Source organism: Pyrus communis, chromosome 12 (assembly GCF_963583255.1).
Source record: "Pyrus communis chromosome 12, drPyrComm1.1, whole genome shotgun sequence".
NCBI lineage: Eukaryota > Viridiplantae > Streptophyta > Magnoliopsida > Rosales > Rosaceae > Pyrus > Pyrus communis.
The window spans coordinates 12306745-12378833 of NC_084814.1; the positions used below are offsets into that span (position 1 = coordinate 12306745).

At 38.7% G+C, this 72089-nt stretch overlaps 1 protein-coding gene and 1 pseudogene across 1 annotated transcript; both read left to right on the forward strand.

Annotated features, from left to right (window-relative positions):
* The first annotated feature begins 13598 nt into the window (after positions 1 to 13598).
* LOC137710007 (pentatricopeptide repeat-containing protein At4g22760-like) lies at positions 13599 to 22551 on the forward strand (annotated as a pseudogene).
* Positions 22552 to 32879: 10328 nt separating this feature from the next.
* Positions 32880 to 33224, forward strand: LOC137710008 (uncharacterized). Its single transcript, XM_068448975.1, has one exon. The coding sequence runs from the start codon at positions 32880 to 32882 to the stop codon at positions 33222 to 33224; it is 345 nt and encodes a 114-aa protein (XP_068305076.1).
* The last annotated feature ends 38865 nt before the right edge of the window (positions 33225 to 72089 follow it).

The window sequence follows — 72089 nt, forward strand, 5'->3', positions numbered from 1 at the left end:
ATTCAATTCGTTTAACTGTTTGATTGATAACTTATTTATGTATGTTCATTGAGATTGCAAGCTTAATTTTCATGCATGAATATGACGCTAGAATATAAGTGAGTTTCACCTAATCGTTATGAACTTATATTCACAAGTAGTGGAGGTTGCTTATAAACAATCGCGTTAAACGAATTCTTGGCATAAGTTTCATGCGTATTCCATAGTAACGAATGCCTCGTCAACACTTCTAATTTTCATTGAACTTAATGATCTTTGTTGAATGTCTCTATCATGCGTATTCCATAGTTAGGGACTTTGATTAAGAATAATTTGGTTGTAATGCGTATTCCATTCAATCCAATGAATTTAGGGAAATCTGAAAGTTAATTTAAGCGGACCTAATTAACTTGGAGCATTGAGTTTCACAACTTATCGAAAGACCAACTGAGAATCAATCTTGTATGCAAGTGTAACATGTGTGAAGAAGAACCCCTTGGCTATTCCATCATCCATATTTTCATCACATTTATATTTACGTTTTGCCTTTAATTACAATTTGTGCAATTTAGCTAATTTCGTCAAATCAAACCCCCCCTTTACTTTCTTGTTCTTTAGTGCTTAGAATCTGTTTAGTTTATGTTTTAAAAGTATTATAAGCGCACAAATTAAACCCTCTTTTTGTCAAATTGTAGTATAGGTGCAAGTAGGGATCGTTCTGGACCGGGGATTAGGAGGGATTGTTAATCTCTTGGAAACTGACGTAAAAACGTAAAAACAATATAAAACACTAAACTAGACTCAAAGAATGCAAAATTAAAGTTTAAAACACTAAGACAAACCAAAAATAAAAAAAATACTTTTAAAACATAAACTAAACAGATTCTAAGCACTAAAGAACAAGAAAGTAAAGGGGGGGGTTTGATTTGACGAAATTAGCTAAATTGCACAAATTGTAATTAAAGGCAAAACGTAAATATAAATGTGATGAAAATATGGATGATGGAATAGCCAAGGGGTTCTTCTTCACACATGTTACACTTGCATACAAGATTGATTCTCAGTTGGTCTTTCGATAAGTTGTGAAACTCAATGCTCCAAGTTAATTAGGTCCGCTTAAATTAACTTTCAGATTTCCCTAAATTCATTGGATTGAATGGAATACGCATTACAACCAAATTATTCTTAATCAAAGTCCCTAACTATGGAATACGCATGATAGAGACATTCAACAAAGATCATTAAGTTCAATGAAAATTAGAAGTGTTGACGAGGCATTCGTTACTATGGAATACGCATGAAACTTATGCCAAGAATTCGTTTAACGCGATTGTTTATAAGCAACCTCCACTACTTGTGAATATAAGTTCATAACGATTAGGTGAAACTCACTTATATTCTAGCGTCATATTCATGCATGAAAATTAAGCTTGCAATCTCAATGAACATACATAAATACGTTATCAATCAAACAGTTAAACGAATTGAATCCACAACTTATGAAATTCCAACCAAAAGTAATCAATTCATATTGCAAATATAAACATAGTTTCGAATCACCCCCTAGCTAAAGGGGGATTAGTTCCTCATTACTTTGAAATCAAAGAAACACCTAAACATTCCAACAACTCAAACTTGAATTGTATGAACGTTTAGGCATTCTTCTCTTCCATTCCTCATACGTACAAAACAAAGAGAATTGAATTTAAACTTTGAAATCAAAGAAACACCTAAACATTCCAACAACTCAAACTTGAATTGTATGAACGTTTAGGCCCTCTTATCTTCCTCGTTGTTGTAGCACAAGGTCTAAGGTGAGGTTTGGGGAATTATGGAAATGGATGAGGAATGGTGGAAGGGGGACTCACAGTTTTGGATTCTAAGGGGAAGTGTTTGTGTTAGTTGTGGTGTGAGAAATGGAGAGATGGAGTGGGGAGTGAATGAATGAATGCAAGGGTATTTATAGGAGTAGTGGAGGGAACATATGGCTATGTCATTTGTAGGTGAAGTAGGTGGATGTTGTAGGTGAAGTACATGTGTTTAAATGGTTGAAATGTGTAGATGATTATGAGTGATAAGTGATAAGTGTATGATATGTTAAGTGATAAGTGAATGATTATGATAAGTGATAAATGAATGTATGATATGATAAGTGGTGAATGATATGTGGTGAATGATAAGTGGTAGTGTTTAAGTATTTAAAATAGGGAACAAAGCCCTTCCTTGCATGGCAAGGAAGGGAGACACAAGGAAACACACGACAATGTCCTAAGGTTGCTAGGAATGTTGTTTTTGTGTTCTAAAATGCGTAGGAGTTTTCAATGATGCTCAAACATGAGGTCTTTTTAGGATTTAACTTTCCTACTTCAAGTCTTCAATTTCGTCCATCCTTTTGGCTCCAAGCATATGATATCCATTCCAATCTCTAATTTGCTCCAAAAGGCATCATTTTGCATACTTTGCCCTTAGAACCTGAAAACACACAAAAGAAGCATAAAGAACTAAAATAACTAAAGAAACATAACGTAAATGTACGAGAACAAGCCATTTAAGTCGCATAAATATGCTCCTATCAGATAGCACACAAATCAGTATCATTGGTAATATATCACATAATTGTTGAGAATTACATTTTTAATAGTTTATCCGGAAGTTCACAAATATGGATGAGTGTGTGCATTATTACATAAGTCCAGCAAGAGTGGAAATTTTAAGTTGATTTAAATGTATGTTTCATAGATTGAATGAATGTACAAAAGGGTATATATAAAATGACGGAGATGGTTACAAGTCCTTGACAAACTCTACTAACTGGGTAAACCCTAAAGCTGTCACTCCTTAAATTAAGGGAGTGTAGCAAACCACTAGCAGACAACTATCAACAAGTCAACTAGCTATCAATCTTTCTCAAATTAAGGGATTAGGCATATTGATGAATCCCATGGAAAGAGGAAAGCTAAAAACAGACAACATGGGTATCAGTCACTCTATATCTTAGCCCATATCATCCAATACTCACCCTCAAGCTGGATCGTGAAGATTGATCGAGCCAAGCTTACCAAGGAGACGTTGAAAATGAGCTGAAGGCAATGCTTTTGTGAACACATCAGCTAGTTGATCATGACTACGAGTATATATGGTTTGAATAACTTGGGATTAAACTTGTGCCCTAATGTAGTGACAGTCCACCTCAATGTGTTTAGTCTTTTCATGGAACACTGGGTTAGCAACGATATATATGGTTGCTTGATTGTCACACTTGAGTGATGTTAGAGTTGACCTAGAGAATCCCAAGTTTGAAAGTAACCCTTCGAGCCAAATTAACTCAATGCTATCGATGCCCTTGCACAATACTCAACATCTACACTAGAACGTGCAATAACTTGTTGTTTTTTGCTTTTCCATGTGACGAGATTTCCTCCAACAAACGTACAATAGCTAGTGGTAGACTTCCTATCAATTATATTCCTGGCCCAATCTGCATCGGTGTAACCACTGATCTGAGTGGAGTGGTTGTTGTTCATAAGAATACCTCTATGAATAAAGCCTTTTAGGTAGTGTAGAATTCTTTTCTACAATGAGAAGATGTTTCACAGATGGTTCATGCATGAATTGACTAACTAGGCTCACAACATAGGTGATATCAGGTCTGGTTATGGTAAGGCATATAAGCTTTCTAACTAACCTTTGGTAATGACTCACATTGGTGAGAGGTTCTCCATCCATATCAAGCTTTAACTTGCTATCAAGGGGAGTGATAGCATTCTTGCAATCGAGTAATTTAGCCTCAGTGAGAAGATCCACAGCATATTTGCGCTGATTTATAAACAAACCTTTTTGAGATGTTGCCATTTCAATGCCAAGGAAATATTTTAGTCTCCCCAGGTCCTTAATGGCAAAGGTGTGATTGAGAGATTTCTTAAGAGCTTTAATTTCAACATCATTTTCACTTGTGATGATGAGATCGTCCACATGGATGAGAACCACCAATATACTAGATGATCCTTTATGAGTGAACAAGGATGAGTCTGCATTACTTCAAACAAATCCAGCACCTTCCAACACTAAACTCAACTTGGCATACCATGCACGTGGAGATTGTTTCAAACCATATATTGCTTTGTGCAATCGACACACCATACCATTTTTTCCTTGAGAAGAACCTGGTGGAAGTTGCATATATACTTCTTCTTGTAAATCCCTATGAAGGAACGCATTTTTTACATCCATTTGACACAATGGCCAACCACAATTCATAGCCATTAAAAGAATAACCCTAACAAAGTTCATTTTGGCTACTGAAGCAAATGTCTCCTTGTAGTCTAGTCCAAACGTTTAAGTAAAACCATGTGCAACCAATCTGGCCTGGTGACGTTCAATTGATCCATCAGCCTTGAACTTTATCTTATAGACCTATCTATTCCCAACAACCTTCTTCCCTAGTGGTAACTTCACAATGCTTTATGTTTGATTGTTCTCCAAGGCATGGAGTTCATCATTCATCGCAATTCTCCACTCAGGAATTTGTTGAGCCTTTTGAAAGGTTCGTGGTTTAATGTGATAGGAGATTTCAGCCAAGAATGTGGCATGATTGGGGCGGACACGACTATAATTCAGCACCTCAGTGATAGGGTGTTTGGAAGCAAATGTGACTAGTCTCGGAGCCTTGTTGGAGGTTGTCGAGCACGCACAGGATTACGCCTTCTAGGAGGTAAAGTGGGAACCTCTTCGTGTTTAATCTTGAGAAGACTCAGTACCGTCCTCCATGTTTTTAGGTTGAGAAAACACATGAGTAGTGTCACTCATGATCTCTTCTTGTCCATGATTGTTAGTGGCTTCAGAATCCAAGTACACTAAGTGATCAATGCACGCAGGCAAGGGAAATAAATCACACATTAGCTCCCCTTCTTGGGAGTGAGCAGCCTCCTCTGAGAAATAGGGAACAATTTCCTCAAATTTTACATCCCTAGACACAAAAATCTTGTTAGTAATAGGATAAAAGCATTTGTAATATTTTTGGGTGGATGAATATCCCATGAAGACACACTTTGCAGCCCTAGCATTTAGTTTGTCACGGTGCAATGCTTGAACATGAACAACTATTCAACTATTCAAAAATCTTGTCCATGATTGTCCATGATCAACTATTCAAAGATAAAAAGCATAACATAACAGCATTGTTGAAAGAAGAAAAGAAGCAAGAATTATTAGTTTTTGAAAAAAAGAAGTCGGCTGATGATGATGAAGTTAAAAATCATCAGAAAAAGCATGATCTTACTTTCGCTTTTCCGAACTCATTATTTCATTCGATGATGAGTTGAAAGTATGCTACATAATTGATATATATGCAGAAAAGGAATGGTTAAGAAAGAAGATGAAGCGTGAGCATGACTAGATTAATCATAGTTGCCACCTTACTTTGCGGCTGTCCTTTCATGTTTCAATGTTTCATAATAAAATTTCATATGTACAAGAGTTTTTACAAGTCTCTCCCTCATACAGTCATGACTGTATCTAACTGTTGCAACAAGTCTTCCGTATAATTGTGTTGCGGCATTCCAAAAAGACTGTTTGATATGGGTAATTATCTACAGTAAAAGAGCAATGTTCTCTTTTTAAACTTATGTAACTTCATAAATAATTAATTTATGGCTACCAAGAGCTTCCAGTAGCAACATTGTGGATATTTGTCAATACTTATGGTGCGAATATTAATTGTCAATACTTGATATTTGATCGATGTTTTGCAACATCAACAATGTATAACTCCATCTTTAGGGTAAAATCAAAGGAAAACTAATGAAAAGAACTTGAAAATTTTGAGTTTTAACGATAAGGATAAAGTAAAGGGTAAAGTGAATACTACCATAATTGACTTTTTAGTGTAAAAATATAATTTTTTATTAAAGTAAACAATATGAAGAACTTTTCGTTAAAGTTTCCTAAAATCAATTGAATGGCAGAATGTACAAAAAGTTAATACGTATCAAGATTGCATAATGTGATGAACCAAAGCACCACATTGTGGTGGTGACGAATGATGATCGGCCCCCACCAGCCACCATTGGATCAGTTAACTGTCCTCAGATTGCAAAACGTGATGAGCCAAAGCACCACATTGTGGTGGTGACGAATGATGATCGGCCCCCACCAGCCACCATTGGATCAGTTAACTGTCCTCTCTCTCTCTCTCTCTCTCTCTCCCCCTCTCTCTCTCTGTCTGTGTTGAAGGTGGTGATCGATGGCGATGGTGATGTGTGCAAATGATTTGGTGCGTGGACTCTAACATGGTAAATAAAGTCGACCTCTTTGAACACAGATCCTCTTCGGATCTGTGCAAACATAGAATTGAGACCATTAAAATTTAATTTAAAGGTTAGAATTATTACAACTTTTAAAAGTATCTTATATTTTTAGTCGTTGAATCAAATTTTAATGATCCAAAATCATTGATCCCCGAGCTTTGATTGCACAGTTACTGAGAGGGTCTCTGTTCGACCTCTTTTTCTTTGCGTTTGTCGTCTGCTCAAAATATTTGGTCATCGATTTTTGCGCCAAAAAATGATTAGCACTGCCAAGCGATCGAGCAAGCTCAGTGAGAAGATTGCAGATGAGATATATCAGTCATAACACAACACTACTGTTAATCTTCATGATTTGATTCCTCGAAAGGAATATATTTGGATGTTATGTCAAGTGAGTTGCTCGGGCAGTCAATGTCATCATCGTTGGATCGTACAACCATCTAATAATCTTTATCCGAATAGAATTTTATCCCGATCCAAAAGATTCTTTCTAAATTCTTTTTGTGAAGATATTAAGGATCAGTTCATTCTATCCAATCATCAGTCATTTTGTGACAAGTAATCATTTTGAATTTTTTATTAAAATTGAATATAAAATAGTATTCAAAAAAAACTAACCGTAAAATATTCAATAAACTCTTAGGATCCTCACGCGATTCCATTGCTCATCCATATTCGTCAGGGGTTCTATAATCATTGTGATCAAAATGCGAATCATTGTGGCGATTTTTTGACATAAATATTGGTAAATGCCCCTTCTCTTTGTTAAATTTACATGGTAGGCGAATCATGAGTGAAATTTGGTCAAATTTGGACTTGCATGAGAACCTTTTCCAATAGTGTGCTTGATGCACTATAACGCAATTAGCACTCACCCTTAACTTCTGAAAAAAGTTGTCTCACAAGTTTATTATGTTGGAATAGGTGGAATTATTCTAATTTCTTGGGTTACTGACATATGGATACTGGAAGTTTGGGACTATTCTGATATATGACTTCTCATTCGTTTAGTAAAACAAATAGAGTTAAAAAGTATGAAATTCACATTAAAATCCATAATCATATACTTGGAAACTAAAAATTTGAATGGAATTATGGCGACTAGTTAATCTAATATTTTTTTCATTTTCCGATTTATAACTTCACACATTTCAAGGATGCAAGATGTCTAACAGTCTAAGAGTATATCCAAAGGAGATGTCAAAATCCTAAGTGGAATGTCATTGTACATATTTGACATCGAAAGTCTATCCAATTGAAGTGTTATTTGCTGACTGGATTTGAAGGTTTTATAATTAGGAGTCAAATTTGACATAAATTTCAAATTTATTTTTAATTCATTTTAATGGTGGGTCCCTTATTCCACTAACATTTGAACTAATAAAAATTTTGTTTCATCATTTTTTTAATAGTTACGACCATTTAAAACTCTATTTAAATATGAAAATAACATTTGACAATTCGGTTGAAGAAGTGCAAAATTTGATATAAAACTTTAAATTACCACATCAATCATTAATTGTAATTTGACTCTTATAATTTAACATTTTATTCAGAGATGGCCTAATACTAAACCCATTAAAGTTTGCTCAAATGGAAAGAGTGTATGTGTCACATCTCGGCCCGAGGCGGATCACTTCCAGGGCCCGCTCCACCACCGTAGCACGATATTGTCCGCTTTGGGCCCCGACCACGCCCTCACGGTTTTGTTTTTGGGAACTTACGAGCAACTTCCTAGCGGGTCACCCATCATGGGATTGCTCTTGCGCGCTACTTGCTTAACTTCGGAGTTCCAACGGAACCCGAAGCCAATGAGCTCCCAAAAGGCCTCGTGCTAGGTAGGGATGGGAATATACATTTAAGGATCACTCCCTTGGGCGATGTGGGATGTCACAATCCACCACCCTTACGGGCCCAACGTCCTCATCGGTATACACGCAGCCAGGGTTATGCTTTGATACCAATTGTCACATCCCGGCCCAGGGCAGATCACTTCCCGGGCCCGCTCCACCACCGAAGCATGATATTGTCCGCTTTGGGCCCCGACCACGCCCTCACAGTTTTGTTTTTGGGAACTCACGAGCAACTTCCCAGTGGGTCACCCATCATGGAATTGCTCTCGCGCGCTACTCGCTTAACTTCGGAGTTCCAACGGAACCCGAAGCCAGTGAGCTCCCAAAAGGTCTCGTGCTAGGTAAGGATGAGAATATACATTTAAGGCCTCGTGCTAGGTAGTGATGAGAATATACATTTAAGGATCATTCCCTTGGGCGATGTGGGATGTCACAATCCACCCCCCTTATGGGCCCGATGTCCTCGTCGGCACACACATAGCCAGGGTTAGGCTCTGATACCAATTTGTCACATCCCGGCCCGACTCCACCGTAGCACGATATTGTCCGCTTTGGGCCCCGACCACGCCCTCACGGTTTTGTTTTTGGGAACTCACGAGCAACTTCCCAGTGGGTCACCCATCATGGGATTGCTCTAGCCCCCTTCTCGTTTAACTTCAGAGTTCCTACGGAACCCGAAACCAGTGAGCTCCCAAAAGGCCTCGTGCTAGGTAGGGATGAGAATATACATTTAAGGATCACTCTCTTGGGCGATGTGGGATGTCACAGTATGCAAAAACAATAATGCTATTCTTACCACAATTTTATGCCACATTTCTTTACCATCTGATGTGACAACCCGTCCCGAAATATTTGTATCGATGGCGTGAAATTACTAAAGTACCCTTGAACGTTTGTGGTGTCGTGTGGTTTTACTTTGGATGTGGACCATTTATGTTAAGTCCCTAATATTTTGGAACCAATTAGTAACTTAGATTTAGGTATTATTTTTACTTGTTTTTGGTTGGTGACTCAGCTGGACATCACACACAACCATACCACACTCCCGTGTACCCCCTCTCTCCTCCCTCTCTCGGATTTTCTTGCCATTTCCGTACAACCTGTACGGACAACCCTAAAAAACCTTCCAAACATCACGGATCGAGGTCATGAATGGTGTTTTTGGACTCCTTGCAAGCTTAGGAGTTAATTGGTGGTGGTGGTGGTTGGACGTGAAAACCTTGGAAACCTTTGGAACCAAGAATTCCCGATTTGGATATTGTTCATGCAATTGTGATCGTGAAGTTTTCAGGGAGTTTTGAGCTGCTAGGAAGCCTGAACACATCTTCATGAAGCTTAAGGAGTAATTTTGAAGTGATTTGGACGTTAGGAAGCCCAGGTTTAGCGAGTTGCAGGTTTGGCAAGAATATCGAAGGTTTTTCAAGTGACTTTCCATTGTTTTAGGTCCCCAAAGTGGTATGATTATGTTCTTCTCATTGTAAGCTTCATTTTGGTACAAATTTCATGGAATTTGGTTGAGAAATGAAGAAGATATTGAAGTTCTAAGTTTTTCAGTTTCTGGCGATGCAGACGGTGGTCGGCGGTGGCTCCGACGAGGATCACCGGAGAAGACGAAGAATATAATCATACCAACGGCGTTACTAAAGGTGTCAGGTATATATAACGGTATATTCTATTTTTGGACGAAATATTCCCTAGCGCCGTTAGGGTTTCCATACGTGTGCCAAGCACGTGTCTACGTGTGCCAGGCACGTGGCGGCGCGTGGATGGTTGGAAATTTTTTCTAAAAATATGGGAATGTTTGTGGTGTTGAGTAGATCACGTTGGTATATTCAAACACCCAATTTGAGCAATATTTGAGAAGTTATTAGCTAGTTTTGTTTAAGTGCTTTAAATTAATGTTTATATAGTTGTTTCGTATATAGGTGAGATCTATCCTCAGGACGAACGCAATCAATTGAGGCTTGGAGGCTACGACCCTTCCACATACTAGTGAGTGGGCTTTTAGTTTTCCGTATATACCTATATACTTGAGATTTTTCCCAGAAAATCAATTTAAATGAATTTATGTTTGAAATGCCATGCCTATTGATTTATGCTTAGACTATGAATTTGTTTGATATGTGCATATTGTGATTTGACGCGGTGGACGCTCAGGTAAGTACCAGGTGAGTTGTAGATTGTTTATGTAAATTGATGATTATGCGAGATGTGTTGAGAGCTCATAAACCTGCACCCCGGTGTTAGTGCTCCCGCCCAGAGTTAGGGCACAATCCTTCACGTGATGTTCACCTCCCGCACTATATGCTCATCTTGGATCCAAGTTAGGTGCACAATCCTGTCATACAAACCACTATAGGTGGTTCCGACTCGTACGTGACCCGCGATTATTCGCACAGTCTTCACGTGATCGTAGCACTTGAGCATATTTATTTACCTCCAGTCCTGTCGTACAGACCACTTTAGATGGTTCCGAATCATGTGCAGGTATATTTGTTGAGATGTGGATTTGAGCCGTACAGGCCACGTTAGGTGACTCCGGCTAGATGGATGAGCTCTAGATTCAGCCGTACAGGTCACGTTAAATGACTCCGGCTGACATATCATTTGCATTGAGTTATATCACCTGACTTACATATTTTTTATGCTGAGATATTTGACATGGCATATATGTGGATTTTGCTAATTTGAGTATGGTTTCGATATATGTATATATTCTATTTTCTGGGAAATTATACAGGTTTTTCGGCGAGGGGTTAGAACTTTTGAGAAATGTAATGATTTTGAAAAGCTTTGTTTTTGCCCACTCACACTTTTTGTTTTGCGCCCTTCCAGGTTCTAGTTAAAAGTGCTTTTTGGTGGCTTGCGAGGAATCCACGGCAGCTTTGACAGATTATCACCATTGTATGGTCACCTTTTGGTGTTGTATAATTAGTATTTGTCCTGCTGGACTGCACTTAGGCTACTTATGCTCTGGTTGTGTATTTCACACTTAATCTCGCACTAGCACCTTTTCTTAGCTAGTATTGCTGGTAACTTGCTTTTTATTTATTCGTATTTCTCTATATCAATATTGCTTCCGCACTATGCACATGGCTACGTCACCCTCGCGTGACGGCCAACACGCCTTGATTTCGGTTGGAGTGTGTCATCTGAGATGGCAGATGAGTTGGACAGCCACATCATCTAAATTAATTAGCATTTAATCAAAATGTTAATCAATAATTAATAAAAAGATTGTTAATTAAATGATGATTGTGGTATAGAAGGAGTCTCATTCTTCCACCTAAGATTATTTAAGTATTTTAATTAATAAAAAAGATTGAAATTAAATGATGTAGCTTGTCCAACTTATTTGCCACCTAAGATGGTAAAGAAATGCGGTATAAAATTGTGGTAAGAATAAAATTACTCATGAGAAAATTGGTTAGAATTAAACTAGGTTAAGGGTTTGAAATAATCCTTTTCGACAAAACAAAAAAAATGGCCCAAGGATTTAATTTGTACTTGGCGCCACTGTAAATCTTTAGTAGGCCTTTCAGCCCAAGCCCATCGAATCCCCACTCCGCAACTACCTGGAAGTACAAACTTTCCTAGAAACTTGGGGGGCGTTTGTTTGCCCTCACTAAGTCGGACTGGACTGGACTAGACTAGCTATTAGTCCAATACTGTGTTTGTTCCATGCTGGGACTAACATTAATGAGACTAAAGGGGACTAGCATAGACAAAACCCTTCACTAAGAGGTCTTAGCGAGACCCCCCCAATAACCATGGGACTAGCTAAGACTATCCTCTCTTTCTTGTCCTCGTCATGCTCAATGACCACTCCTGACAGACTCCTCGTCATCTCCAGTCACCTAGATCAATCATTAACTTTCCGACTCTCTTTCAGATCCATTTCACAACCAACTTTCATATAAAATATACCAAATTGAAGCTGGGAGTGACAAGATTACGATTTTACCTGAATTGAGGCCAAAATGTGGTCGGAAAATGGCCTAGAAGTCTCGGTGTCACATCCCCACCCGGGGCGGATCACTTCCCGGGCCCGCTCCACCACCGTAGCACGATATTGTCCGCTTTGGGCCCCGACCACGCCCTCACGGTTTTGTTTTTGGGAACTCACGAGCAACTTCCCAGTGGGTCACCCATCATATGATTGCTCTAGCCCCCCTCTCGCTTAGCTTCGGAGTTCCTACGGAACTCGAAGCCAGTGAGCTCCCAAAAGGCCTCGTTCTAGGTAGGGATGAGAATATACATATAAGGATCACTTCCCTGGGCGATGTGGGATATCACAATCCACCCCCCTTAGGGGCCCGACGTCCTCGTCGGCACACCACAACCAGGGTTAGACTCTGATACCAAATTGTCACATCCTGGCCCGGGACGGATCACTTCCCGGGCCCGCTCCACCACCGTAGCACGATATTGTCCGCTTTGGGCCCCGACCACGCCCTTACGGTTTTGTTTTTGGGAACTCACGAGTAACTTCCCAGTGGGTCACCCATCATAGGATTGCTCTAGCCCCCCTCTCACTTAACTTCGGAGTTCCTACGGAACTCGAAGCCAGTGAGCTCCCAAAAGGCCTCGTGCTAGGTAGGGATGAGAATATACATATAAGGATCACTTCCCTGGGCGATGTGGGATGTCACACTCGCCCTGTTTGGGCTTCTTCAAATCCATGATAGATTCAAGCATGCAAAGATAAGATCTTGGTCCAGGGATGGTGATGAATTTTTTGGCGGTGCTAACTTCATCAAATTTAACGAGGGTTGGTCGGAAAACACATCGGGAAACCTGCAACTCGTCGGGAAAATTGGAGCCGTGAGGTTCTGTTTGAACAATGCATAGCTAGAGAGGGAGGGAGAATAGAGAAATAAAGACTAGCATCAGTAAGGAGTTTGACCAGGAATGAGAAAGAGACATGAATTGAAAGGTCTGAGAGGAAAAAAAGAGGGAAAGGGTGGGACGATGAGAGAAGAGGAAAAGAGTGGGACGGAAATGGTAGGAAAAGATGGAGAAAAAGATAAGATCATAATAAAATATTAATAATTTATATATTAAATAATATAATATTAGAATTTGTTATTATCTAGCTTCTTAGTCTAATACTGCACCAAACGCTTCACTAAGTTATTCCAGTTTAGTCTAGTCTAAGCCAGTCCAGCTTAGTCCTTGAAGCTAATCCAGTCCGAGATAGTCCGGCGCAACAAACGCCCCCTTGGAGACTTGGAAAACTGGATCCTAGTTCTCACTACATTATGCTAATCATGAAGGGAACAACAAGATCAACCCAAATGGTCAAAACCTTATAGTTCTACTGAAAAAATCTCTAACCCTAAAGCAACTAAAACAAGTCCACCGACCCTTCAACCACCTCGAAACCCTCCTGCTCCGCCAAGTCCTCCACTCAAATGTCACCTTCACTGGATGTACATTCCGCTGCGTGCACTGAATCCTTCACGATATGAAAACCAGATGCATTCTCATGGGGCTACGCCATTCGTTTCTTCTCTCTCCATGCGGTACAAATCGGCTTTCTCTGTTTATGTTCAGATAACAAGGCTCGGACTTTGCCATCTAGTTCTGCTGTGTCCTCTGCTCTGAAGGCGTGTGCTAGGATTTTGAATGATGTGGATGGGATTTCGATCCATGCCCAGGTTTTTAAAGTTGGGTTTTGCTGGTCTGTTTATGTACAAACTGCGCTTGTTAATTTGTATATGAAACTTGGTGACATGAAAACTGCACGGACAGTGTTCAATGGAATATGACGGAGAAGAATGCGGTTTCTTGGAATTCTATCTTGTCGGGGTATTTGAAAAGTGGAGATATGGAAGAAGCTCAGGTGGTGCTTGATGAGATTCCGAATAAGGATGTTGTGTCTTGGAATTCCATGGTTTCCGGTTATGCGAGGGTGGGAAATATGGACAAGGCGTATTTCTTGTTTCAACAGATTCCTGAGAGGAGTTTGGCCTCTTGGAATGCCAATGTTTAGTGGTTATGTGGAATATGAAAGAATGGAATCGGCTAGAAGCATTTTTTATGACATGGCATTAAGAAAGAATGTTCCTTGGATAGCGATGATTAATGCGTACTCAAAGTGCGGCAATGTTCATTCTGCTTGTTATGATTGTGATTGTCTTGATCACAAATTAAGAGTCCAGGTAGTTGTATTTAGGGTCATCACTTGTAATTAGGGGACTCTGTTAGAATGTCAGCTGGCAAGTATTGTATGGGGTATTATAAAGCATGATTTGGGATCATTTGGTTGTAACGGTCAATTTCGATAAAATACAATGTCACAAAAATATTCAGGAGCTCAGTTCTCCTTCTTCATCTTCAACCTCTGCTCCTCCATGCCTCATTTGCTATCTTCTTGCTACTTGCAGGTTGAGATAGGGTTCCAGAACTTTGATCTTATCATTGCTCGTCAGCTCTTTTATCAGGTGAATGAGACAGATGTGCTCTTGTTCAATGCCATGAGAGCTAGCTATGCGAAAAATAGCCAACCAAAGGAGGGCATCGAACTGCTCAACGAGATGCTTAAACCGGAGTTGAATATTCAACCAAAGGAGATGACTTTGGCTAGTGTTATATCTGCTAGTTCGCAGCTAGGAGATTTGAAATTTGGGTTATGGATTGAGTCGTACATGACTAAGCATGGAATTGAGTTAGATGATCATTCGGCTACTGCTTCAGTTGACTTGTACACAAAATGCAGAGATGTTGATAGGGCAAATAAGTTGCTTCATGGCTTGAAAAAGAGAGATGTGTAGTTGCATATTCTGCAATGATCTTGGGATGCAGCATAAATGGCAAGGCAGTTGAAGCAACCAAGTTGTTTGAAGAGAGGGTAAATGCCGAAATTTGTCCCAATGTGGTAACATACACTGAGCTGCTAACTGCCTATAATCATGCTGGTTTGGTCGAACAAGGCTACTGATGCTTTAACTCCATCAAGGACCATGGACTTGAGCCTTCGGGTGATCATTATGGAACCATTGTCAGCCTTTTAGGCAGGGCAGGACAGTTGGAGAAAGCGGTTCAGCTAATAAGTGGCATGCCAATGCAACCTCAAGCCGGGGTTTGGGAAAGCTTTGCTTCTTGCGTGCTCATTACATAACAATGTTGATTTTGGTGAGATTGCTGCTCGGAATTGCTTTTAATTTGGAGCCTAAAAAAAGCAGTTACTGATGTGAAAATTAATTTGACACACAAATTAAACTCTATTTGTGACAATTGTAGTATATATGCAAGTAGGGATCGTTCTAAACCGGGGATTAACTAGGGATGCTAATCAACTCAAATAAGACTCAAAAACACTAAACTAGACTCTATAGACTCAAAACTAACTTAAAACACTCAGAACAACAACAAACAATTAAAAAGACTCAATTCTAGACCTAACAAGTTATTTGGGCGAATTTTAACTAACTTAAACTCAAAACACTAAATTGGACATATTCAAACACTTTTTTAACTAATCTAACACACTTAATAAAAGGAGGAGCCGATTTGGACGAAATTAATTAAATTAGGCAGATTGCAAAACCAAATAGATTAGAGACTAAATTAGGTGAATTGAATGGGTAAAAGGCTAGTTAGAGGGTCCTTCTCCACACATGCACATATGAAACACAAATTGATTTCCAGTTATTATCCCTTTAAACCATGAATGACAATGCCCCAAATTAATTGTGAGAAGCACAAATTAACTTTCAGACTTTCCTAGTTTCATTGAATTGGATGGGATACGTATCGACAACCAAATTATTCTTATCAAGTTCCCTACATGAACAGCATAATAGAGATACAATCAAAGATCATTAAGCTTTTTGAAAACCATAAGCATTGACTAGGCATTCGTAACTATGAACTGCATGATATTCTTGCTTAGAATTTACTTAACACAATCATGACTAGTGATTTTTACTACTTGTGAATATAAGTTCATAACGATTAGGTGAAATTCCCTTATACTTTAACATCAAATTCATGCATGAAAACTAAGTATGCATCCTTAATCAACACACAAGAACAAGTTCTCAATAAATCAGTTAAGTAAATTGCATTCACAATTCAAGAAACAAAAACTGGAGGAAATCAATTCATATAAAACATATGTCCATGGCTTTGAATTCACCTCTAACTAAGAAAAACTTAAGTACACATGTTCATAACAATTGAAAAGAAAATTAAAATAAACATGGAAACAAAATGAGGGAAGAAAGAACTCTGAAAGTCTCCAATGGATGCAGATTACTTGCGGCACAAGGTTCTCTTTCTCCTATGGAAGCCACGACAATTCCTTCTTCTCCCAAGGTTGCGGCACAAGTTATGTTTCTGAATGTATGGGGTGTGGTGTGAATGAATGAATGAATCAATGGAAGGATGAATGGCTGCATAGGGTGTGTAAGGGGTGTGGCAAAATTGAGATACATATATATATAGATATAGCATGGCAAAACCCTAGGAAATCAGAATTAGGGTTAGACTTAGCAGAAACAAAGGATTAGGGCTCCTAGGGTGCGGCACAAGGCTTGGGGAATAATTCATAGCCCAATTAATTTCTGATATGGAGTTATACAATCCAAATCCAAGAGGAAAAGGGCCAATTCAAATCAGAATCCAAGAGGAAAAAGGGTAGGGAAATTCGCCAAAAATTAGGCCTTCTAAAAACTATGTGTTTTGTGGCTGATTTTGGGTCTTCTAGAAGAAATAAAAGGGGGAAGGGTGCGGCACTCTTTTAGGATTAGATAAGACTTCTAGAAATCATGTATTTAGGTCCACTTGCAGCTAGAATTAAGGTGGAACAAGATTAGGTTAGGATAAGATAGGATAATGTTTGGATAAGATAAGGTTGGTAGGATAAGTTTCCATATTTCTTGCTCTTTCCTTATCTTCTTTGTCTTGAACTTGTTTTCGATTTGTAGCATGTTTCTAGCCTCTTTTGGCTCCAAATTCGTCCATTCACCTTGCTCCATATACAAGTTATCCATAATAAGCCCAAGACTGCTCTAAAAGGCTCAAAATTGTCTTTTCTTGCCAACTTTGTTATTAGGACCCACAAACACACAAAAATAGCTTAAAACACTATAATAATTAGTAATTAGCTAACTAAATGTAAGGAAACAATATAACTAAGCAGCATAAATATGTTCCTATCAGTTACTACGCTCTTCTTGCCAAAATTTATGCTTCTACCGAGAGATGGGACGACGTGAGGAGATTGAGAAAGGTCACGGAGAAAGGATTCTCTAAGATTCCGGGCTATAGCTGGATGGAGTCCTTTCGAGTAAATATGCAATTACGAGGTCACGAGTGTAACATCTAACATGCACATCCGTGATTTGGCCAAATTATGAAAGACCACAGATCTGTTTAGAAGTACCAAATAAAGATAAAATGTTCTACTACTACGAATCAATGGGTCAAATAACGGATTGGGCCTTGAATTTACAAGGTGATTGAGAATGCAGTTGGATTAGAATTTACCAGTAATGCTCGCGCGATCCTGCAAGATTTGAATGCACCAGCCTTAACTACGTGAACAAGACACATTTAACTTGAAAAACATTCAACATAATTATGAACGAACAAAAAGGATAGATCTAGGAAATTATACAAATCCATCTAGTCAGGAGACTATATAATAGTTGTGGGAAGGTTGAGTATGCAACAAAAATGTAAGATATACTTGACTTACAATTCCATTATAATTTCACACAAAAAAAAAAAAGATCAAATTTTTATTGAAATGTCAAGCAAAACAATCTCATCTGTTACAGATTGGACCAACTAAATAAAGAATCTATCAATATGATTTTCAACCTAACTATAAAAAAGAATGAAAGATGAGTACGAACTTGAACTCTAGAGCTTCGTTCACTAGGTTGAAAAGCAAAGCATCCACTCATCCGTAACAAATAGAGAAATAAGCAGAAATCACCTTGAGACCCCAAGTCCAGCATTCAACTTGGTAAAAAGCAAAACAAAAAACAATAAAGGAAATTAGGTAGACTGGTCAGTGCAAACTAAAGCTCCAAAAGAGAGCTAGCAATCATACCTCAGCTAACCCAGCAGCAATGATTTCGATTGACACAAAAGTCCGGGTTTGATTAACATTAACAAAAAATCCACCTGCTAAAATCAATCCAATACCTGTTTCACAATTACAAAATATGTTAAAAACAAAAAATAGATGCAAAAGCAAAGAAGAAGCATTCAAGAGATTAAGGCATTTAAATAATTAGGCGAAGCAGATGGAGATCAGTTAAAAGTTGGGGAGGGAAGTAATAATCTCCGTAGTGGGTGCTCGGTAATAAAAATGACAACCGAAAATAAAAATTAAGCCAATAAGTTGTTTTTTTTTTTTTTTTTAAATCTTAGATGTTTTGTAGAATGAAAATGCATCAAACCAATATATACCTTTCTTATGAACTCATCGACTGAGAAAGTGAGCATGCAAGCAGAGGCCACCGGAAACAAAAAAGTCAGTTATGATTTGAGCATTTCTGAAAAAAGGAGTCAGAAAACCTTAAAATCCCCAAAAACCCTAATTTATAAACTCCCAATCAAACCCAAAAAGGATAGAGGAAACCCAAATAAAGGGAAATTCAAGAAATTCAACATACGGTAAGACGTTTTCTGACGGCCAATGTAATTAAAAGCCTGCATACAGTTTAGTTAATTAACAAATAATGCAGGGCAATTTTCATTTCCAACCAACTGTTCGGATAGCATGTGAGGAGTTTCAAGCTATGGTGGATACGTGTGGTTTGGTTCCGATTGATGTTAAGGGCTCCCCTTTCACTTGGACTAATGGACGTGGCATATCATCTCATATTGAAATGTTATTAGATCGGTGCTTTTGTTCTACTGCATGGCTGGATGCCTGGCCTATCACCAATTGCTCCACGTTGGTTTGTCATTCTTCAGATCATAATCCTCTTCTAGTTTCTTTTCAAAAGTTTGCAGCTCAAGGTCCTACTCCTTTTCGCTTTCATCGCATGTGGTTAGATCATCCTGATTTTATTAATTTGGTTAAAAATTCATGGCAGTCTATTCAAGTTTATGGTTGTCCTATGTTTATTCTTCAACAAAAGCTCAAGTTGCTAAAGCCTATTCTAAGACATCGGAATGCTGATGTTTTTGGAAATGTCAATGTTGCCGTGGACAATGCTAGAGAGGCTTTAGAAAAAATTCAGTTAGAAATCTCCACAGAGGGTTTTACTGATGAACGTCATGGGGCTGAATTACAAGCTCATTCTACTTTGTCTCATGCACTGGTAGTTCAAGAAAAATTTTGGCAGGATAAAACACGGTCTAAATGGTTGCGAGATGGAGACCGTAATACGAGTTATTTTCATACTTTGGCAAAAATTCGCAGGACTCGTAATTTTATATCTTCTCTGCGTATCGGTTCAGAATTGGTTGAGGATGTTGAGATTTTGCGCAATCATGTGGTGGAGCATTTTTTCAATGCTTTTCATGATGATGGCCTTGCTATTGATACAGGTTTGGTTACTCGTCTTATTCCTCCTTTGGTTACTACACCTGAAAATGATACTTTACTGGCTATTCCCACATTGGAGGAGATTAAACAAACTGTATTTTCTATGAATCCAGATAGTGCTCCAGGTCCAGATGGTTTTGGTGGTTCTTTTTTCCATGCTTGCTGGGATTTCGTTGGATTTGAGGTTTCTTTGGCTGTCCAAGATTTCTTCAAGACAGGTTATATTTTACCCAATTTGAATTCTAGTTTTGTAGCTCTAATTCCTAAAGTCCAAGAGGCTGATTCTATCTCTCAATTTCGGCCGATAGCCATGGCTAATTTTATATTCAAAGTCATTACAAAGATTCTCATAGATAGGCTTGCTCTTGTGGCTACTTGAATTATTTTGCCGAATCAATACGCATTTCTTAAGGGCAGGCATATTTCAGATTGCATTTTGTTGGCCTCGGAGTGTGTTAATTTATTGGACAATAAGTGTTTTGGGGGTAATGTCGCTATTAAGTTTGATGTTGCTAAAGCTTTTGATACTCTCAATTGGGACTTTCTAGATCGGGTGCTTAGAGCTTTTGGTTTCCATGACACTTTTGTTCAATTGGTTCGTGTAATCCTTTCCTCAGCCCGACTATCTATATTATTCAATGGTTCACCTGTTAGATTTTTCGGATGTAGTAAGGGTGTTCGTCAAGGGGATCCTCTATCCCTTCTCCTTTTTTGTCTTGCTGAAGAGGTTTTCAGTCGAGGTCTAGTGGATCTTGTAAATTCTGGAAAGGTTAAACCCATTTCTTCCCCACGGGAAGTGACTGCTCCTTCTCATATTCTCTATGCAGATGACATAATGGGTTTTTTGCAAAGGTGACAAGCGCAGCCTTATGAACCTTATGCATTTTATTGAAGAATATGGTGTGAATTCTCATCAATGTATTAGTAAAGGTAAATCTTGTATTTATATTGGCGCGTCGTTTGCGTATTTTATCCTGGCTCAATGTCTTTGAAGCTGAGCTTCCATTTACTTATTTGGGGGTTCCTATTTTTAAAGGCAAACCTAAGAGGGCATATTTTCAAGCATTAGCAGATAGAATACGTTCTCGTCTTTCTCAATGGTAAGGTCACTCTCTCTCAAGGGCTGGTCGAGTTACTTTGGTCAAGTCAGTTGTGGTAAGCATGTTGTCTCATACTTTCTCGGTTTATTCTTGGCCACCTACGATATTAAAACAGGTTTGTAATTGGACTTGAAATTTCATTTGGACGGGTTGTGCTGATTCTTGTGGATTTTCTATTGTGGCATGGAAAAAATGTTGTGTTCCCTTAAATGAAGGAGGTCTTGGCATTCGTAATTTTCCAGCTTTAAATAAGGCCATTTTATTGAAAAAGTTTTGGGATATTTTGGTTACCTCATCTATGGCTTCACGGTTTTTTCAAGGTCGGTTTTTTAATTGTTTTGGACAACCGTGTTCTACATACAAGAGTTCCTCCATTTGGCCTTGTTTACGCCCTCTTTTTTCAGATATTTTTCATGGATCAAAATGGGTGATAGGTAATGGTCAAAATATTAATTTTTGGCATGTGAGATGGTTAGATTTTCCAATAGTTGATAGGCTTGGTATTCCACCAGATTTATGTAAGGCTTTTCGAGCTAAAGTTTTTGATTTTATTGTGGATGGTTGTTGGATTCCCCCACCTACTTTACATTCATGGCTAGTGCCCATTTGGGATGATATTTCTTCTATTGGGCTTCCTTCAAAGAATGGGATTGGTGACAAAATGGTTTGGTTGTCTACTTCAAATGGTGACCTTTCTTTATCTTTGGCTTATGATTTTAAACGTAATAAACAACCAGTGGTTCAATGGGATCGATGGGTTTGGCAATCTTGCTTTCGCCCTCGTAATTCGGTTACATTGTGGAAGTATTTACATGGTAAGATGTTAACTGATGATCTCTTGCAGCAAAGAGGGTTTTGCTATAACATCTATGTGCTCTCTTTGTTGTGAAGGTATGGAAACTGCTTCACATATTTTCTTTGAGTGCTCTTTTGCACGTAAAATTTGGTCTTCTGCTTTGGAATTATTCAGAGTTCAATATTTATTTCAAGATATTTTTAGCTTTTTCCATTATCCTTTACAACAAGGTTTTGGTACCCAAGTGCAACTGCTTTGGTAGGGTATGATTGGAGTTGGTTTTTATTCTATTTGGCATGCTCGCAACACTGTTCGTTTTCATGAGGAGGTTGTTTCCATCAATTATGTTGTAAGGTCTACTAAATGTCAACTCCTTGAAATTGATTCTCTCAATTTCGACTGTATGAAGAATTATGTGGAAGAGCTTTGCATTCTTCATTCTATTGGTGTTCGTGGACGTCCTGCTAAGGCTCCAAAAATTATTGAGGTGTTGTGGCGTCCGCCTTCTCAGTCTTGGATCAAAGTGAATACTAATGGGGCTGCAAGAGGTTCCCCTGGTGTGGCTGCATTTGGTGGTATTTTTCGAGATTTTATGGGTAATTCTCTTAGTTGTTTTGCGGGTTAAATAGGCTTGGCCTCTTCTTTGGATGTCGAACTACATGCTGTTATTCATGCTGTATCTTTAGCTTGGGATATAGGTTGGCATTCCTTATGGATTAAATGTGACTCTTCATTGGTTGTTCATCTTTTTTCTTCATCCTCACCTTCCTTGACATCTATCCCATGGAGGCTTTTGGTTAGTTGGCGTAACTGTCGAGTTTTACTATCCTCTGTGCAGGTTCAGATTTCTCATATTTTTAGAGAAGGTAATCAAGTTGATGATTATTTGGCCAATTATGGTGTTGAGCACCCCGGTGTCTATTGGTGGGATTCAAGCCCTCCTTGTGCTGCAGTTGCTTATTCTCAGAACCTTTCTAAGCTTCCTTGTTATAGGTTTTGCTAAAAAAGGTTTTCAATTGTTGTTATGAATTATTTAATGGTCTGGGTGATGTGATAAATAATAGCACTCAAATTAAACCCTCTTTTTGACAATTGTAGTAAAGATATAAGTAGGGATCGTTCTTGGCCGGGGATTAGGAGGGATTGCTAATCTAACGAAAACTGACTCAAAGATACAAAATATATGCTTAAAAACACTTAAACAAACTCAAAGACTCTTAACTAAACTTATATGACTCAAAACAAACTCAAAAGACTCAAAACAACACAAAACAATCAAATAGACTCTAATTAGACTCTAGGACTTAATTTGGACGAAAATAGAATTGGTTTTGACTCAAAACACTTAAAAACACACAATATGACAGATTTGACTCAACAAAGTAAAGGGGATTGGGTTTTTGATGAATTTAAGATAAAAACAAGTAACTAAAAGGCTTAAATAAGATTTGGACGAATTTGGGAAGAACTATGGATGATTAACTAGCTAGAGGATTCTTTTCCACACATGATACATTCGAATACAAATTGATTTCCAGTTGCTTTTTCGATAAACTATGAACCTCAACACCCTAGATTAACCATGACGTCACTAATTAACCCTCAGATTCTCCTTTAGTTATTGGATTGGATGACAGCATTCGACAACGCAAAGCATTCTTCAAAAGTTCCCTACATGACATCATAATAGAGATACAATCAAAGATCATTACGTTCTATGAAAATCATAAGTATTGACAAAGCACTTGTAACTATGACTTCATGATACTCATACTAGGAATTTACTTAACATGATCGTGAAAACAACCTTAACTACTTGTGAATATAAGTTTGTGACGATTATGTGAAACTCCCTTATATTCTAGCACCAAATTCAAGCATGCAAATTAAGTAGGCCTCCCTAATCAACATACAATAATAAGTTATCCATCAAACGGTTAAGTAAATTGCATTCACAATTTATGAAATCACAACTGGAATTAATCAATTCATATCACAAACATAATCATGGTTTCAAAGCCTCCCCTAGCTAAAACGGGTTTAGCCTCTCATGTTCACAACAAAACAAAGAAAACTTGAATTAAACATTGAAAACAAAAGATAGATTACACCTAAAAACGTTCCAACACTCCAACTTGAATGCACAAACGTCCAAGGCTTCTTCTTCTCCTCTTCTTCCTTGCTATGCTGCGGCACAAGAGTTTAGGGGTGATTTTGGATGGATTTCTAGGTTAAGAATGGATTTTGTTTGGTAGGGGGGATGCGGCAAAGGCTAGGAATGGTGTATGGATGAGTGATTGAAGGTATGGAAGTATGGGAATGGTGGAAGAGAGGATGAAGGCTGCGACAAAGGTTGGTGGACAGGATGAACGATGGCAGATTGTATGAGTGAGTGATTATGAATGAATAATCTTCTATATGGGTGCGGCAAAGGCTTATGGAAGGCCCATTAAACTTAGCTATTTTGTCCAAAAGCCTTAAAGGTCAAAGGGCTGGTTTGGTATTGCTGTGCTTTGAAAAAAAGCTAATTCTGCTGTGCTGTGAGAATAAGCGGCTGTGAAATAAAGCAGCATAGTGTTTGGTAAACTTTTTTGTAAAAGTGCTTTTGAAAAAAAAAAACAGTATTATAGTGTTTGGTAAACTTTTATGTAAAACAGATGTGAAAAAAAGCCGATTTTTCAAAGCTGGGTTTTGCAGCTTCTTGTTTTTGGCTTTTTTTCACCCAAAACTGTGAAAAAAAGCTGAAGCTGAATGTTTACCAAACACAAAAACAGCTCCCAGCTCTTTTTGATACCAGCTTTTTTTAGAATCACCTCAGTACCAAACCAGGTCAAAATCTCCTCAAAATAAGTAAGTAAAATCAGAAATTAAAGGTAATATGAATGTGACTTGCGGCAAGAAAAGAATAGGAAAGGGAATGTGAGTTAAGGCTGAAATTAAGCAAGGATTTAGGATAGAATAGGAAGGCAAGGTGCATCATTAACTAAGGTGAAAGAGGAATGTGATCCTGTGGCACAAAATAGGGAATAGGCATTCCCCTTGCACGGCAAAGAAAGGCAGGTTTATGGAAGGCACGACAAGGGAAATAAGCATGCAGGGAAGGTTTAGTTTGTGTCCTAAAATGCATAAGAGTCCTCAATGTTGCTGGAACCTAAGGGCTTTTAGGATTAGGAAAGGTTAAACAAAAATAGGAAACCTTGGCTTAACTTTCCTACTTCAAGTAGGAAACGTTCTTTGACTAGGAATCCTTCTTTGATTAGGAATCCTTCTTTGATTAGGAATCCTCCTTTGATTAGGAATCCTAACATCTTTAGGTCTTCAATTTCGTCCATTCCTTTTGCTCCAAGCATATGCTATCCATTCCAAGTCCAATTTTGCTCCAAAAGGCTCCAAAATGCACCTTCATGCTACCTTAGCCATATGAACCTATAAACACACGAAAATAGCTTAAAATACTAAAATAACTATGAACTAACAACATAAATGTAAGAAAACAAGCAAACTAAGTCGCTTAAATATGCTCCTATCAAATTCCCCCACACTTAGCTTTTGCTAGTCCTCGAGCAAAACAAAACAAAAGAAACAAAAGAAACAAAACAAAACAAACTCTAGACCTTCCAACATTTACCTCAGGGATTTCCAATGAACATGACATATTAAAGAACATCATTCCCATGGTTTTTAGCTTTCTTTACCCTTGAGCAAACACTTAACCATAGTTACCACTTACTAGTTCACATTTAATCAATTAAAACAACATTTTGGAAGTAGTAACATGCCTTAGAGAATTTCCTCAATTCCTCACTAGAATGCTCTCTATTTTCACACATATTTTCTAACTACACTCCCTACACTAGGTATATGTGAGAAGATTGATGTAAACATGTAGACTAGCACTCACATATGTTATAACAAAGAAAGCATTTTCTGGAATTATGACAATGATATGTATATGATCTCATGAATGGAATGCTACTACTTAGAACGAGAACCAGTGATTCCATATGCTCATACCAATTTCAAACTCCACATATCGAACACATAACATAAAGATAGAAGTTGAGGGTTGTAACGGGGCTAAGGGTATTGGCTAACAAAGAAAGGTAAAGAAAAACAAAGGTTCTTAAAGCAATAGGAAGCAAAGTAATGAAATTGACACTTAAACTCACTTTTGATGGTAGAAATTAACTTTTAAACACAAGGGAAGGTTCATGCAACACCTTTTCTTCAATACCCAATACTTGTGAATTCATTCTCACTTATTTCTCAACTCTTTTTACAACTTTTCTCTTTTCTTTTTATTTTTCCACGATTTTTTTTTTCTTTATTTTCTTTCTTTGCCATGCCCTAGTACTTTCCCCCACACTTATTTTCTGCAATGTGTTGATCAAAAGGAATTCATTCTAAGTCATGCTTCACTATCGTTTAAGAACAAGGGTATGGAAAGTCCTAATCTAGGCTAGGTGAGGAAAATCTGGCTAACAAAGAAAATAGGCTTGAAAAGGCTCAAAAGGGGTAATCCTACAATACATATGCAAAAGGGTTAGGCTTTTTGGCTTTGGTTTAACTAAACAACTTCATCTTATTGTATGTTATGCAATCAATATCATGCTTTGAATGAAATGGGCATGAGTTCTAGTATTTGGAACTATAATGATGAAATGCATTCTAAGTAGCAACCAAGCAAAGAATGATGAGATCATGCAACAACTTTTAGAAAACAAGAAATCACATATTTATACTCTCCAAAGAATGTTTTAGGCTCAAGTCTCTCAAGGATGTAGCGTTAGTTTGAGTTCCTTCCTTCAAGCATGTTACAAAAACTGATTTTCTCTTTGTGATTACATGTGAATTCGTAAACTATAACCATAACCAAGCATAAACCAAAGAGTAAATCAAAGTTCCATCCATGTTTGTAACTTTCTTTAATAGTCATGCAATTAAAAACCAAATCCTCATCATGGTGTTGGAAGGTACCCTAAGACACAAACAAACACACAAAAACAACTTTAAAACAACTCTTTTTGGGCTTTTCAAAACTGTTTTGCAAATTTTTTTGTAAATTGTCGTATTTTCTGATCCAAACACATAAAAATTCTTCAAAACACACTAAAAACACTTAAAAACAGTGAGAAACAACATTAGAAGTGATAGGTGATAAAATCCCACGAAAATCATGCAAAGACAACTTGTTTACACCCCCCCTCCCGCCCCCAAAAACACTTAAATCAAACATTGTCCTCAATGTTTCAAACAAAGACCCATATTCAAACAAACAACATAAACTAACTAGCAAGCTGAAATAAAAACAATAAAGAGAAAAGGGTTTAGGAATGCAAATCTGATTTATTTGGATGAATTGTTGGATTGCCTAAGTCCTCTTTAGTTGAATGCATGGGTTGCCTCCCAAGAAAAGCTTGCTTTAACGTCTTGCAGCCAGACGAATTCTCTTCTTAGGCTCAAGTAGAACCCACAGCATGGAGGTTGACCTCCTCCACAATCTGCCCTTCAACACTTTCATAATATGGCTTCAAACGATGCCCATTCACCTTGAATTCTTGGCCATTCCTTAAGCTTTGGATTTGAACTGCACCATATGGAAAAACATTAATAATAACAAAGGGGCCAATCCATTTAGAATGTAACTTACCGGGAAACAAACGAAGGCGAGAATTAAAAAGTAAAACTTTCTGCCTTATGGAGAATGTTTTGCTACGAATCATCTTGTCATGGAAAGCCTTGGTCTTCTCCTTGTAAATGCAAGCATTCTCATAAGCTTCAAGCCTAATCTCTTCAAGTTCATTCAATTGAAGCTTCCTACGAATTCCAGCCGCATCTATGTTCATGTTAAATGTTTTCATAGCCCAATGTGCCTTGTGTTCTAACTCCACGGGGAGATGGCATGGTTTGCCATAGACAAGCCGAAATGGTGACATCCCAATGGGTATTTTGTAGGCCGTACGATATGCCCACAATGCATCCTCCAAACGCAAGCTCCAATCTTTTCTTGTTGGCCCAACGGTCTTCTCCAAAATTTGCTTGATTTCTCTATTGGAGACCTCGGCTTGGCCATTGGTTTGAGGATGATAAGGTGTTGAAACATTATGTGCGACTTGATATTTCTTGAGCAACGCCTCAATGGTGCGATTACAAAAACGAGACCCTCCATCACTAATGAGCACTCTAAGCATCCCAAATCTAGCAAAGATGTTAGTTTTGTTAAAATCTGCAACCACTCTAGAATCATTAGTACGGGTGGCCTTTGCTTCGACCCATTTTGAGACATAATCAACCGCAAGCAAAATATAAGTGAAACTATATGAGGAAGGAAAAGGACCCATGAAATCAATGCCCTAAACATAAAAAATTTCAACATTAAATATGGGTGTTTGCGGTATTTGATCCCTTGCACCTATATTCCCCATTCGTTGGCAACGATCACAAGTTAAACAAAAAGTTCTAGCATCTTTAAAGATTGTAGGCCAATAAAAACCACATTCTAAGACCTTAAGGGTTGTGCGTTGTGTGCCAAAATGTCCTCCACATGCATAAGTGTGACAAAAAGTTAAAATTGAATTAAACTCACAATCATGCACACATCGACGAAGAATCTGATCCGCACAATATTTCCACAAATATGGGTCATCCCACACATAAAACCGTGCCTCTTTCTTAAGTTTATCACGTTGGTGCTTGGTTATGGTGTTTGGAACACATTTTGACACCAAAAAGTCACCAAATCGGCATACCAAGGTTCACTTACCTTAATGGACAGCAATTGCTCATCAGGGAATGTCTCTTGGATGGGTAAAGACTCCTTATTGCACACAAACGACTCAAATGGTCAGCCACCACATTTTCACTCCCTTTCTTGTCTTTAATTTCAATATCAAACTCTTGGAGGAGAAACATCCAATGAATTAGCCTTGGTTTGGCCTCCTTTTTGGTGAATAAGTACTTCAAAGTTGCATGGTCAGAATATACTACTTTAGTGCCAAGTAAATATGAACGAAACTTATCTAAAGCAAACACAACGGCAAGAAGTTCTTTTTCAGTGGTAGAGTAGTTCAATTGAGCATCATTCAAGGTCCGGGATGCATAATAGATGACATGTGGTTGCTTGTTCTTCCTTTGGCCCAAAACAGCCCCTATTGCATAATCGGATGCATCACACATTAGCTCAAAATGCATGCTCCAATCTGGTGGGACTATGATTGATGTCGTGGTAAGCATCTCCTTGAGGTGCTTGAATGCCTTCTCACACTCCTCGTTGAATTCAAAAGACACTTCCTTTTGTAGGACACAGCAAAGGGGTTGTGCAATCTTGGAAAAATCCTTGATAAATCGCCTATAGAATCCTGCATGTCCAAGAAAAGAACGAACCTCTCTCACCGAAGTAGGAGAGGGTAAATAACGTACAAAATCTATTTTTGACTTATCAACTTCAATTCCTTTTTCAGAGATGGTATGACCCAAAACTATGCCTTATTTTACCATAAAATGACATTTTCCCCAATTTAAAACAAGGTTAGTTTACATGCATCTTTTCAAGATTAAAGTGAGATTATGCAAACAATCATCAAATGAGTCACCAAACACACTAAAATCATCCATGAATACCTCAATAATCTTCTCAACATAATTAGAAAATATACTTACCATGCATCTTTGGAAAGTGGCTGGTGCATTGCATAAACCAAATGGCATATGACAATAAGCAAAAGTACCAAAGGGACAAGTAAAGTGGTATTTTCTTGATCATCCGGAGCTATAAGAATTTGATTATAACTCGAATAACCATCAAGAAAACAATAAAAAGAATGACCGGCTAACCTTTCAAGCATTTGATCAATGAATGGCAAAGGGGACTGATATTTCCTTGTGGTGGCATTTAGCTTCCTATAATCAATGCAAACTCTCCAACCCATTTAGATGCGTGTGGGCACAAGCTCATTCTCTTCATTCTTCACCACATTGACTCTGGACTTCTTGGGAGCTACTTGGACTGGTGAAACCCAACAACTATCCGAGATGGGATAGATAACGCCACAATCAAGGAGTTTGATAATCTCCTTCTTCACGACTTCCATCATTGGAGGATTGAGTCGGCGTTGTGATTCCCTAGATGGTTTAGCCCCCTCCTCCATGAGTATGCAGTGCATGCATGTAGTAAGGCATATTCCCTTGATATCGGCCAGAGTCCACCCTATGGCTGTTTTGTGCTCCTTTAGAACCCTCACCAACTTGTCATCTTCTTGTGTCGTGAGTGAGGAAGCCATTATGACGGGCAATGTCTCTTGTTCGCCCAAGAAAACATACTTCAAGTGGTTTGGTAACGGTTTAAGCTCAAGGGTAGGTGGCTGCACTATGGAAGGAAGCAACTTTTTAGTTGAAATTGGAATTGACATTGGGATTGAAGACTTACCATTGAGCCGTGGCAATGATTCTAGGGCAACCACCACCTCAATTACTTCATCATCAAAAGGCACGACGTGGAAGTCCAGATTTGTGCCATGGGGTGTTATGGGTGCTTCCCTTTGATTTGTTAATTCTATTCCACTTGTAAGGACCATTTCAAGTGCATCTTCATGCAATTGATCAAGATGTTCTTGCTTCAATGAATCAAAGATATCAATAGAGAAACATGAATGCTCATCATTAGGAAATCTCATGGTTTCAGAAATATTAAAATCAATAACTTCCCCATCAAATTCCATCGTTAGAGTTCCTTTAAACACATCGATCTTAGTGCGGGCCGTCTTCATGAATGGCCTCCCAAGAAGGAGCAGCAAGGATGTGGAATGGGTGGTTTCTTCCATCTCAAGAACATAGAAATCCACCGGGAAGATCAAGTTATTCACCTGCACTAAAACATCTTCCAAAACTCCTTTTGGATAGGCATTAGATCGATCGGCCAATTGAACAATCACACCATCATTTTGCAATTCACCAAGGTTCATGGATGCATAAATAGAGTATGGCATGACATTAATTGAAGCTCCTAAGTCTAACATAGCATGTTCAAACTTAGTTTGGCTAATAATGCATGGGATTGTAAAGCTACCTAGATCTTTGCACTTTGGAGGTAACTTTCCTTGTAAAACAGCAGAAACGTTTTCACTTAGCCTAACCACCTCTTTATTCGAAACCCTTTTCCTTGTGGTGCAAAGTTCCTTTAAGAATTTGTCATATTTGGGCACTTGCTTGATGGCATCTAGGAGCGGAATATTGACTTGTACTTTCCTAAACGTCTCAAGAATGTCTTTGTCATTCTCCACTTTCTTTGCTTGCATAAATCTATGAGGAAAAGGAACATTGAGTGGAATGGGGTTAGAATTAATCAAATTTGAACCCAACTTACCTTTATTGGCCAAATTGGATGAATTGGATGCATTGGGGTCCTTAAGTGGATGCGGCAAGGGTGTTCCTATCCTTGTCGTGGCTTTGCTTGGCTTATCTTCTTCCAATTGCATCTTTTCATCTTCATTAGGGCTTGATTTGGATGGTTTTGGATTAGTGACAACTTCTTTTCCACTCTTCAATGTGATTGCTTTGGCAGATTCGAACCCTCCCTTTGGATTGACAATGGTTGAACTAGGGAGTTTGTCTTGGTCTCGGAATTGCCCTACAAACTCCGCTATCTGCCCAATTTGCTTCTCCAAGTGGTTCATCCTTTTGTCTTGGTTTTGCATCGCCTTGTTTTGATTCTCTTACCCCTGAGACAAATTGGTTAGTAACTTAATAAGTGTATCATTGTCCAAAGACGTACCTTGATTGTTTTGGGCAGGTTGTGTTTGGGCTTGATTTGGGGCGTATGGCTTGGTGTAGAACCCCGGGGGTTGTTGCCTAAAGCCTCCTTGTTGTTGAGGTTGTTGAGGCTATCTCCACTTGAAATTGGGATGATCTCTCCAACCCGGATTGTATATATTGGAATATGGATCATTCCGTGGCTGATTGGCTTGGAAATCCAATGGCATTTGCACTCTCCCATCCCCCATTCTCAATCAATTGAGGGCACTTTTTAGAAAGGTGACCTTGAATAGAACACACGCCACATACAATTGGTCCTTGTATCCTTATTCCTTCGGCCATCTGAGACACAATAGAAGTAAGATTAGCTAATTGAGATTGAATGTCGAATTGGGAACTTACTTCATGTACTTGCTGCCATGGGGGTCTCTTTGCTCAATTCCTTCGTATTGTTGTGCATTTAAAGCACGGTTTGCAATTAGGGTATTGGCTGCCATTGGAGTTTTGTCCACCAATGCACCTCCCGCCGAAGCATTGAGCATTTGCCTTTCAATTGGAAGAAGGCCTTCATAGAAATATTGAAGTAGAAGCTCCTCCTTCATTTGATGTTGAGGACATGATGCAACAAGGGCCTTGAAATGCTCATAATACGCCTGGAAAACTCTCCTTGGCTTTGTTGGATTCCACTAATTTTCTTCCTCAAGAGAATGACTCTTGAAGTAAGGAAGAATTTCTCTAGAAACGCCCTCTTCATGGTCTCCCAAGAAGTGACCGTTCCAGGTGCTAATTCGTATAACCAATCTTTAGCCTTCTCCAATAGAGAGAATGGAAAGGCCTTCATCTTCAAAATATTTCTATCAACATTAATTGGAGTCATGCTTGAACACACCACCTCGAACTCTTTTAAATGCTTGTTGGGATCCTCCGTGGACAGCCCATGGAACTTTGGGATGTGGTGCAACAAAATAGACTTCAATTCGAACTTATCTGTTTTATCTTGAGCCACCCTAAGGTATTGGATGCATAATGGTACGACATTGTCCATTCTCGAGGCGAAAAGCTCCTTGATTGTACGATTGTCCGCTGCCATGACTTGTACCTCTTCTTCCTCCCTTATCGTGGGCTCTTCTTCCTCCTCAAAGTGAGAGGCCGAGCTAGAACTTGATGGGTTAAGTTCTGGCTCCTTCCTCGTCCTTCTCAAAGTGTGCTCAAAATAGTCGTCAAAGTCCTAGATGTTTGCACAAATAGGTTGAGAACTACGAGTCATAAACTAGTACATACAAATAAGAAAAGAAACATGTTGAGAAGTCAATGATATCATTCCTGATATCTTGGCTTAGTTTTAGGAAACTATCTTGTAAATTGTTTGTAATTTATTTGTGATTATCTGTAAACCCTAGAATGTAGGATATGTTACTTCTTCGGCAAGTACTCTCTTTGTATAAAGTCTCTTAGTATCAATTGAAGAAATTAATCTTCTGCAAAATATTCTTTGCACTTTTTACATGGTATCGAGAGCTAGGCTGAAAACCTAGTTCCTTCCGCTGCCTTTTGTTTCTCTGTTCTTTTCCGTCATTTGCCATGGCTACCGACGCTGTTTCTGGAAGCAATTCCGATGCAAAGGCTAATGTTTCCAACCCTTTTTTTATTCATCATTCTGATCATCCAGCCATGATGCTGGTTTTAAACCCCTTGAATGGGGATAATTATTCAACTTGGTCTCGTGCTATGAAGATCTCCTTAAGTGCCAAAAACAAACTTTGTTTTGTTGATGACACTGTCCTTCAATCTTCTGTCAAGACCAAGCCGGACGATCACGCTTCATGGCAGAGATGCAACGACATGATTGTAGCATGGATTATTAATTCCATTGACTCAGATATTGCTGACAGTATCCTTTATATGACTGATGCTCATGCAATTTAGGAAGAATTACGTGAGCGCTATTGCCAAAGTAATGCTCCTCGAATTTTTCAACTACAACGGGACATTGCTTCACTTACACAAGATCAACTCTCTATTGCTGCATATTATACGAAGATGAAAAGTTTATGGGATGAGTTGTCGTCCTACAGTGACTCCGTTTCTTGCACTTGTGGAGCACAGAATGAGAGGAACAAGTTGATGCAGTTTCTCATGGGACTTAACGACTTCTATAGTGCTGTTCGAGGGCAGCTTCTGTTGATGAATCCTCTTCCAACTGTTCGTCAAGCCTATGCATCGATTTCCCAGGAGGAGAAGCAAAGAAGCCTTGCTTTTTCCCCAGTTACTACAGGCACAGCAGCCATGGTTGTGCGTCACAGTGGTTTGAAATCTTTTAATCACAAACCCTTGCATTGTACTCATTGTGATCAAGACTACCATACCATTGATACCTGCTATGAACTTCATAGGTATCCACAAGGACACCGTTTGCATAAGGTTAAGCCACAGAAAGGGAACCATCGTCCTAAGACGGAGTGGGGTTCTTCCTCGGCAAATCATGTCTCGGAAAATGCAGCCACCAAAGAGGAGATGCAGTCCGTTATGTCTGGGCTCTCTGATGCCCAGTTTCAACAGATTCTTCAAATCATGAATAGTCAGGGTAGTGATGAACAGCCACAGGCCAATGCCAATGCCGCCAAGACAGGTTTGTCGAATCCCTCTTTGCATCTTCATCGATGGATAATCGATAGTGGTGCAACGGATCAAATCACTTCCTCACCAGAATTGTTAACTAATGGTGTTGAAAATAAGAAACTGTCACCTGTTTTGTTACCCAGTGGAGAGACAGCCCGCATACTTTCCACTGGTCACATTCCTTTGAGTTCTACTTTTAGATTGCAAGATGTGATATGTGTGCCTACCTTTAAAGTAGATTTGATGTCAGTAAGTCGTATTACGAGTGGATTGCATTGTTCAGTAACTTTCTTTCCTTCTTGGTGTGTTATGCAGGACCTAACGACGAAGACGGTGATTGGTTTGGGTAAGTGAAGAGGCGGGTTGTACTACTTGGTGGCCTTGGCTCCTGCGCAATCTCAGCATCCTCAGCGATTCTGCAACCTTGTGCTTTCACCTACGGAGCTATGGCATTGGCGTTTGGGTCACTTGTCAGCCCCTCGTTTAGATTTCATGTCCAAACAATTGTTACATTTCCCTTTTGCATCTAATAATGCTTGTGATGTTTGCCCTTTAGCCAAGCAACATCGATTACCTTTTCCTGTTAGTTCTATTTCTTCTAATAAACCTTTTGTTTTGATTCATTGTGATATCTGTGGACCCTTTAAAGTTGCATCTACTTCTCGAGCAAAGTATTTTTTAACCATTGTAGACGATTATTCTCGCTTCACATGGATTTTCCTTATGCAACACAAAAATGAAACACAATCTATTCTCAAGATTTTTTTTTTCATTTGTCAAAACTCAATTTAACACTTCTATTCATCAAATCCATGTTGACAATGGTGGGGAATTTTTTTCTCTTCGTGACTTCTTTAAAGATCATGGAGTGATTTACCAACATTCTTGCGTTTATACGCCTCAACAAAATGAGGTCGTAGAACGCAAGCATCGCCATATACTTGAAACCGCTCGTGCCTTGCATTTTCAGGCTAATCTTCCCCTCCATTTTTGGGGTGAATGTGTGCTCACAGCCGTTCATCTCCTTAACCGTCTTCGCACACCCATTCTTTCCAAGAAAACGCCTTTTGAACGTTTATATTCTACACCTCCTACTTTTTCACACCTTAGAGTCTTTGGTTGCCTTGCTTTTGCCACTGATGTTAATGTGAATCACAAATTTTCTCCTCGTGCCCACAAATGCATTTTTATAGGATATCCTATTGGTTAGAAAGCCTACAAGTTATATAACCTCAACACTCACCAAATCTTTACTAGTCGTGATGTTGTCTTCCATGAAAACATCTTTCCTTATCAAACCTTGCCTTCTTCTTCCCCTCAACCTGTGTCTTCACCTGTCCCACTTATTTCACCTCACTTACCTGATCCCGTGTCACCCCCCGACCCTATGATTCCACTTGAGTCGTCCCCTTCCGCTGATGCCAGCTCTCCCACGCCTCCTGCACAGCTTCCTGCATCTGCCGTTCCTGACCTCCCAACGTCAGCACCTGCTCCTGCCCCGGTGCTCCGTCGCTCTAGCTGTCACTCTTCTCCGCCACCCAAGTTACGTGATTATGATTGTCCTACTCTCAAGCTTACCCAACCACATCCTCCATCGTCTTCGTCGTCTGGTCACACTCCAGGTACACGGTATCCACTCACTAATTACCTTACTTACCATCGTTTCTCACCTGCACAACAATCTTTCCTTGCCCATATTACTCAACAGGTTGAACCCCGGAGTTACGAGGAAGCTGCTCGTTTTCCTCATTGGCAAGCTGCCATGGCTTCTGAATTAGAGTCATTGGAAGCTAACCAAACTTGGTCTCTTACTTCCCTTCCCCGTGGCAAAACTCCCATTGGCTGCCGTTGGGTTTACAAGATTAAGCACCGTTCTGATGGCTCCATTGAGCGCTATAAGGCACGTTTGGTTGCCAAGGGCTATACCCAGCTTGAAGGTGTTGACTTCCATGACACGTTTTCTCCTACTGCAAAGATGGTCACTGTTCGGTGTTTATTGGCTCTTGCTGCTTCACAGCAGTGGTCTATTCATCAGTTAAATGTTAACAACGCTTTTCTTCATGGTGACCTTCATGAAGAAATTTATATGACTCCTCCTCCAGGTTTTCGGCGACAGGGGGAGAACTTGGTTTGTCGCCTCAGCAAGTCTTTATATGGGTTGAAACAAGCTTCCCGTCAATGGTTTGCAAAGTTTTCTGACTCTATTCAATCCGCTGGTTTTGAACAATCCAAGGCTGACTACTCGTTATTTACCCGGAAACAAGGCAAGTCTTTTACAGCCCTCCTAATTTATGTTGATGATATTTTGATTACGGGGAATGATTCGAATGCTATCGATGCCCTAAAATAGTTCCTTAATGGTCGTTTTAAAATCAAGGATCTTGGCAATCTAAAGTACTTTCTTGGGATCGAAGTATCACGTTCTAAGAAATGAGTCTTTATTTCCCAACGAAAGTATGCTTTAGAAATATTAAAAGATGGAGGTCTTTTGGGAGCTCGTCCCGTTGAATTTCCCATGGAACAAAATCTTAAATTATCAGACAATGGTGCAATTCTCAAAGACCCGGCACAATATAGAAGATTGGTGGGGCGTCTGATATACCTAACAATCACTAGGCCGGATATAACCTATTCTGTGCATGTGTTGAGTAGGTTTATGCATGAGCCTCGCACACCACACATGGAAGCAGCCCTTCGGATTTTGAAATATATCAAAAATACACCTGGACAAGGTTTGTTCTTCTCTTCTGAAAATGATTTGGCCTTAAATGCATATTGTGACTCGGACTAGGCAGGTTGTCCAACAACATGAAGATCAACTACGGGGTATTGTATTTTTTTGGGCTCTTCATTGATTTCTTGGAAGTCAAAAAGACAAAAGACTGTGTCTTTATCATCAGCGGAGGCCGAGTATCGAGCCATGGCTGGAACTTGTTGCGAATTATCATGGCTACGATATATATTGAAAGATCTAGGTATACTGCATCAAAGACCGGCTCTGCTCCATTGGTGACAATAAAGCAGCTCTTCACATTGCTGCTAACCCAGTTTTTCATGAGAGAACTAGGCACATAGAAATGGACTGTCACTTCATCCGGGACAAGATACAAGATGGTTCAGTTGTTACGAGATTTGTTCCTTCTTCCAATCAACTTGCAGATGTACTCACGAAGCCATTAGGGAAGGAAACTTTCTCAAAGATCATTCACAAGTTGGGAGTTCTCAATATCCACTCTCCAACTTGAGGGGGAGTGTTGAGAAGTCAATGATATCATTCCTGATATCTTGGCTTAGTTTTAGGAAACTATCTTGTAAATTGTTTGTAATTTATTTGTGATTATATGTAAACCCTAGAATGTAGGATAGGTTACTTCTTCGGCAAGTACTCTCTTTGTATAAAGTCTCTTAGTATCAATTGAAGAAATTAATCTTCTGCAAAATATTCTTTGCACTTTTTACAAAACAAGGTTAGTAGCTAAAACAAAATATATGAAAAAGAAACAAAAAGAAACAACGGGGGATTAGCAAAGTTGCTAATCCCCGGCAACGGCACCAAAAATTTGATGTGATAAATATCAAATTAAATACTCTTTTTGACAATTGTAGTAAAGATATACATAGGGATCGTTCTAGGCCAGGGATTAGGAGGGATTGCTAATCTAATGAAAACTGACTCAAAGATACAAAAATATGCTTAAGAACAAACTCAAAGACTCTTAACTAAACTTATATGACTCAAAACAACACAAAACAATCAAATAGACTCTAACTAGACTCTAGGCTTAATTTGGACGAAAATAAAATTGGTTTTGACTCAAAACACTTAAAAACACACAATATGACAGATTTGACTCAACAAAGTAAAGGAGATTGGATTTTTGATGAATTTAAGATAAAAACAAGTAACTAAAAGACTTAAATAAGATTTGGACGAATTTGGGAAGAACTATGGATGATTAACTAGCTAGAGGATTCTTTTCCACACATGATACATTTGAATACAAATTGATTTCCAGTTGTTTTTTCGATAAACTATGAACCTCAACATCCCAGATTAACTGTGACATCACTAATTAACCCTCAGATTCTCCTTTAGTTATTGGATTGGATGACATCATTAATTAAAGCTAGAATTTTTCTTACCATGGTCTACAAACTGAATTATTTAGCTATCACATTGACACGCTTAAAATGAACACTATGCAGAAACGTGCTATTAAAAATAAGAGATGCAATATCACCAAAATTCACGATCATTATCCAAAACTCCAAAGTAAACATAACATCAAATTAACACCTCTTTATTTCTAATCTGTCTCCCTGATATTTTGTATTGTGATAAGGTTTATATTAAATAATGGTTTCACCAAAATTTAATAATAAAAGTCACAGTAGAAGTTTAACATGAGAGAGTCATTCCATGCTACAGAGGAAGGAGCACCAATTTTTTATTATTTTTATTGTCAATACAAAGTATGTAGACAAATTTTTAGGGTACATGTTTTCACAGAAATTCCTTCTGCAAGCATCCTACAAAAGCCCTGCTGCATTAGCGCAATCATTTAAGGCAAATATATATTATAGTTAATCCAAAAAGAAGAAGTAATTACAAAGATTCTTAACAAATTAGCCATCATGAGAAGGTCATGCATTAAACAAAAGACCGAAACTCGAAAGTATACACGATATAACAAATGAAGATGAAGCAACCTCACTAAATTCTTACAGCGAACACAGCCAATCGCTTCCACTTTGACCTTAAACTCCTTCTCATGCCAAATTCCCTGCTACAAAGCTCATGCAGGAATTAGAACAAACATAGTATATTATCCCAAAATCCATGAAAAATCTAACAAATTTAACTAACTCCCCAAGCTAAGGGTCTTAAATTTCCTAACTGGGTTCTTATAAAATTTAGTAGATCCTCACACCCGAACGCAAACAGAACAATTAAATAAAGAATCAAAGGGATATGCAATCTAGTTAGACAAATTTGTAGATGTTTAGTAATGACCCTCCCGAAGCTCTTTATCAATATCTATGCATGTGAAGTTAAGAAAGACATGGAGCAATTGGAGTCAAGACAAAATTAATTTTAATTTAAGAATTAGAACAATGAACCTTGAATTACTACACTTGATGATATGGATTCCATGTTCCATGAAGACCATTCTGAACATTTGCGAGATTTTGGCATGGATTCCGTGTTCGTTCCCATTCTCACTTTTGGCTTTGGCATCCATTGCTCTGTTTAACATATAACATTATATGTATCAATATAACATGTATATAAACAGATGGGTAACATATTGCATTGTGTGTACATAATGCAATCTTTTCTTATACCAAAAAATAGTTGGCAAATGACACGTTCAACTTGCAGATATAAGTTCTATTCAAGTTTATACCAAATTCATATAACATTTCCAAGTAAATTCATACTTGATTCATTTAAAAATAAACAAAATTTTAGCAAACAGGGCTAAAACACTGCAATTACTCAAAGTTGAAAAAGTGGGGAAAAAGGCAGTCAGGTTAAGTTAAAACACACAGGTTCACTAAGTACGTAACCTAGCAGAGTAATGAAACCCACACAGGTTGAGGTTAAGTTAAACAATCTTACTAATCCACGCAGAGCCTTAACCCTTATCAACCAAAACTAATTCCAGATGATTCCATTCCATCGTCCCACAACGTCAAGTTTTTAGCTTACTATGATGAAATTTACAAAACGATAATGACCTTGATTTCCTAAATTAAAATGCATCTTCAATTCACTCAAAATTATAAAATTACAGAAACTATTTAAAAAAAATAATGAAAATCTCTTGATTTATGAGAAGGAATGAACCAATACAACTCCCAAGCTTCACTGCATTACTCTTCCTGTCATTTTGTTAGAACTTTTTTTGTAAGAAAAATTACATAGTACTTATCTAACAATTATTTTCTATTTCAACATAAACACAAACAAATTAATCACCCAATTACATTTCATTTCTTTGCAACTGCTACAGCAATATATAAAGTTTGAATTTGGGATTTAAATAAATAACTCTATTTACGGAAAAATCGAACTCTTTCTCGCCACGAAAAATTCAGCAAGTACTCCCAGTACTTGACCATATTTCACCAAAAATTTCTCCACATATATAAATCACTGCTACAGCAATATATAAAGTTTTCATTCAATTTGGGATTTAAATAAATAACTTTATTTAAGGAAAATCGAACTTTTTCTCGCCACGAAAAATTCAGCAAGTACTCCCAGTACTTGATCATATTTCACCAAAAATTTCTCCACATATATAAATCACCCCCTGATAGGAGCATATTTCTGCTACTTAGTTATGTTGTTTCCTTGCATTTAGTTAGTTAATTACTACTTATTATAGTCTTTTAAGCTATTTTCGTATGTTTGTAGGTCCTAATGGCAAAAGGAACAAGAAAGTGCATTTTGGAGCCATTTGGAGTAGTTTTGGGCATCAATTGGATAGCTTATGAGTGGAGCAAGGTGGATGGGCAAAATTGAAGTCAAGAGAGGCTAGGAACATGCTACAAATCTGGAGAAACAAGTTCAAATACAAAGAAGATAAGGAAAGGGCAAGAAATAAGGAACTTTATCCAACCTTATCTTATCCTATCCTAACCAACCTTATCCTTTCCTAAATCTAGCATTATCCTATCTTATCTTATCCAAATCAGTTTGTGCCTTAATTCTACTATTTATAAGGGATTAGTTATACATTTAAATACATAACTCAGATTCTAGAGACCTTATCCCTTGTGTGCCGCATATATGCCATTCCTTTGTGAATTGGGAGTTGTAATCCCTCTCCTACAAAGGTGCCGCACCCCTTAGCCTAAGTACTTCTGGAAATCTTCCCTAATACTCTTTCTAGAAGACCTTATCTGCTCCTAAATGTATGCCGCACCCTCTCCATATTCTCTTTGGTTTTCTGATTTCTAGAAGGTCCATAACCCTAGTCCTTTTCCCATTGGATTGTGTAATATTTTTCCTTTAGAAATTGTGCATAACTTAGCCTATAAATACAAGCCTTCGATGCAGGTTCCAAGCATCCATTCACTCATTCATTCATTCATACATTCAGCCATCAAACACCATAATTCACACCACATCACCCTAGTGCCGCAAGCAAGGAAGGAAGGAGAAGAAGACTTGTGCAATCTGCCATCCAAGGGAATGCTGTGCATGCCATTGGAGTGTGGAGCGTTTCTAGGTGCTTTCTATCCTTAGTTTTAGTTCAATGTTTACATCAATTTGGTTTTCAATTATGATGAACATATGGAACTAATTTCTTTTTAGTTAGAGGTGAATTCGAAGCTATGATCATATGCTTTATATGAATTGATTACATCCATTGTTTCTTGAGTCTTGAATGCGATTTGCTTATCTAAGTTATCAAAACTTGTTTATGTATGTTGGTTGAGGGTCGACACTTAATTTGCATGCATGAATTTAATGCTAGAGTATAAGGGAGTTTCACGTAATAGTTATTCACTTATATTCATGATAGGAGCTTATTTAGGCGACTTACTTTGCTTATTCTCGTGCATTTACGTTGTGTTTCTTTAGTTATTTTAGTCCTTTATGCTTCTTTTGTGTGTTTTCAGGATAATAAGACGTGTTTGACGAAAGGATGCATTGTGGAGTGTTTTGGAGCACTATTGGGCTAAGGATGGATAGCTTATACTTGGAGCCCAAGTGTTGGATGAAATTGAAGGCCTTGTATGCACTTGAAGACACAAAACAATGGCCCTAACCCAATCACATAATACCTTGCCATGGGCTTAACACAAACACCATTCCTTGCCATGCAAGGAGGAGCAATTTGGGTCCATTTCATGTACTTAAACTCTAGCCCAATCCACAATCACTTCAAAGCCATGCAAAACCTTTCAACACCCTTTAATCATCCCCCTTTAAGTTATGATTTTATTTCCTAACCCTACATGCATTATTTATTGCATCTTCACATGCATTCACACACACTTTACACATTCAAACACTAGCCAAACCGTGAGCTCCCATTCCTTTATGCCATTTTCAGATTTCCACCCACTAACCTAGTCATCAACACATGCACTTCCACCTTTCATCCACAATGATTCATGATTCATTCACTTTGCATCCTTTAATTCAATCACATACTTTCCCATTGTATAATACATCCACATGCATCTTTAACCAACAAACATTACAATCACATGCATCACAACCACAAAGAACCATCCTGAAAACACATTGCCGTGTATCCCCTTCATCAATTCCAGCATCTTCACATGTCTTCTAGCTTTCCCTTTCATTTCCACCACTCATTCTTCATCATTTCAGCCACCTACATGCATTAATTATTAAACTCTTCATCATTGCATTCAGAAAATGAGCAAGAAAGCTTCTCAATGCCGTGTATTCCCTTCACCATTTCAGCACATTCCAACACCTTCACATGCAATTCCAGTTTTCACATGTTTTCCTAACTGATTTTCCATCATTAATTAGCCACTTGCATCTTAAACAAACAGCCATATACATCTCCACTCCTCCTATAAATACCCTTGCATTCCCATCATTCAATATCATCTCATTCACAACACAACACCCCTCAAACACTTCCATTCTTTCCTTAGCCGTGAGTCCCCCCCTCCCTACTAATCCAAACACCAACCATCTTTCCATTTCCATCACTCCTCACTCCATTCCACACTTCCATTCCCCCAAACCAACTATCCTTAGACCTTATGCTACAATAACGAGGAAGAGAAGAGGACCTAAACGTGCATACAATTCAAGTTTGAGTTGTTGGAATGTTTAGGTGTTTCTTTGATTTCAATGTTTCATTTTAATTCTCTTTGTTTTGTACGTATAAGGAATGGAAGAGAAGAGTGCCTAAACGTTCATACAATTCAAGTTTGAGTTGTTGGAATGTTTAGGTGTTTCTTTGATTTCAACGTAATGAGGAACTAAAACCCCCTTTAGCTAGGGGGTGATTCGAAATAAATGTTTATGCTTGCATTTTGATTTGATTACTTCTAATTGCGTTTCATAAGTTGTGAATTCAATTTGTTTAAACCGTTTGATTGATAACTTATTTATGTATGTTATTGAGAATGCGCGCTTAATCTTCATGCATGATTATGACGCTAGAATATAAGTGAGTTTCACCTAATCGTTATGAACTTATATTCACAAGTAGTGGAGGTTGCTTATAAACAATCGCGTTAAATGAATTCTTGGCACGAGTTTCATGCGTATTCCATAGTAACGAATGCCTCGTCAACACTTATAGTTTTCATGATGCTTAATGATTCTTGCTTGTTTCTCTATTATGCAATTCATGTAGGGAACTTGTGAGGAATGCTTTGGGTTGTCGTATGCAATCATCCAATTCATTAACTTAAGGAAAACTTGACGGTTAATTTAAGCGGACCTAATTAACCCGGGGTGTTGAGAATTCATGGTTTATTGAAATGCAATTGGAAATCATTTTATTATGCAAGTGTAACATGTATGGAGATGAACCCCTTAGCTAGCCATACCATCCATTCATTTCCGTCAATTTCATATTTACAATTTGTTTTCTTTACAATCTATCCATTTTAGTTTAAATTCGTCCAAAATCAATCCCCCCATATTTCGTTTAAGTCTTAGTCTTAATCTTTCTTATTTTTAGTTTTGAATTCTTCGAGTTTAGTATAGCATTTTAGTTTGTGTTTTTAAAAGCATTTTGAGTCTTTTGATTTGTTTTAGTGTTTTAAAGTTTAGTTTTACATTCTTTGAGTCTAGTTTAGTGTTTTATATTATGTTTTTACGTTTTTAAGTCAAATCCAAGTGATTAACAATCCCTCCTAATCCCTGGTCCAGAACGATCCCTCACTTATCCATTCTACTACAATTGTCAAACGAGGGTTTAATTTGAGTGTCAAGTAAATTACGCATCAAATCACAAGTAGTGGGGGTTGCTAGTCACAATCGTGTTAAGTGAATCCTTGGCATGAGTCTCATGCGTTTCATAGTGATGAATGCCTTGTCAATGCTTATGATTTTCATAGAACTTAATGACTTTTGATATGTATCTTTATTATGAGTTTCATATAGAGAACTTGAGAAAGATAATTTGGTTGCGATGCGTATTCCGTCTAATTCAATGAAATAAGGAAAATCTGATGGTTAGTTGTGCGATGCAACTAACTTAGGACGCAACTAACTTGGGGCGTTGTCATTCATAGTCTAAAGGAATAATAACTGGAAATTGGTTTATATGCATATGTCATGTGTGGAGAAGGACCCTCTAACTAGCCTTCCACCCATTTAATTCACCCAAATTCGTTTTTACAAAGTGTTTTATGCAAAGTTTCTATTTTAAGTTTTAAATTCGTCAAAAACAATCCCCCTTTCATTTAGTCTAGTTAGTTAAGTCAAAATCTGTTTTCTTTTGGTCTTTTGAGTCATATTAAGTTGTATTTTCGTCAAAACCACTCGTTAGGTCTAGAATTGAGTCTTTTTTATTGTTTGTTGCTGTTTTGAGTGTTTAAAGATAGTTTTGAGTCTATGGAGTCTAGTTAAGGGTTTTAAAGTTTTATTTGTGTTGATTAGCATCCCTACAATTGTCATCAATAGGGTTTAATTTGTGTGTCAAGTTAATTTTCACATCACCCCCCCCAAGTACTTGACCATATTTCACCAAAAATTCCTCCAAATATATAAATCCAACCCCCTCCCCCTCCCCCTCCACCAAAAAAAAAGCAAATAGAACCCAGAAACCATTTTCCATTAAAACAACCAAAAACTGTAAATTCATAGAAGTTGAATGAGAGTTAAATAGTAAAGAAGTACCTTCCAAGAATAGAAGCGAGAGTGTTGAAACCACAATTTCCCTCTCTCCCTCTATCTGCCTCACCTATCAAACCAACCCAATAATCAATTTTGGAGTTATCAAATTTAATCAGCACAGAAAATTATAATCAAACCCAAACTGTGATTTCAATAAAATCAAACAACAAAAACCAAATTCAAGTCGAATATAATTAAAAAGCTAAACAAAACTCTATATCAAAACTCTAGAATTTTGAAACTGCTCACCTTAAATACAGAGGGCTTCGTAGACTGCAAAGAAAAGTCCCAAATCTAAAAAACCACGACCTCCTAAAGCTGAATCCGAACCCACAAATAAAATCCCCAAAATCACAACCAAAAAATTTAAACAAAAAACCCATGAAACAACCACACATAGAATCACAGGCTAAAACCAAAAACCCCAACACAATCCCAAATGGAAAAAAAGGGTAAATACAAGAAGAGATGTGACAGAGAGGGAGAGATAATGCTTCTCTTTTGTCACAACTCATGGAAAGGTCCCAAATGCAAAGGGTCGATATATTTGATCTTCAATCAAGGAATAACGTGTTTTCCAATACTTACAGTTCAGATTGGAGTGATCATTCAAACTCTATGTGGTGGGAACCTCAACATGTTCAAGAAGAAGGATATTGGCAGCCATACGATGAGTTCTATTCAAGACCTATGCACCCACCACAACCTCATATTCAATATGCCCAACCAAATTTAAGTTCGTCAATAAATTATAACCAAAAGCTTGATGAATTAATTTGTTTGGTGCAGGGCTTACAAAATCAAGACAATGAGGCTCAACAAGAAGGATATTGGTAGCCGTATGAGGAGTTCTATTCAACGCCTATGCAGCCACCACAACCTGCCCAAAGTAATGTAGGTAATTCAAATGATAATGATACGATTTTTCAATTACTTACTACTCTGGAAAAGCAAATTGGGCAGATAGCGGAGTTCGAAGGACAATTTTGCGACCAAGGCGAATTCCCTAGTTCAACCATTGCAAATCAGAAGGGAGAATTTGAAACTGCCAAGGAAATCATGTTGAGAAGTGACAAGGAGGTTGGAACGGACCCTCAACCATCAAAATCAAATCACAAGGAAGAGGAATACACCCAACCCACGGAAAGGGTGGAAACACCTTTGCCGGAGGCTCCTATTGCTCCTATGCCATCTAATACAAGTATGGTTGTTCCAAATTTCATTATTTTTAACCCTATTCCTTGCAGATTCATGACTTCCAAGGAAGAAGAAGGTGAAAAAGACATCTTGGAAGCCCTTCCAAGGGTAACAAGTAGGGAATGTCATGAATTCATCAAAGATGACGTTCTTGAAACCACAAAATCCAAAGAAGTTAAATTTGATGACATTGGACAAGTCATAACCATCACATGCAATCTGGCCAAGTCCAATATCCCTGAAACTTTCAAAGGAGTGGTGTTTGTCATTTAGTTCTTGTCGGACAAAACAAGTAAGTTTTTTTTACCAAATTCCATTAGATTTTATACTAACTTGCTATTTTTTTTTTAATCAGGCACCTACACTAGAATTCAAACCAATGCCGGTTCACTTCAAGTATCACCTTCCATTCAAGGACCAATTCTATGCCGTTTGATTTTATTTATGTTAATAAAAAAATAAAAATAAAAAAAAAAAAAATTAAATAAAAAAAAATAAAAAAAAAAAAAGAAAAGAAAGAAAGATACTAAACATGGAGAAAGGTGGAGCTTCACAAAGGTTGTTTGCGTGAAGCCCCACTACGAGGCGCAGAAGCGGAAGGCATAGAAGCGGGAGGCATAGAAGCAGGAGGCATCGGAGCGGAAGCCATCGGAGCGGGAGGCATCGGAGCTAGAGCATTCCAGGCCTCAATACTTGGCCAAGCGCTGGATGACCCAGGAAAAAGGTGCCTCTGTAGATAAGACGCAAGCCTTTGACGGTGACTGTGAATTCGACCCTCAGATTCTTGCAGCTCATCAAGCTTCCTCTTCATCCCCGACGAATAGTTATTTGCAAGCACATGCAAACTTCTATTCTCGTACTTAAGCTGCTGGATCTCTTGCTTAAGTCTTTCCACCTCTGCCATCAATGATTCCACTTGGCGGGACCGAGCAAGCAGGCGTTGGCCCATGTTGGACACAGAACTCGCACACTGAACACTAAGTGCGAGGGACTCTTGAACTGCCAACTCATCGGACCGTCCTGACAGCAGCCTACTATCTTTTGGAGTGAGGAGGTTCCTAGCTACTATTGTAGCTATTGTGGCGTCCTGCATCACGGAGTCTTCACCTGTGAGAGGACCGTTAGAAGAAAAGAAAGAAGGGCGCCATACGTTACCTTGACGCGGCGCGCCCGTATCACTGCTAAGGCTCAATTCCAAGCTAAGGTTCGATGAGTTTGCCATTTTTCAAAGGAGTTCAAAGAGAAGGGTTGATGGAGTAAATTTTAAAAGGGTCGGAGTCGATTTTCAAGATTGGGAATTCTTCAGAGTGTGTTTGTTGTGGTGATCGATAGCTCTATAAGAAGCCAAGGCAACGCGTCCACCAATTCAAAAAGCCGGAATTTCTGGCGTAATTTAGGCGACGCGTTCTCGGCTTTTCAGAAAACGCGTTCAACTTTGTCAAAAGATTTCTGACAAAGCTGAAAACACGTGGAGGCCATCATCGCAACTACACATCTTTAGCCGACAAGCGCAAAGTTCGGCGACGCTTTCTCTGCTTTTCAGAAAACGCGTGCAGCTTTGCCAAAAGGAGCCGCATCTGCACTACCACGTGTCGTTCAGAAAGCGAAGGGGCGTCGTTCAGAAATCGAAGGGGCGCCTGCTCAGAAATCGAAGAGGCGCCACTATTTCAAAAAGCCGGATTTGCGGGATCAAAACGTTTGTCGACAAGGGTAAAAGAACAGTACCACCACTTGATATTATCTCTATATATGTCGACCTTCGTCTTTTATGGCAAGGCAACCTGAAGAAAATGCCCAACTCTCCCTCACCTCTGAGGGCGCACTCCCAGCAAAGCCTTTCGAAATACTCAATTCTTTCTTCTTCCCCAAAGATGATACCAGATGCCTGGAGTACAGATGACCCAGGAGGAAACGGCGGATTGAAGTGTGCTGATTCATTCACCGCTTCTTCAAAAGCAAAGGTATCTCATATCATCAAGGTCAAAAGCAAAAGTATCTCATATCATGCTCTTTCCCTGTCTTTTTCTTTGTCCTTGTTCTTACTCGCATGGCAAAGTAAAAGAAGCAATCAGCCGGCACTTGGAGTCAGTCTTCCGATCTGGAGCCAACTGCTTGGAATCTATTCCTGATTGCTTACCTAGCGTTGCTCTCGAGTAGTCATCTTCAACGGTTGATACACTTCCAGAGAAGGGACCACTTCTGCAAAGGGGAGCGAGTAAGGCAAGTGAAAATGATACATTGAAGCATGTGGAGACAAACATAGGCTGAGTTATCCTCCAACCCTTTTCAATACGAATTGGAAAGATTGAACAAAGAAACAGACCAAAGGAGTAAGCTCAGACCTTCGGGGAAGACCAAAAGAACCATCATGCTGCCCAGTTCAAGAAGTAGCACAAAGGAAAATCAACGATGGGCAGAAACAGTTCGAGAGTAAGCCTGTGGAATCATCAAGATCAAGCCTCAATGCAATCAACAAAGAGAAGATGGAATTTACACTCCATAACCAGATTTGCGTCTCTAAACTCTTCTCTTTGTTAATTACATTTTGCCATGTTTAGTATGTTTAAGAGTTTTTTGTGTATTTACTTATGCTTTGTGTGAATCTATGCTTAAAACATTGAGGACAATGTTTGATTTAAGTGTGGGGGGGTAACTAAGTATGTTGATGCAAATTCGTTGAATTTTATCACCCATAACTTCAAGTGTTGTTCCTTGCTGTTTTAAATGTTTTTAAGGTGTTTTTAAACTGTTTTAGCGTGTTTTGTTTTATAACTCCGAAAATCACATAAAAATTTGAAAAACATTTTTTTTGAAAAGCCTAAAAAGAGTGTTTTGAGTTGTTTTTGTGTCTTAGGGAACCTTCCAACGTTATGATGAGGATTTGGTTTGTAATTGCATGACTGTTAAAAAGAGTTATAAACATGGATGAAAGTTTGATTTACTCTTGGTATATGTTTAGTTATGGTTATAATGTATGACTTCACATGCAATCATAAAAGAAAAATTCGTTTTTGTAACATGCTTGAAGGAAGGAACTCATAATAACGCTACATCCCTGTGAGACTCGAGCCATTACCTTCTTTGGAGAGTTTTTTTTCTGTGATTCTTTGCTTTCTAAATTTGTTGCATGATCTCATTATTCCTTGCTTGGTTGCTACTTAGAATGCAATTGTATCATGATAGAACTAAATGCTAGAACTTATATTCGTTTCATTCAAAGCATGACATTGAATTGCATAATATATATCAAGATGAAGTTGTGTTGTTGCCACCATAGCCAAATATCCTTACTTCCCATATTTCGTATATATTAGTTTTAACCCCGTTGAGCCTCGTTTAGCCTATTTTCTTTGCTAACCACATCACCCCTTACCTAACCTAGAGTAGGACTTTCCTATACCCTTGTTCTTGAATTATAGTGAGCATGACTTAAAAGAATTCCTTTTGATTAATATGTTGCAGAAAATAAGTGTGGGGGAAGGGATTTTTGTGTGTATGTATGTGCCTAAGTCTTAAAGGAGGCACGGGAAAAAGAAAAAAATGTGAGAAAAAGAAGAAGAAAAGAAAGAAAAAGAGTGAAAATAAGTGAGAATGGACTCACAAGTGTGATTGTTGAAGAAAGGGCCCAAAAAGTTTGAATATGGCCCTAAGTTTTGTGTGACTTCCCCTTGGGTGTTCAAAGTTGACTTCTGCGTTCTAATGGGAATTCTAAGTGCCTAATTCAATACTTTGCTCACTATTGCTTAAAGAACGTTTGTTTTCCCTATCCTTTCTTTGTTAGCCAAACACCTTTAGCCCCGTTTCAACCCTTATGCTTCTATCTTGATCGTTATGTGTTCAATATGTGGAGTTTGGAATTGATATGAGCTTATGGAATCACTGGTTCTCATTCTAACTAGTAGCATTCCATTCATGAGATCATATCTAAACATGTTTATTAACTCCAGAAATTGCTCTCTTTATGATACATATATGTGAGTGTTCGTTTTCAAATTTACATCAATCTTCTCACATGTAACTAGATTAGGGTGTGTAGTCAGAAAATCTGAGTTAAAATTGAGTACATATCTTGTAAGGAATTGAGCAAATTCTCTAAGGCATGTTACTACATTCAAAATATAGTTTTAAATGCTTAATTGTGAATTAGTATGTGGTGACTATGATTAAGTATGTACTTAAGTGTAAAGATAACCCAAATCTGTGGGAATAATGGTTTTTAACATGTCATGTGCATTGGAAATCCCTGAGGCAACGTGGAAGGTTTTATGTTTTACTTGTTAAGTTTGGTTTTGTTTTGTTTTTCTTTCTGTTTTGCTCGAGGACTAGCAAAAGATAAGTGTGGGGGTATTTGATAGGAGCTTATTTAGGCGACTTACTTTGCTTATTCTCGTGCATTTACGTTGTGTTTCTTTAGTTATTTTAGTCCTTTATGCTTCTTTTGTGTGTTTTCAGGATAATAAGACGTGTTTGACGAAAGGATGCATTGTGGAGTGTTTTGGAGCACTATTGGGCTAAGGATGGATAGCTTATACTTGGAGCCCAAGTGTTGGATGAAATTGAAGGCCTTGTATGCACTTGAAGACACAAAACAATGGCCCTAACCCAATCACATAATACCTTGCCATGGGCTTAACACAAACACCATTCCTTGCCATGCAAGGAGGAGCAATTTGGGTCCATTTCATGTACTTAAACTCTAGCCCAATCCACAATCACTTCAAAGCCATGCAAAACCTTTCAACACCCTTTAATCATCCCCCTTTAAGTTATGATTTTATTTCCTAACCCTACATGCATTATTTATTGCATCTTCACATGCATTCACACACACTTTACACATTCAAACACTAGCCAAACCGTGAGCTCCCATTCCTTTATGCCATTTTCAGATTTCCACCCACTAACCTAGTCATCAACACATGCACTTCCACCTTTCATCCACAATGATTCATGATTCATTCACTTTGCATCCTTTAATTCAATCACATACTTTCCCATTGTATAATACATCCACATGCATCTTTAACCAACAAACATTACAATCACATGCATCACAACCACAAAGAACCATCCTGAAAACACATTGCCGTGTATCCCCTTCATCAATTCCAGCATCTTCACATGTCTTCTAGCTTTCCCTTTCATTTCCACCACTCATTCTTCATCATTTCAGCCACCTACATGCATTAATTATTAAACTCTTCATCATTGCATTCAGAAAATGAGCAAGAAAGCTTCTCAATGCCGTGTATTCCCTTCACCATTTCAGCACATTCCAACACCTTCACATGCAATTCCAGTTTTCACATGTTTTCCTAACTGATTTCCCATCATTAATTAGCCACTTGCATCTTAAACAAACAGCCATATACATCTCCACTCCTCCTATAAATACCCTTGCATTCCCATCATTCAATATCATCTCATTCACAACACAACACCCCTCAAACACTTCCATTCTTTCCTTAGCCGTGAGTCCCCCCTCCCTACTAATCCAAACACCAACCATCTTTCCATTTCCATCACTCCTCACTCCATTCCACACTTCCATTCCCCCAAACCAACTATCCTTAGACCTTATGCTACAATAACGAGGAAGAGAAGAGGACCTAAACGTGCATACAATTCAAGTTTGAGTTGTTGGAATGTTTAGGTGTTTCTTTGATTTCAATGTTTCATTTTAATTCTCTTTGTTTTGTACGTATAAGGAATGGAAGAGAAGAGTGCCTAAACGTTCATACAATTCAAGTTTGAGTTGTTGGAATGTTTAGGTGTTTCTTTGATTTCAACGTAATGAGGAACTAAAACCCCCTTTAGCTAGGGGGTGATTCGAAATAAATGTTTATGCTTGCATTTTGATTTGATTACTTCTAATTGCGTTTCATAAGTTGTGAATTCAATTTGTTTAAACCGTTTGATTGATAACTTATTTATGTATGTTATTGAGAATGCGCGCTTAATCTTCATGCATGATTATGACGCTAGAATATAAGTGAGTTTCACCTAATCGTTATGAACTTATATTCACAAGTAGTGGAGGTTGCTTATAAACAATCGCGTTAAATGAATTCTTGGCACGAGTTTCATGCGTATTCCATAGTAACGAATGCCTCGTCAACACTTATAGTTTTCATGATGCTTAATGATTCTTGCTTGTTTCTCTATTATGCAATTCATGTAGGGAACTTGTGAGGAATGCTTTGGGTTGTCGTATGCAATCATCCAATTCATTAACTTAAGGAAAACTTGACGGTTAATTTAAGCGGACCTAATTAACCCGGGGTGTTGAGAATTCATGGTTTATTGAAATGCAATTGGAAATCATTTTATTATGCAAGTGTAACATGTATGGAGATGAACCCCTTAGCTAGCCATACCATCCATTCATTTCCGTCAATTTCATATTTACAATTTGTTTTCTTTACAATCTATCCATTTTAGTTTAAATTCGTCCAAAATCAATCCCCCCATATTTCGTTTAAGTCTTAGTCTTAATCTTTCTTATTTTTAGTTTTGAATTCTTCGAGTTTAGTATAGCATTTTAGTTTGTGTTTTTAAAAGCATTTTGAGTCTTTTGATTTGTTTTAGTGTTTTAAAGTTTAGTTTTACATTCTTTGAGTCTAGTTTAGTGTTTTATATTATGTTTTTACGTTTTTAAGTCAAATCCAAGTGATTAACAATCCCTCCTAATCCCTGGTCCAGAACGATCCCTCACTTATCCATTCTACTACAATTGTCAAACGAGGGTTTAATTTGAGTGTCAAGTAAATTACGCATCAAATCACAAGTAGTGGGGGTTGCTAGTCACAATCGTGTTAAGTGAATCCTTGGCATGAGTCTCATGCGTTTCATAGTGATGAATGCCTTGTCAATGCTTATGATTTTCATAGAACTTAATGACTTTTGATATGTAAATTTATTATGAGTTTCATATAGAGAACTTGAGAAAGATAATTTGGTTGCGATGCGTATTCCGTCTAATTCAATGAAATAAGGAAAATCTGATGGTTAGTTGTGCGATGCAACTAACTTAGGACGCAACTAACTTGGGGCGTTGTCATTCATAGTCTAAAGGAATAATAACTGGAAATTGGTTTATATGCATATGTCATGTGTGGAGAAGGACCCTCTAACTAGCCTTCCACCCATTTAATTCACCCAAATTCGTTTTTACAAAGTGTTTTATGCAAAGTTTCTATTTTAAGTTTTAAATTCGTCAAAAACAATCCCCCTTTCATTTAGTCTAGTTAGTTAAGTCAAAATCTGTTTTCTTTTGGTCTTTTGAGTCATATTAAGTTGTATTTTCGTCAAAACCACTCGTTAGGTCTAGAATTGAGTCTTTTTTATTGTTTGTTGCTGTTTTGAGTGTTTAAAGATAGTTTTGAGTCTATGGAGTCTAGTTAAGGGTTTTAAAGTTTTATTTGTGTTGATTAGCATCCCTACAATTGTCATCAATAGGGTTTAATTTGTGTGTCAAGTTAATTTTCACATCACCCCCCCCCCCCAAGTACTTGACCATATTTCACCAAAAATTTCTCCAAATATATAAATCCAACCCCCTCCCCCTCCCCCTCCACCAAAAAAAAAGCAAATAGAACCCAGAAACCATTTTCCATTAAAACAACCAAAAACTGTAAATTCATAGAAGTTGAATGAGAGTTAAATAGTAAAGAAGTACCTTCCAAGAATAGAAGCGAGAGTGTTGAAACCACAATTTCCCTCTCTCCCTCTATCTGCCTCACCTATCAAACCAAACCAATAATCAATTTTGGAGTTATCAAATTTAATCAGCACAGAAAATTATAATCAAACCCAAACTGTGATTTCAATAAAATCAAACAACAAAAACCAAATTCAAGTCGAATATAATTAAAAAGCTAAACAAAACTCTATATCAAAACTCTAGAATTTTGAAACTGCTCACCTTAAATACAGAGGGCTTCGTAGACTGCAAAGAAAAGTCCCAAATCTAAAAAACCACGACCTCCTAAAGCTGAATCCGAACCCACAAATAAAATCCCCAAAATCACAACCAAAAAATTTAAACAAAAAACCCATGAAACAACCACACATAGAATCACAGGCTACAACCAAAAACCCCAACACAATCCCAAATGGAAAAAAAGGGTAAATACAAGAAGAGATGTGACAGAGAGGGAGAGATACAATCCCTCAACCCGATCCTCTCTCTGCAGCCAACACGTTCGTTCCCTCAACCTTACCCTCAAACCGTGCACCCAATCAACTCTCTTTCTGTCACCCTAACCGTGCACCTGGCCTCACCCTCTCTCTGCAACCAACCCCCACCCCTATCTCCCCTAAATCACACCCCCACAACATCCCATCAGTGAAGAATCAAATCCAAAAGTAAATTGCAGTTACCTATTATGGTAGGATTAAAATAAGGGTCATTATAGTAAATGGTCCCTGAGATTTGCATGATCAATAGAAATGGTTCTGAGATTCAAAATCAATAGAAATGGTCCCTGAGATTGTCCACCATTCATAATTTTGGTCATTCCGTTAACAATTTTTTGGGCAATTTTCAAAACTTCATAACTCAATCGTTTCTTAACCAAATTCGACTTATAATATATCAAAATGAAGATAAGAAAATGTAGAGCAAGATTATACCTATTTGGAAGCTCAATAATTGCCGATGATGGCCAGAAAATAGCCTGAAAGGTGACTGGTCCGTGGAAAAATTGGAAAACTCACCGGAAACTGGGTAAACTTTAAACGTTCATAACTTCTTCAATACTCAACCAAATTGAGTGATTAAAAAATGAAGATAATACTTCTTGATGAGACAAAGAGAATGGTACCTTTTTCTATAACGAAGATTATTACGCACGCAGCTCTGGTACTTCAAGTTCACCCGTTAACCAGCGCACCTTCAGGCCACCTAAGCCACATGACCAGCGTTGGTATACCTATCATTCCCCTAATGGTGTATACACCACGCTGTCTAAGTTGTAGAAATGTTGGCGCCAAAGAATGGATTGTATGGCCTACGAACAAGCAATCCAAGAAACTTCGGCCCCCAAGTGGCAGCTGAAGGAAAAAGCTAGCAATGATGATGAACGACAACCTTCGACTCTTATGATAGAGTTGCTTCAAGGAAAACAAGTGATTAATCGTGATTTTGAAACTGCAATTGAGGAATCCAAAAAGTGGATCAAGCTCATTCTTTGGCCCTGTGAGATGAAAGCTCGCCTCGAGTACTTTTGGAAGGAAGCCGAGAATAAACTTCTTTCGCCATCCATATCGAAACCGTTGATCAAGGTCAGACGAAATCTACATCCGTCGTTCCTTGGGGAGGCTTTAGAGTACATGGAGAGTTTCACAGAAAGCACTTGGCTAATGACTTATATGGTTTGTCGAAAGCATGCCAAGATACTATTGATCTCGTTCTAACTTGTCCAGATGTTGAAAGAATCATCCAAAAAACTTTAGACCCGGGGTTAAAAGCTATGTTCCAACATATATGATAGGAGCATATTTATGCGACTTAGTTTGCTTGTTTTCTTGCATTTACATAGATAATTTCTATTTATTAGAGTGTTTTAGACGATTTTCGTGTGTTTTCAGGTTTAAATGACAAAGTTGGCAAGAAAGTGCAATTTGGAGCATTTTAGAGCAGTTTTGGGCTTGGAATGGATAGCATATGCATGGAGTAAGGTGGATGGACGAATTTGAAGTTCAAGAAAGGCTAGGAATGTGCTTAACATCTAGAAGAATTAATTCAAGACATTGAAGATAAGGAATCAGCTATAAAGAAGGAAACATTATCCAAACAACCTTATCTTATCCAAACCTTATCCAACCTTATCTTATCTTATCTTATCCTAATCTTTTGCTACCTTAATTCCAGCTGCAAGGAGGACATCTAAATGACATTAGGATACCTAAATATCAGGTTTCTAGAAGCCAAAGCCTTGTGCCTAAATCTATGCCGCACCACCCCTTCTAGAAGTTCTAGAACCTACCGCAAGGACCATTCCTTGTTCTCCTTGGAATCTGATTGAGAGTGTCCTTGTTCTTTGTTGATTTGGAGTCCTAATTCCCCTTTTTCTCAGCCTTGCCGTGCCTTCCCTTCTCCCTATAAATACATAGTGCCGCACCTACCATTCACGACCCATCTCTCACCACAATTCACACCACACAACCATCAATCACAGAAATCACTCTTGTGCTGCAGCTTTGCAAGGAGAAAGGATAGGAGAGCCTTAGTTGTGCCATCACATTCAAGCTTAGAGTGGTGGAACGTTCTTAGATGTATTCTATCTTTTGCTTTCAATGTTTAATTTAATTTATCTTTGTTTAAGTGCAAACATGAGGAGCTAAACTCGTTTTAGCTAGAGGTTGATTCAAAGCCATAAACATATATGTGATATGAACTGATTTCCTCCAGTGAAAACATGAATGCGATTTACTTATCTGTTTGATTGATAACTTATTCTTGTATGTTGATTAAGGATGCATACTTAGTTGACTAAGGATGCATACTTAGTTTGCATGCATGAACTTATATTTATAAGTAGTGGATGTTGCTAGTCACAATCGTATTAAGTAAATCCATGGCAGAAGTATCATGCAGGTCATAGTTACGAATGTCATGTCAATGCTTATGATTTTCATAGAACTTAATGATCTTTGATATGTATCTCTATTATGTTGTTCATGTAGGGAACTATTGAAGAATAATTTGGTTGCCAATGCGTTGTCCATCCAATTCAATGACTTAAGGAAAATCTGAGGTTAATTAGTCCTATTCACGGTTAATCCGGGGCGTTGTCATTCATGGTTTATAGGAATAATAACTGGAAATCGATTTATATGCATATGTGTCATGCCATTCACCCATATTTCACCCAATTTCGTCCAAACTTGTTTAAGTGTTTAATCTACTTGTCTTTACTTTAAATTCATCAAAAACCCAATCCCCTTTACTTTGTTGTGTCAAATTAGTTAGAATCTACCAAAACTTGTGTTTTTAAGGTTTTGAGTCAAGTTAAAAGTAATTTTCGTCCAAATCACCCTTTAGTGTCTAGTTTGAGTCTATTTGATTATTTTGTGCTGTTTTGAGTCTCTTTAGTTTGTTTTGAGTTCCTTGAGTCTTGTTAAGTGTTTTTAAGCCTAGTGTTTTTTTTTTTTTAGTCTATTTGAGTAAATTAGCATCCTTTCTAATCCCCGGCCTAGAACGATCCCTACTTATACATACTACAACTACATAAAAAGGGTTTAATTTGTGTGTTAGTTTATATCACATCAATATACGTGAGGCTCGAGTCCTCGACTTTGATGTCGATCCATACACTGATATTGATGCAGCCGAGCTTCCCTTCTCTCTTAAGAACCTTGGATATTTGTGATACCATTTCGAAGTCTTTTCAGTCGTCTCCGTTTTCGGCCTTACGACCGATGAAATAGAATGTGTCACATGATTAGATGCTTACCTTGACACCAGAGATGCCCATATCATGTATCAGGAGCAAGCTCATGTCACAACACAAATCTTGGTCTCGGTTTCGATTTCAAATGAACCCGAGACCGATGAACGGAACGAGAAAATTCATGTAGACATATCATAGGAACATGCTCCGGCGACAATCGAGGAAGGAGAAACTGATACTCCCCATGCAAATCCAGAAGAAGAGGATCCATAAGAAGAAAAAGATCACGACCCGATGGGCCCTTCCGTCTTTGACAACATGGAAATCAGTATGGTCCATGTCTTATCTGCCAATTTTCAGCCAACCGCGTCCCAACCAAATTCCTTGGACGGCGACGTAGTTGTTGAGGAAGCCACGCAAGGCAACTTTGTGGCTGTTGAGGAAATCGAGCTCACAATGAAGATAAGCTCAAAGCAGCTCTCATCAAATTTTTTCCTCGCTCGTCATTGGTTAATCTCCATTATTTGAAGTTGTTGTATGTTACAACTCATATCGAGGGGTATCCAGTTTCCAAAATCTTTGTCGACTGCGTCACAACGGTCAATATCATGTTGGAAATGTGCCCTAAAACCAATCATATGATGATACTTTACGGACATTTCACAAAGTTAAACTAATGTAGTTTAAATGTAAAGGGCAAAGATTATTGTTTGAGCCGTCTCATATAAATGTTATATGCTTAAACGATAAGTCCAAGGAATATGTGATTGGAAGAATGCGATCTAAAGAAGGTAGATTCATGAGACCATTCTTTCGTTGACACATCCTAAACGTTCCTGATCATAGGATTGTCAATTGGGCATTGACAGTCCGTTAAGATCAGTACGTGCTATGTCTTCTCTCAGGGAGAGTGACTAGTCTCGAGTCATTGGTGTGTGTGACATCAAGACAAGTATGTAGGTGCTTAATAGAGAATGAGTTCACTGAACACGATCAACGAAGAGTTCTCATATTCATGTCACATGAGAACTCATGGTTGGGATAATGCAAATTAGTCTTTTGACCTGAGGCATCACAGTTGTCTTGTGGTTAGGTCCTTAATCTTTGATTATGTCAAAGTCACTCCATCAGGAGGGTGTCCACGGCATCGTTGGGGTTAAGCTACTTAGCCATGGAGGCAAGTGAATGCGCAACAAGGGATCTCTAACCTTCAAACTGTTTGAGGGAGAATACTCTATGATATGATTAAGAATCTTTGGCCAAAGTATGAATGAGATTTAGGAATGTGTTCCAAATCACATTCAAGGTAATCATATAAGCACAAGACTCACATTGGATAGTAGACATGAATAAACTATCAAACCAAACAATGTGGTCAAGAGTATTGTATTAGAGAAAGACCGTATTGCATTTGTAATCCTAAAACTGAATAGGTTCTCCACCTCTTCTGATTAGCTTGGGTAACCATGAGATGCTGCTAGGCGTCAACCATGGTTTGTGGAAGCCCTAAAAGTGTATTATCACTAACGGGAGAATTGAAAGTAAGTTTCAATTCACAATCGATTAGAAAGAGTTTTAATCGCCCACTGCCTCGCTAAAAGGAACCTAATGGATCGTTCACCGAGTAAGGTAGAGTTTGAAGAAACAACGGAGATGAGTAAGAATAATTAAATGGTTTAATTATTTATCTAAGGCTAGGATTAATTAATATGTTAATTAATCAAACGAATAAGTTCGTTAAAGACCTCGGGTTAGTTTTGGGCCGCAAGGCCCAATGGGATTTGAATGTCAAGCCCATTAACTCAAGTTGTATGACAACTTGAATAAACAAAGGGCTTGAAAGCCCAATAAACCCTATAGGCCGGCCATGTTAGAAGAATAGGGCTTTTGGTCCATTAGGTCACTTATTTGAAGGGACTATATAAAGGACTTTATAGCCTAAAATTCATTAAGGGTTGTTTTTGGGGAAAGGATGAGAACACAAGCTCTCCTTTCTCTCTAAAATTTCGGCCACCTTGGAGGGATCATATAGCAATCAAACTCCTCCAAGGTCACTCATTTCTTCTTCATTATGCCTTGGTGATGAATCATTAGAGGTTCTCAATTTTGGGAACTTTGGAGAAACCTTTTTCATCCATCCAAATCCATAGATCTAAGATGCAAGGAATGAAGGCCTTCTCTTTGGGTGATTAGCCTTTGTTTAAATACAAAGAGGAATCTACAAAGGTATATATTTCAACTCACTTTGTTTTGAGTTGATTATTGGTTCACTATTTTACTAGGCTTTGAACATTCATGGGTAATGTTTTGTTTTTAAGTGCATGCTAGCATGATTCCGCCTTTAATTTGTTAATTGCATGCTAATGATGTTGCTTAAATGAACATGTCATTTTCCAAAATAATCCTTCATATCATGCCTCATGAAGGCACTACGTTGCTCTAACGAAGAACTTATTCCATCAGGGATCACCATGAGTAGTTTCGTTTGCGACAAGTTCCAGACCAATGGGGTACTTCCGTTAGAAGTAAATATCGTATCGTAGGTCGCAATCACATAACCTCGTACTTCATAGTGGATTCAAAGACTAAATATAATGCATTGCTCGGTCGCGATTAGATCCATCAAACAGGTTGTATTCCATCATCTTGATATCAAGTCCTCATTTTCTGGGATAGAAAATCAGTCATGATTAATTCGGTCGATAATCAGCCGTTCGAAGCTAACATGATTCAGCATATTACTATGACATCCACGTCTGCTACATCACCTTACACGATTTCAACAATGACGGCTGACGCGGATTTCAGTTTAGAAAGCCATCGAGGTTGGCGTCAAGACTGTGCACCAGGATTCGGTGAAACTCGGGTTGGTTGACCTCATCATTGAACCTAATGTTTAACACTAAACAGGCCGAGTGATGGGCCGCGGTTTCATCTACCATGGAACGACTACTGGTCTACTAGTATACTATTTCCAAAATCGAATTTAGGTGTAAACCTCGTGGAGTTTCTCGCCGAATGAGATAATGGTCCTTTTCTTTCCTTTGACAAAGTCCAAGCTACCCCGGCCGAGCTCAAAGACAATCGGCCCCAAGTCAAAGACCCATTAGAGAAAATAAATGTTGGAACGACCGATGACCCTCGGCCATTATTTATTCATTCTTTTTTACCCCAACCCATGAAAATCGACCTTTGTAAGCTACTAAATGAATTTAAAGAATTTTTTGCTTGGAGTTACCATGAGATGCCTGGTCTAGATCGAACTCTCATCGAGCATGAATTATGCATCAAAGCTAGTTATAAGCCTTTTTGCCAACCCCCTCAACGATTCTCGACCGAAGTACAACTCGGCATAAAAGATGAACTAGTTCGACTTTTCAAAGCTGGGTTTATTAGGACCACTCGATACATCGAATGGTTGGCGAATATTGTTCCGGTGTTAAAGAAAAGCGGTGCTTTACGCATTTGCATCGATTTTCGTAATTTGAATTTGGCAACTCCTAAAGATGAATATCTAATGCCAATTTCAGATTTATTAATTGATTACAACTAATCATGAAATGTTGTTCTTCATGGACGGCCATGCTGGTTACAACCAGATTTTTATCGCTGAAGTAGATGTTCACAAAACTGATTTTGGTTGCCTAGGGGCATTCGGAACCTACGAATGGGTAGTTTTGCCATTCGGCCTTAAAAATGCTGGTGCCACATACCAACATGCTATGAATGCCATCTTTCATGACTTTATTGGCATGGTCATAGAAATGTATATCGACGATGTGGTAGTTAAATCAAAGTGCCACCGAACGCATCTAGATGATCTTCAACAAGCTTTCCTTCATATGAGCTGGCATAATCTAATAATGGACCCAGCCAAATGCCCCATCAAGGTGGACAAAAATAAAGCTCGCGCGATCATTGACGCTCTACCTCCGACGACCAAGAAGCAACTCCAATCTTTACTTGGCAAGATAAATTTTCTTTGCCGTTTCATAGCTAATTTGGCAGGGAAAATGAAGGCATTCTCTACACTTTTGAAACTTAAGGATTCGGACAAATTTGAGTGGCGGGAAGACCATCAAGCGACTTTTACACAAATCAAGGTTTCCCTTACAACTCCACCTGTGCTCATACCGCCTCGAAATGGTAAACCTCTTAAGCTATACATTTTAGCGGTCGAGGAGTCCATCGGTTGCCTCCTTGCACAAGACAACGATGTTGGCCGTGAGCAAGCCATATTTTATCTCAGTCAGACTTAACTCACCTGAAATCAATTATTCAGCCGTAAAAAACTCTGCTTCGCTTTGTTCTTTGCTGCGTCTAAACTCTGGCATTACATGCTCCATTTCGTCACTCAGGTCATCGCCCAAACCGATGTTATTTGGTATATACTCACTCGACCAATGGTCAAAGGCCAAATTGGAAAATGGACAATGGCACTGTCCGAATTTAGTTTTCAATACATGCCACAGAAAGCCGTCAAAGGGCAAGCACTAGTCGATTTCTTGGCTCAACATCCTTCTCCATATGGTTTCGGGGGCACTAACGTCGAAATCGGCATGGTGGAAACACATGATAATTATTGGATGATGTACTTTGATGGCTCCAATACTTCAGCCTCGGTGGGCGTTAGGATCATCGTTCAATCCCCACATAGACACTGCTGGTATTTCTCTCTCAAGCTCGATTTTGATTGTACAAATAATCAGGCCGAATAAGAAGTTCTTATTATCGACCTCAATGTCCTTCATGATTTGAGGGTAGCTAGCGTACTTGTCCTCGGTGATTTAGAACTTGTGATTAACCAACTCAATGGAACTTTCTGTTGCATGAGCTGTACTCTGGCATCCTATCACATGGTTGCCAGCTATTTGGTTGAGTCATTAACTGGTATCACGTTCAAACACATCTCCTATGGTCAAAACACTAATGCAAACGAACTGGCTCAAATAGCCTCTGGAGCATAACTCTTGGGTGGCATGCTAGGCCGGGTGATACCTGTAACATGACAATCGCACCTGGCCTTGGTTAATCAACAAGTTCTCTAACACAACCACGTAATCTATACACGAGTGATATCTTTACCTTGGTTGTTAAAATGAGAAGATCTTGTAGACGTGTGTGTTGTCGAGACATTACCAGAGGTCAATCATGCGATAAATTACGTGTTGTATTAGAACGAGTTGTGCCGGAAAGGTGAGGATAGGTTATTGTTATTATGCCTCGCCCTGCAGGAAGCTGCCCAAGCAATTACAGAAGTACACGAAGGAATTTACGGGGCTCATAATTCTGGACGAAAGATGTTGTTGTGGCTTCAACGACACAACTATTTTTGGCTGAGTATATTGAAAGATTGTATTGAGTACGCATAAGGATGTGTAGATTGTCAAATCCAAGGGCCTATACAAAAAGTATCAGCCGAATTACTTCACTCGGTCACCAAACCTTAGCCGTTCAGAGAATGGGCCATGGACGTAATTGGCAAAAGTACACTGTCTTCCGGATGAGCAAAGCATGCATGGATACTCGTAGCAACTGATTATTTCACCAAATGGGTTGAGGCAAAGTCATACGCCGAGTTAACCTTGAGAGAAGTTTGTAGTTTTGTGGAAGAAAATATTGTGACAAGATTTAGTGCACCAGAATCGATCATAATTGACAATGGCACAATCTTCACAGCCGATAGGTTCCAAGAATATACAGCGAACCTGAAAATCCGACTCGAACAATCCACGCCGTATTACCCACAAGAAAATGGTCAGGCTGAAGTAAGTAATAAAGTTTTGATCGGCATTCTCGAAAAACTAATAAAAGAAAAGCCTGGCATGTGGCATTTGAAGTTAAACGAGGCTTTATGGGCATATCGTACTTCACTCCGATCAGCAACAGGGACGACCCCATATGCATTGACCTACAGGCATGACGCAATACTACTAGTCAAACTAAGAATAAATTTTTTGTGAGTAGTCGAGCAAAGCAGTTTGCGTAGTATCCAATATAATTAGGCCATGAGGCAAGAGTTAGAGGGTTTAGAGGAAGCTTGCCTTAATGCTTACAATTTATTGGTAGCATAGAAAATGATCGTCGAACGAGCTTATAATCGACGGGTTCAACAAAAGACATTCGGCGAAGGTGAGCTAATTTAGCAAATTGTATTACCAGCAGGAACTAAAGATCCCAAATTCGGAAAATGGTCGCCGAACTGGGAAAGACTGTTCATCATCCACAAAGTTCTCGGCAAGGGGGCATACCATCTTAAAGACTGAACCGGTCTAATTCATAAACTACCAATCAATGGGAAATTTTTAAAGAAATATTATCCAGTCACTTGGGAGAAGCGAGAATGAAAAGATCATTTCATTAACTTTGCAAAATGGCGTACAAGTGAAATTACAAAGAATTCCAACAGTTGATTACAAAAACCAAAATCCTAAGGAGATGAAGGAAGGTAGGCTTCAAGGGCGGCCTTTAATTCTAACCACCTTACTTCACCCATTGTAACCTCAGCTTGCGGAGTCCTCTTGTCCATCTTCAACTACTCGATCCGCTTTGCACAAGCTGCGTATTCACTCAAACAAGGTTTACTCGACTCAAAGTCCTTTGTAAGCTCAGAAGCAATTACGAACCTTCAATTTTGGAGTTCGGCAATTTGACGTTCTAGGTCTGCCAGTTGGTCTTTCTTCGCCTTTATTGCTTCGACCTTTGGATTAAGAGCTTCTTGAGCAACCATTGCAGCCTTAAAGTCGTCTTCTGCAAGAAAAGCTCTCTCGAAGATATTAACGTATTCTCGGGTTCGTTCCAGAACAGAAGATAAACGAATGACAGCTTCATTGCTCAGTAAGCCATCGGCTACAAGGTTGTTCAAAGATTCTCCTAATGAGTTGAGGCCTTTGCACCTGAGGATTTGAGAAGATGAGAGACAGAAGCTCCTGCAGCTTGATAAGGGCATTTGGTTCGACCATTGATGTTAAAGGATCGATTGTTGTAGTAGAAGGACTGGCCATCCCCGAGGAGCTGGAAATGAGAGCGTTGAGCTTGACTTCCCATGAAGGTTGCACAAAAAGGAAGTTAGTAAAGAAAAATCCAAAAGAATAACAGATAAGGAAGTCGTGATAGACCTGCAAAGAGGAAACCTCGGCCATGTTTTCTGGTTCTTTGCTCAAACCCAGAAAACTTAGTGGCCGATCCTAGTGTTTAAGAGAGCCTCTTAATTCACATGGCCAATGTAGGCTATCTACATTCGATGGCCACTGAGGCGGCCAAGAAATATAAATAACACCCTTTGGTGCGTAAAATCGTCTGTGAAATAAACAATCAGGCACCTGTCATTTTGATGTTTACTCTTGGTTTAGAATTTTAAAGTAGAAAGTTAATGAAAAGATGATGAAGGTTCTTACAAAAGCCGAAGTGACCTATTGTGCAGGAATGCCGAGGTTCCGATCCTGAGGATGAATTGGCATCTCTGTCGTCGCTTTTGGCGGAACCTGAGGTACCTCTTCATGGCTCGCGCTCACCTCAGCAGCTGAAGGGTTGACTTGGCCAGTCGCTTCGACCACCGGTTGAGCATTGGTGGATGGCGGTACAAGCGGTTGGGGCCTTCTCACTAATTAAGGCCCCTCGTCTTCATCGTCTTAAAAAAAAAAAATTTAGACAATCAACTTTAAGTAGGAAAACATTATAAATTTATACAACTTCTTCCAGGATGACTGTTGCTGCTTCCTTTGGATTAGGGGAAGATTATTTTTAACCACGCAAGTCGCCTCCTCCGATGGCAACTACCGGGCTAACTTCAGCCTAAGCAATGGCTGGTGTTGACATTACAGGCTATTCGACAGCCATATTGATGGCCGGCTTAATCATCAGATCTCGCTGCACCATGGTCGAGACCTCAACGACAGGAGGAGGGAGAGAAACACCAGGAGCAGTTGCTCCCGTAGTTTGACTAGAGATAACGTGAATCTCCCACTCCACTTTCTTAGCCAATTTCTTGACGTATTTTTTGGGCTAGGGAGCGTCTCCTGCTGTCTTGGTTTCTGGGCGAGGTCGTTTGCTCGGCGGAGCCGGCATAGCAGTTATCGTCTTTTTCATAGGAGTGGCAAGTTTCCTCTTAGTTGCAGCCATTGCCACCAACTCGGCCCGTTTTAGGGTACAACCACCTAGAGACACTAACCTAAAGTCACAATGAGTCTCATAAGAAATAAATAGGAAGAATAAAGAGGAAGGCTACATACCTTGGGCCGTTTCTTTGGATTTTAGAGCAGGGATTTTCTTCGGACGACTGATAGGAGCATATTTATGCGACTTAATTGGCTTGTTCTCGTGCATTTACGTTGTGTTTCTTTAGTTATTTTAGTCCTTTATGCCATTTTCGTGTGTTTCTAGGTTCATATGGCTAAGGAAGCAAAAAGGTGCATTTTGGAGCAAAATTGGGCTTGGAATGGATAGCTTATGTTTGGAGCAAAAGGAATGGACGAAATTGAAAACCTAATATCAAAGGATCCTACCTATTCTAGGTCACAAAACTTGCTACCTTAAGCAATGTCGTGTGTTTCCTTGTGTCTCATTTCCTTGCCATGCAAGGAAGGGCTTTGTTTCCTATTTTAAACCATTTAAACACATTCATTCATCAAACCATCTCAGCCATTCACTCAAACACCCTAAACTACAACCTTGCACATGTTTTCCCATTTCATTATTCATTCACTTTGCACCACCAATTCAGCCACATGCACTTATTCCTCCATCATTGCACCACAATCCCAACCATGCCATGCATAACACACCAACAACAACCTTGCCGTGCACATTCACTTTGCATTCCAGCCATTCCACTTCATGATTGCAGCCACCATTCACTCTTTAATCCACATGCATTCATCATCATTCACCCTAGCTTTAATTCACATGCATACACACTTCATTCCAGCAATCAAATCCATCTTTGCCATGCATTCCCTTTCATTTCAGCCAAGCCACATGCACTCCCACTCTTTAATCACATGCGCTCCCATTCTTTAATCCATCGCAGCCACATGTTTTCCCAACAATATAATTCATCTAATCCACATGCATTTCCAACCCACATGCACCCTTTAATCATTCAACCTGGCTGTTTTGCACATGTATTCCCTTCATAAATCAGCCACATGCACCCATAATCATTCACACCTTGTAGCCACATGCATTCCCCTTTGCATTTCCAGCTTTCCACCAACATCCTAGCTGTCATATTCCCTCTTTTTCACCTATAAATAAACATCCATTGTAGCCACAAAGGGGGGGATTCATTCATTCAGAAATTTATCCATTCATACACAAAACCTATCATTCTACATCATCCATAATCCCCAAAACTCACCTTAGACCTTGTGCAGCAACAAAGAGGAAGAGAAGAGGGCCTAAACGTTCATACAATTCAAGTTTGAGTTGTTGGAATGTTTAGGTGTTTCTTTTCCTTTGATTTCAATGTTTAATTTCAATTCTCTTTGTTTTGTACGTATAAGGAACTAAAACCCCCCTTGGCTAGGGGGGGATTCGAAATATATGTTTATGCTTGCTATATAATTTGATTACTTCTAATTACATTTCATAAGTTGTGAATTCAATTTGTTTAACTGTTTGATTGATAACTTATTTATGTATGTTTATTGAGAGTGCACGCTTAATTTTCATGCATGAATATGACGCTAGAATATAAGTGAGTTTCACCTAATAGTTATGAACTTATATTCACAAGTAGTAAAGGTTGATGATCTCAATCGCGTTAAGTAAATTCTTAGCATAAGTTTCATGCAGTTCATAGTAACGAGTGCTTCGTCAATGCTTATGGTTTTCAAAGAACTTAATGATTCTTGCTTGTATCTCTATTATGCAGTTCATATAGGGAACTTGTGGGGAATGCTTTGGGTTGTCATATGCAATCATCCAATTCAATAACGTTAGGAAAATCTGAGGGTTAATTAGTGCAATTCACGGTTAATCTGGGGCGTTGAGAATTCATGGTTTATTGAAAAGCAATTGGAAATCTTTTTATATGCAAGTATAACATGTGTGGAGATGAACCCCTTGGCTAGCATCCATCCATTCAATTCTATCACAAATTCATATTTACATTCTGTTTAGTTTATGTTTTAAAGTGTTTTGAATCAAGCCATAATCTTAAATTCGTCCAAAATTGGGTTTAAGGTCAGAAACTGCCTAGTTAGTGTTTTTAGGCAGTTTTGAGTCTTTTGAACTTGTTTTGAGTCTTTTGGTTTGTCTTAGTGTTTTAAAGTTTAGTTTTACATTCTTTGAGTCTAGTTTAGTGTTTTATATTGTGTTTTTACGTTTTTGAGTCAAATCCAAGTGATTAACAATCCTTCCTAATCCCCGGTCCAGAACGATCCCTACTTACATACTTACTACAATTTGACAAAAAGAGGGTTTAATTTGTGTGCGTATAATTCCCGCATCAACGGCCGTCAAATATTTTTTTTACAAGTTCTCTGGCTAGTGTTTGGAAGAAGTCCTTGGTGTAAGTATCCCACCTTTCGGTGAAAGTATTGGTACACCAGGATTATGAAGTCTTTGGTTGAAGATAAAATTTTGTGCGCCGCTCGGTGAACTCTTTCTCGGCCATTTTGCATTCCTTTTCGAAGAACCAGAAAAGCGCTCTCGGCTCAAAAGGGAGCGAGATGCAAGGAGTGGTAGAGGCACCCATGGAGATAACCCAATTGGTGAGCCAGAAAATCAGCATGATAAACTTCCCAACTACCTCTCCAGGCTTCACAACCATAGGGCAAGTCATGAGTCACGATGAATGATCTTTAGGACTCCCGAAGATCAGTATCATTGGCTGCTTCCCATGTCGATTGTGGGAGAATGATGGAAGATAGGTATGTCCGGCGACAACAGATTTGAAATTCATCGTCAGATAATTCTTCTAGGCTGAAGAAATATCTAAAAATGTCTTTGGCCAAGTGAGTAGGTATGGGGCATGAAGCCAACTCCAGACCCATAGCTTCAGAGTGGCTAGAGTTTAGGATTTCAAGCCGTAATGACAGGAAGTAAACTTACAGCTAGAGCTGGAAGGCCCATAGTGGCCGTTTTGGTAGGCGTCAATTTTTCCGAAGGCTGCTTCGGCCAAGCACCGGGTAAGGTTGGCAAGGACGGCTGGACTAAGAGCCAGGAGGTGACTGCTCGCTAGAGCCTTGGCGACAGGCATGTTCTCGGCTAAGCATTTATTCAACTTGGCACAAAAGATATATTTGTTGTACCAGTAGAATAAGAAGGCCCCGTGTTCGCCCTTTTTGAGGCTTTCCCTTTTTGAGCTGGCAAAGTGGGTGATCAAAGTGTTATAGTTGAAAAAGTTCTTATACAAATTTTGCACTTCTTCTTTCGACGGTTTGTGGTCTCCGTTCATGAGGGCTTCAACGACACGTTCTTCAAAGAGTGTCTTTAAGTCCAAGTTGAATTTATACCCGGCAAAAGAAGTATCGACCAAGAGGCCAGTTGGAGAGAAGTCGAGTATAACGGTCATGTCCAGAATTGTTGGACTAAAGGGGTTGAGAGGGAGAATCATTATGTTGGTGGCCGAGCACCAGAAACTCAATACATCCATCACGAGCTCTTGGTCCAGGCTTATCTCGATGCTCGAGAGTTTGATGGCATAAAAAATGCCGAGAGCCTTCCATTCGTCGCCAAAATATGGCTTCATCCGATGACCCAGGTAGCCCAGGCTTAAGTGGTTGAGGGCCAAACGCCTTAGGTCCTGGCCGGTTCCTATTTCAGCTAGTCGTACCTTCGGAACAAAGGATTTAGACAATGTTCCGCTAGCATTTCGATGATTTCTTTTGGAACATCGTCCTTGGATAATGGGCCAAGGGTTTGGTGGGAGGCGTTTGGCTTATCTTCAAATCGAATGGCTCATCTTCAAATCGAAGTATTCCCACTTTGGCTCATCTTCAAATCAAATGGTTTTGATTGCATTCCTTGACTAATTTGGTAATAAAAATGTCGGTGGCCATTGGAGAAGATGAAGGAAAATGTTGGTTTTTTAGGTTTGAGAAAAAATGGTGGAGAGATTTGAAAGCAAAATGGCAAAAATATTTAAGAGTCTTCAGAGCATAAAAGTTGAATAAGGAAAGTTGAATATTTATAGGCATTTTGGTGGGGAGGGGGGGGGGGGGAAGATCAACAGTGTAGTATTTAAAATGAAAGATAAAAGCAATTAGAGGATTTGGTAATCATGACGAATGTTCAAAGAATCCAGGTGAAGGGACGTAAAAACTCGTAGATTGAGGATGCACGATTGCGTGTGGTAGCAGATTTAATGGTGAAAGGATATTTTGATGGTTGCGTGGTTCATTTATCATTATTAAAGACTGACGAATGAGTTGAGGAATCGTCACGTGGTAGAGCATCTAACAGATTGAGATCATGCAATCGTGCTTCATAAATGCACTTGAGTGGATAGAGTATTTAAGACGTTTCGTTCTTTCAAAGATATGTTAAAGGTTTGATTTCAATTCTTCAAGGTCAAGGCTCGGCCAGAAGTTTTCAAGCCGAAGACCTCAAAAGTGAAGGGGCAATGTTTGGGCCGAAAATAAAATTTTTGGGCCGAGCTTAGGTTTATGCTCGGCCCAATGCTTTTCGAAAAGTATTATGGGCCGTCTAGCTATCATTAGCCGTTAAATCAGGTCGACCGAGTCCTATTGTGAGAGGGATTGATTTGGATAAGGGCGAAGAAATCGAATCCTGGTATAACAAGGGGTTTCGGTGATGGAGGCGTTGAGAGCACAGAAATGAATTTGATTTATTATAAAGCTTGGTTCATAAACCTATTACGACTAGGATTGGCTGAATCCTAATCAGATTAGATTGGGGAGTTTTTGTCTGGATACATCTCTAGTTCGTCCAGGCGTAGGTTCGCTGCTATAAATAAAGAGTCACAGGCAACAGTCAAAGGTCTCAAATTCAACACACAAACTGCCCAGCGCAAACTCTCGCTCTACGCGAAACCTCTTAACAACCTTGAGATTTTCATCTTCTTTTACCTATTGACACATCTTTAGTTTAGATAAACAACATTGTGAAGGCAACCGGTGAACATCTTGAGTTTGGATAAACAACACTGTTACCGTAGAATCAGTCGACCACGGGGCACCTTCAGTTTGGATAAATAGCACTGCGTCGAAGCCGACTGATTACTTATCCAAGTCTCGGCTGACAGGATTTTTGAGTCTTTGTTGGTAGAGGTCATCTCATTAGCCTTCTTGGCGAAGTGAGATGTTACAAGTTATTGGGCTTGGCACATTGAATGCTGAATTGTTTATGATTGGATATTCACAAGTAAGTTTTAGAGTTTGGCATTCTGACGGCCGAACGACATTCACCATTAAGACATACATCTCTTTTGAGTACTTGTGTCCATATAGTTTGGTGCCAGTTCGACGTGCTTATACTCTTATGAATATAATCACCATGATCGAACCCGGCACCAACGATTCATGAACTTCACAGGACTAGCAATCTTGTCTGCTTGCGCGCCACGTAGGCTTGGTAGTTTTTAGCGTAAACAGTACTATACCCAAATTTACATTAGCTACTTTGATTATAATTATTTCTTGTCCTGCATTGTGTAGACACTTCAAGCACAAGCTTCGTATAATGCCAAAACCAAAAATAAAAACAAATCATTCACCCGGTGGGAATGTTGGAATATTGTCAAAGATTGAAGTTGTCATGAACAACACCCTTCTACACTACGCCCGATCATGTTGGAATAAAGTACTTTATATTGTTTCCAATTTATTGAATTTAGTACTTTATTTAAACTAAGAGTATTTATTTAATTTGGTAATTTACTTAAACTAAGAGAATCCTTATTCAAAGGACATAAACACACCAAATAAAATTAAATAAACATACCAAATAAAAAAAATAAAAAAAATAAAAAAACCTTACTAAATGAACTTAAAAAACAGACCATATAAAATTAAATAAACACACCAAATAAAACAAACACACTAAATGAACTTAAGTATCTTGAAATTGTTTTAATTCTCACTGGTGCTCTATCAAGTCAATTTGCCGAGCATTGTGCATATATGGGTCCTGAAGTGCAGTATATCGTTGAATGAGCCTTTCATTGTAATGTCCATCCCTTTCTAATGGCTCATGTTGCATGGGTTCTTAGGTGGCGTCATGAGCACAGTATATTTGTGTTCTACAATTGTTCATCGTGTCTAGCTCATATTCATCAACGACATCATAATCGTACTCATCTTCCACAATCATGTTATGAAGAATGATGCACGTCATCATGATGGATCGAAACAACTCTAAATCAAACATTCTGGTAGCACCCCTGACAATCACCCAACGAGCTTGGAGGATTCCAAAACAATGCTCCACATCCTTTATACACCCACCTTAACAGCTTTCAAAGTGTTTTTCCTTTGCATTTCGCGGACGTGGCACTTTTTTGACAAACAATGACCACCTTGGGTAGATGTTGTCTACTAGGTAGTATGGCCCGTGGCACTTATGTCCGTTGACCCAGTACTTGACTCTTGGTGCTTTTCCTTGCAGGATATCGTTGAACACTGGGGATTGGACAAGGACATTGAGGTCATTTTGAGCCTCCGGAACACCAAAAAAAGCATGCCAATTCCATGTATCAAATGAAGCCACCACCTCCAAAATGATACTTTTTGCTCCTTTTTTGTCCTCATAAGCTCATTG

What these genes read in the sequence shown, in the direction of transcription:
- LOC137710008 (XM_068448975.1), top strand. Translation starts at nt 32,880, where the DNA reads ATGGCTACCGACGCTGTTTCTGGAAGCAATTCCGATGCAAAGGCTAAT.